A 65,048-nucleotide genomic window follows, 5' to 3' on the forward strand; every position below is an offset into this window, starting at 1 on the left:
TAATTTCAATAATAACTTTCAGAGAACAGTATTTATTATTTGATATATATTGATATAAGGAGGAAACCAAAATACACATGCTGATAGGAAGGAATCTGATTTGTTATGCGTAGTGACAGAAAGTCTGAGCGTCTCCAGATAAGCGCTTGGCTGTGCCTTCACACAGCCCCGGGGGATGCACGGGCACACCACTGCCTGCAGAATCACAGCTTCTCTCATGCTTCTCCTACATCCCTGTTAGAAGCAACAGCATAAGATGCCACCTGCACCACTTAGAACATTCCAAATGCATTTAGAATTATTTCAAAGACAATGCAATTTGCCAAGATCCAGAACCTGCAGGAGGATGATAAAAAGACCCGTTATTAGAAACATTAAATCAACTCCCATGAAAATTTCCTGATTACAGAATAAGGTATACCATTTGATTACTTCATTCCATAGAAAAAAAGTGAATTCAAATTTATTTAATATTACCATTATTTTAAATATCAAATGAAGTCAGACTCTTTAATCTAAAAGCATTTTCTGAATGGGAAAAATTCCAAGTATGATTTCATATTGCTCATATTTTTTCTAGTTCTATTGGGAACTGAATACTGGCTTCTGACAGGGAGCTGCAGAAAACTCACAAGGGCTCCAATAAAAGCAGAAATAAGTGATCACTAAGGAAAGTTAGAAAAGGCATCACATAATCCAAGAACTGTGAAAATACCAGGGAGTATGAACCACATTTGTGACACATTGCAATATGAACCCAGTGGGAGATGTAATTACATTTTCTATGACATCTACAGAATATGAGATTCTAATTGGAGAAGTAAGGAATAACATCACCACTGCTGATGCTATTAGTTGCCTGTCATTGAAAGTGGACCTTGTCAGTGGATGTTTCCACCCTACAATGCACCCAAAAATTATTTGCTTCTAAAATCCCTCAGTTATCTTATCTTAGATTAAAATGAACTTCAGATTTCTGAACTAATGTTTCTCACACATTGAAGTAGACAGAAGATGGAATTTTACCAAACTGCATGATATTGTCCACATGATAGAAAAAACGCAAATACTGCACAAAACCAAATCAGAAGCCTGTCATGGTATGAATTTGGACAAGTACATGTAAACAGAATAAGAAATTAGGAGTTACTAGTATCATTAGTCAAGCTATAGAGCTAGTAATGGTCTTTTTCATGCAACAGTTTCTGTATTTTAGGTTTTTACTGTTGGCTGATATTAATATTTTAATATTCCTAAACGTAAAATATGATGCAGTGTGAAACATGCTCCTCAATGACTTAGTATAATTTGTTGTGCTCTTAATTATAAACCTGTATCATTTTTAGAATCATAGAATGATTTTGGTTCGAAGAGATTCTCAAGTACAACCATAACCTAATACTGGCATTAAACCACGTCCCTAAGAACCTCATCTATGCATCTTTTAAACACCTCCAGGGACGGTGATTCAACCACTGCCCTGGGCGATCTCTGCCCTCTTCAAGAACTGCATGCCATTAACAATTTAAATACACTGCCTAGCAAGTCACAGGGAGCTGGCAGATAAAAGCACTGTTAAAAACATGTATTTCAGTAAAGTGATTAAAAAGCTTAGATCATTTTTTAGTTCATGCCAAAGCACCCATAAAAGCCAGTGTGATTTTAAAAGTTAGCTGAGGTCATGGAAGAAACTGTAGTTTAGACTAAGTTTAGAAAGCAAATGAAGAAAAAACAAAACAACACACAGAGCAAGGAAAGCTCTTGTCAGTTCTCTCTTACAGCTTGAAAATAGGATCAGTGAGAAAATAATAAAAAATTACTGATAAGGCAGAACCACAAGCTTGACGTTCGCATTGAAGTTTTTATTAAGAGTGTCAATACTTCATTCACTTTCAAAGCTCAAACTTTGCCTTATGGTCTCCATATACATACTCATGATTTACCCTGTGCCACAATGGGAAATTGTATAGTACTAGGGAGAAGATGAACAAGGGAACTTTGAAAATGTACTGAATTATTTGCTAGGTGATGCAAAAAATTACTAAGATTCTGGAACTTTTGGTGGGATTAGACTATGTGGGGTTAGTCATGTGGATATTTTTGGCTGATGACAGGCTGTCAACTGGATGTTTAGTGAGGTACAATGCATTTCAATAGATGATATTTGGGGCTACAAATAAACCAATACACAGACTTTTGAAAAACACAAAACCCTTGAGATATTTGTATTCCTGTTGAAGCATTGCTAAAACTAAGTATCTGTGAAAATTCCCAGTTGGCAAAAAAAAAGGGTTCCTTAAAGAAGTTGAACTCAGCCCTGAAATCAAAACTGTTGGCAGCATGCTCTGACAAACTATAAAGATAAAATCCCCTCTCGTTATCAAGCTCTGTATTCTCCGGTCATGTCCAGTTTCATCTGCTGCGGTGGAAAAGGGAGTTTCTGGGAAGGTTGAGGTCAGGTCACAGATACAGAGTGTTTGAAAAAGCAGCAGAGTATCTGATAAGAAATTGCATCAAAGGCCCAGAGCCAGGAGTATGTGATCCCAGACCAGTTGACAGCTTGTTTTTTCTTAGACAAGAGTACAAAACTTACTCTCTTTTGGCAAGAGTACATCACAACTTGTTTTTGACACATGTGCCCCTTACTTGAGGTTTTTAAGTATGTATAACCTCACCACTTCAGCAGTCTCCACACAAATTCATTTATAGATTTATAAATGTTATAATGTACTAGGTATGATCTAAACATTAATCCCGTTTTTGCTGCTTTGTTGCAAATAGCAGATGCATTACACCATAGCTTTTCTAAATGGAAAGTAGAAAACGGGTCTGTAAGCACATAAGATTACAGGAGTCAGTGTTTAAACAGTAAAGAATACTAAATTCTTAAATAACAACAGGGTTTCTAAATATTCCTAAATAAGATTAGGAGGCAGATTTGATATTCAGTTCCATTTTTCTTTATTAAAAAACAAGTCCCTAAAACTTCTGCTTGTATTGGATATTTGTATAAACAAATTATGGTTAATGACTTTTTAGCCAGATGATTGCTAGTCTGCTTCATGGATGTACCACTTAAAAACAACCATGACAGGAATATGCAAGTCCTTTCTTTCTTTTTGGTGTTACTTTTACAGTGAAACTAATATAATTGTTTGGCAGAGCTTGTGGTATTTGCTTACAGTAGGTTTCAGCAGGCTATATTTCATCTTGTCACAAGCCCTCTCGAGTCTTGGCTAGAAGTACATTTCTTTTAACTCTGTTGATACCATAACAAAATAACACTGGTGTTATCTAAATATTGTTTATGCGGATTTTATTTTTAAGATATCTTCCAGCAGCGATACAATTTTAACACTGGATTGAGGCCAGATCCTGCAGAGCTGCCACTGCACAACTGCTGATGAACTACTTGGCAATCCTTGCATCAGGCTCACGCATTTGTGGGATCACGTGCTAATGTGGGTTATATTTGCATTCCATGAAGATTCAAGAACCAATGCTTTGAACAGGTTGAGTGGATGCTCTTCGCTGCTATAAACTCAATGCAAGCCCAGAGTAAACAGTAATGATAGTCTCTCATACTGACTTATAAAATATCTGTAATAAATATATCTAGGAAAAAACAAAAATATTAAGAGGTATATGGAATACTAAAGGAAATCTACCAGTTACTATACTTAAATGTGTTCAATAAACTTTTACAAAGGAAAAATGAACAACTTTGAAACTAAGATGTTGAATCTACATTGATTACCTCCAAACAAGTTAGAAGGCCCACTGATCATTTGACGTCTAGGTGAATACAGCAAAGTACAAGGAAACTGGAAAATAAATATGTAAAATAGGTAATTTTTAATAACAGATGTTTTTACTAATGAGGATTTAGAATCTTCTGAAATTCATATCAGCTATTTTGGTAATTATGACTATATGAGGACCACAGGATTGACTCATACTTCAGAAATATTTGGGACTGATCCTCTAACCTTTCCTGAAGCTCGCCCCGCACCTGCATTGTGCTGTGTCAGGGGATGCTGGAATCAGGCTGTGCCGGGTGGCACCGTCCCCAGGGCAGCTCCTGCGGGGAATGGGACACAAGATCAGTTCTGACAGGCATCCTCCCGGTCCCCTGCACTGACACAGATCCCTGCCCTGCCCCTGTGTGACAGCCTTCAGATGCAGATTTCTTTTTTTTGCCAGTGAAAGCAAAAGGAAGCCAGGATCTGGCTCTCACTACCTATTTAATGTGGGGTGTTTAGGGGGAGATGCAACGGGGGCCCTGCCCTGCTGTATCCCCGCTCCCCACAACTCAGGTTCTATAATAGGAGGCATTTGGTGCAATTAGCAGTTAAACTGAGCCAAGGGACTGGGTGTCAGACACGTGCAGCTGGGGACTGCTGGCTGGGCGCCTCCAGAAGTTTGGAACAACACGGCGGGAGCCAACACATCTCTCAGCAGGAGTTTTGCCATCGTGCCGGGCAACGGCCGAAGGGCCCTGTCCAGAGACGGGCAAGGTCTGCGAAACGCAGCTGAGGCTGAAGAAAAGGGCAAGGCAGGCTGATGCCGTCTTTTGCTGTTACCCACAATGTAGATTCCTGGCTCAAACTGGACCCATGTTTTTAAACTCAATAATCAGACTATAAGTCAATAATATATTTGACACAGTAGACAATTCAGAAGCAGTAGAAAATATTTTGTTGTTTGTCTGCTTTTAGAGAAAAAAAAAAAAGTACAAACCAGTAATGTAAATAAAATTATCAAATCAAATGCAAAATGAAAATTAAAAATCTCATTTTCTCTTCCTGACATTTCAAAACAACAGTAAGGTTCTCCAGCAGCCCTACAAACACACATCTTTTCCTGGATGTGAAGCGCTCTATTTCTGCTCTTTGCATATTCAGTGTTCTCAGAAATGTCACAAGCCTTTGTGTCACTGTTATTTACTCACAGTTGTGGAAAACATCATATTACCATTGTCTAAAAGCAGATGCCTAGATAAAAAAGCAGCATTTGCCTTCTAATTGCCCCAGATAGCACAATTATCTTATTGAAAGGAAATGTGAGCATAGTAACAACAAAACTAAATCACATTGAGGATGTTTTATCAAGCAGAAATGTACCTGTCAGGAACCACATACATGAACCACAAACACACTTTGCTAAAATCCATCCATTTAAATCCATTTAAAAGCCACTAAGGATTACACGATCTCTTTGATTACTTGAAGAATTTATAGCCCAACTATTAATAGCATCCCAGCAGCCTTTCTGATATCGAGGCATTAAGCTTTATCATTTACTCCAGTTAGGATTATAATCTATTGTTTATCCTGGAGTGGCATTTCAAGGCCCTTTTCTAAACCACATTGCAATAGATACTGAAAAAAATAGACCAAAAGGCCTTGTCCCTGTTCACTGCCACTAGTCCAGGCTCTAAACTTGTCCGTAGGGCATCTATGTGGAGGCCACTGCTGGATAAGCCAAGAACATCAATAAACACGGAAAGGAAAAAAGACACAAAGATGAGAGTAACTGTGATATGATCCTTGGCTTATAGATATTGGTATTGTGAAAATGATAGAAGGAAGACCAGGGTCAGCAGGATAAGACAAATATAAACATTATACCAACAGTTGAATAAATAAATGTTTCTTGTTCCTCCTTGGTATTATTAAGGTTTTCATGAACCAGTTTATACATTAATACCCTTATATAAATTTCTACTTGTTCAACATGGGACCTCAGTACTGAACAAACTCATGCATATCCCAAATTTTATTATTAATTATTATTTATTATTAAGGCAATCCTAGGATAAAAGATTTGTAAGAGTCTTTTTAAAGTCTACTTTGGAGGTGGAGGGAGAAATATTGTTCATTATTTTGTCATTTAAAAGGACACTACTGAGGTAAAAAGCCTATGTTTTGACCATTCTTCGTTATTGTTTCTGTGAAATATAGTTAAAATTCAATTCAGTTATCATGAGCTCAAATTATAATGGCCTGCTAATGCAGTTTCTGCTCTTCCCTTCAGTTGAACAGCTACCGACATTGGCAATTGTCTAGTGTTTACACTGTTTTTCTTAGTTCAGTGGTGGCTTAGATGGATTCATGCTGTATACAATGAGCATGGGAAATCATATTATTTTTGTCAGCAGTGCCCTGGATCACATCTGCACCCTAGATATCCTTTTCCCCGTTACTTTGTGTCTGCCCCCAGGGAACTAGCACTGATCATCACCTCTTAGATCATGTCACATTTGGCTACAGCATGTGCAGCCTTTTCAGGCTCATCAAAGGAGCCCATGGGAACATTCTAGACCTCATCTCCTTCTCTAACACAACCGTCTCTCATTTTGTGTTTTGCTCCTGTGTGAGTGTCCCCATAAATTGATGAAATTTGTCCTAGTTCAAATAATTACATTTTGCCAGAAGCATGTGGTAATTGCCAAGGCATTACTTTGATTTGGAGGGGAGAGCTCATAAGAACCATGTTAGATTCCAGGTCAGCGAGAGCTTATCCTCTTAACCATATTAAATGTCATCAACCAATTTCAGGGTCACAGAAAGACCTCTGCAAGTGTGTGCTTCAATTGCTGAGAAACTTTCTGATATACAGGTATCACTGCATCCTTTGTTTTTCCCACACAGAAGAACATTTGAAATCAGATCCCCCTCTACCCTCAGTGTAAGAACAGAATAAAAGTAGCTCAGAAATAAATATTTTACTCATCAGAACAAGGAGACCCACCTAGGTGTGCAAGATAAATGAGCAGACACTTCTCAGACACCCATTTGGGGGGTCACAAAATTCCTTTCACAAGTGCTTATTCATCAAGAGACACTTATCTCCAGATAGAGCTAAAAACATCAACTATGCCTCTCCAAGTGGCACTCCAGTCCATTCTACCAACTCTGTGCTGCAAATGCTATATAGTATGTGAACACACACAAAGTACTGAGGAAAGTAAGGCAAGATACTTAACTGAATGTCTTGATAACCCCAGGAGATGCAGCATTCAGAAGTAATTAACCTTTGAATATCCTGCTACTTACTTTCTTACTCACTGACTTAATTTTAAGAATGTCTCTGTCAAATCCACCATACCTGTATCCTTCAGTTTAAATGACGGTGGGCTGATATCCCCTGAGCCAAGACAGAATTGGAGAACACTTATTCCAAAGCCAAAAAAGCTTTCAAAACTAGGTAGGAGTCTGTGTGCATGCGGCCATCTCAGAACAATCTGTCTTCCTTAAGAATTCATGTTTCAGCAATATCATACCAAACCCTAAAACAACTGCGGTTATTGATTACCTCAGGGCTCATCTAGCACAAACAGATGGACAACATCTTTTTCAGGACCTCAGCACAGCTGTATCCCAAGTGCTACTGCAAATCTGTATAGAGTTTATGTTATATAAAAAAGGCATATGGAAGAGTAAACTACAGTTAGCTCAGATGGTTGCATTTCAGGAGTCATAACAAGGCAGCTCCTAAACTTTCACACTGGATCAAGCAATATCTTCACAGAAGATTACTAAAATACATGTACTGCTATGTACAATCATTTTATGAACTAGATAAATTTGACTTATATAGCAGCATCAGATTTCATTCTACTAGAGCTCGGGCACAGCTGTAGTCTGAAACATGTAGGATATTTCTGTGCCACTTAAGACTGCACATTTACAACATTGTATGGGAGTGCTTCTTATGGTAAGACAGTCCAGTAATTGTTTATAGGTTGATTTTTGAATGTGTTTACACTGTATTTTAAAAGCAGATCCAAACTGCACTTCAACCCACATTTCCTGTATTTCCCAATTTTTTTGGATGCAGAGCTGAATCTTGGGTTTTGGCACAGATTTCAGACACCCGGGGCAGGGAAGCTTCAACCCCGGCAGCCGCTGGGCACAGGCCCTTCCCCACACATCCAGCTCCAGTGTGGGCACAGGCAGGAGGTGCCTGCTTGCCATGCCTCTGCCCCTATATATCTCACAATTTCACGCAGTAACTTCAGATGCCTGAAGTCAGACAAGTCATAGGCTGCTGCACAAACATCTGAGGGTGTTCAGCGCTTTAGGTGCTTTCTGGCTTGCGTTTCCCTGAGTAGTACTGACATGGACCTGTCCAGCACACACAGATCACACAATTCTTGTCAGAAGTCAGATTAAATAAATGTCTTGCAGAAAATAACATCTCCCTTGAACTCTTCCCCACTAGAACTGAACGCACTGTTCCAGCAGACGTCTTACGCTGTGTACACAGGCAAGATCCTTCCCGTTTCAGCTCAACATTCCACTTCTTCGGCATTACTTCTCTTAACCACAGCCACGGGCTGAGAACTCACATTGAGACATTCACTATTATGGCCCCAAAGTATTTTTCTCGTAATAGCTTTCCAAAACAGTTTCCCATCCTGTTGGCAGAGCTTTATTATCCCAGATGTTTTTATTTGAATTGGGCTGTATTCTTTAAATATTACTATTTGCTCTATATAAGGAGTCTTTTTTTACAAGATATACTTCCTATAAAGACATCCGGAGAGCTATTAGTTATATTTTTAACTTCTGATTTGTGTTGCCAAAGACTCCAATCGATTATTCTCTTATTTTGCTCAAGATCGATATGAAGTAATGCTTCCCTTTTGCTCTTTTCTATAAATCATTATTATATTTATAGTTTTCCCAAGTTTCTTTTTCCAGCATTTCTTCAAGATGACAAAAGAATTTTTCAGGTAATTCTCTAAAGACCCCTAATGTAAACTACTGCTATAAAAATGGTTAGCTCCAGTTGGTGCTCTTTTTAGCATTTGGGAAATGTTTCAATGAGAACTGCTGATGTTACACAACCCATGTGAACAGAAAAACAGGATCAACACATTTGATAAACAAACTATTGTGTGTTATTCTGTTCAGAGAATCTGAACTTGTTTGAACTAAGGCCAGTCAGAATGGAGATCATTGGATGATAGAAAGGTTTGGGTTGGAAGGCACCTTTAAAAATCACCTAGTCCACCCCCTGCCATGGGCAGGGACACCTTCCTCTAGACCAGGTTGCTCAAAGCCCTGTCCAACCTGCCCTTGAGTGCTTCCAGGTATGGGGCATCCACAGCTTCTCTGGGAAAGCTATTCCAGCATCGCACCACCCTCACCATAAAAAAATTTATATCTTATGTCTAATTGAAACCTATTATCTTTGCATTTAAAATTGTTGCCCCTTCTCCTGTCACTACAGACCTCGGCAAAAAATCTGTCCCCATCTTTCTTATCGGCCCCTTTTAAGTACTGAAAGGCTGCTATAAGGTCTCCCCAGAGCCTTCTCTTCTCCAGGCTGAACAGCCCCAGCTGACACAGCCTTTCCTCACAGCAGAGCTGTTCCAGCCCTCTGATCATTTTTGTGGCCTCTTCTGGCCCCCCTCCAACAGGTCCATGTCTTTCCTGTACTGAGGGCTCCGGAGCTGGACACAGGACTCCAGGTGGGGTCTCACCAGAGCAGAACAGAGGGGCAGAATCACCTCCCTCGACCTGCTCGCCACGCTCCTTTTGATGCAGCCCAGGATACGATTGGCCTTCTGGGCTCCAAGCACACACTGCCAGCTCATGTCCAACTTTTCATCCATCAGCACCACCAAGTCCTCCTCTGCAGGGCTGCTCTCAGTCCCTTCATCCCCCTGTCTGTATGGGTACAGGGGATTGCCCCTACGCAGGTGCAGGACCTTACACTTGGATTTTAATTCTATTGCACACCTGGTCTCTAAGTCAGAAAAAAATTACAATTTTCCACCACCCATCAAAAATAAGAAATGTATTAGTAGCCCTCATAAGTATTAAATTCATATATAATATTCAATATTTGTTTCATCTTTTGCTTTCCTCTATTTTTGCATTTATCTGATTGCATTTTATACTGATTTTTCATTTGTAATCTTTATGCCAAAACATTTTGAGTCTGATATTTTAAATGTAGATTTATTTGTAATCTTCTAATTCTCCAAATTCTAATTTCTCCACCTTTTCTATCTGTCTTATCCCTACTAATATCCTGACACACATGATTGCAAATGAACAATCTTGTATATTTGGCGATGCTTTTTACTCTCCTTGCTAACCTACATATTAATTACTTGGTTAGGAGGGAGATGTTTAAAGATCTCCAAGTCAGTTATTTTTAATATTGACAATTTGCAGTATTTTCATTTTCCCCACCTTCATGTTCTTTCACAATCTTCTCAGCATTTACCCATTTCCAAAACCTGAAAAACTAATTTCAGCATCATTCCCATGTTTTTGGTGAGAAAAAAATGTGAAAACATCATAGGCCTCAGCTGGCAAAGTACAGATGCTCTCTAGGTCATGGACAGAAGCATTATCAGCTATGTGTCTGTGTTAATGAAATTATATAGTAGTGGTACTACAGGGCCCAGCTCTGCCCTCAGCCCACTCAGTGTTTCCTTTGACCTCAGAGAGAGATGTGATTCAAGCCCAAAACCTGGGCTATGGTCCTGGAGCAGCATAAGGTCTTGTCTGTGCCTCCCTGATATGTGAAAGCCCAGTGCCAAGCCTAAAAGAAAAATTCAGCCACCTGAAATCGAATTTAGACTTAGGCACCAAAACCCTCCAATTCAAGAGAGCTGCCTAACCCTAATGAATATAAAGTTACAAAATGCCTCTTTGGTTTTCATCCCAAATGTCCACAAGTGCTTTCAGTGTTACAAAAACTTGAAAGTGTCCTGGTCAGAGCAACGAGACAGCCTGGTTTTGGACCAGCATCCTCCAGGCGATAAACTGAGGGCAGAAGCAGAAACACATCCCCACAAATGGGGGAAATACAAAAAGCACTACCAAATGATGACAACATAAAACCAGTAAAGGTGAGCAGGGTGATTAGTGAGAATACACATAAGCCAGGAATCATTGTTCAACCTTAAAAAAAAAAAAAAAAAGGTAGAGGTTTTGCTCCTTTTGCCATCTGGGGAGACTATGGCTCTGACTTCCTACAAGTCCTGCTTTCTTCCACTCGGTGAGGGACTGGCTGAGAGCAAAGTGAATTAGGAGTGGAAGCCTTCTTGCTGAAGCTGAACTACTGCACAGAAAAGAAGGAAGATTCATGGGATCAGAAAGGCAGCATACAAGTCTGTACTACAGAGAAGGTCTCAGCTGAGGCTTGGTCTCCTGGCAGCATGAATAAACCTCTTGTGCTGAAGGGCGCAACCTTGTATGTACTTTGTATGTACTGCTGAGCTCTAAGCAATTCTCTCCCAGCTGTTTTATTTTTATTTTTTTTCTTCTTCTGAAGAGACTGATTCTGAAGAGAGCTATTTGAGTACCTAATTAGGATTCTGAGACCTTTACTGGAGTGCTCCATTGCTGTTATTCTGGCAGCTGATGAACAAAATACTACACAGCAAGAAAGCAAACTGGACAACAGTACTTGCAGATGTCTACGAACAATGTACATTCAAATGGAAGAAATAAACTTACAAAAACTAATTTAACAGAAAGCTTTGCAAAAACCTCAGGTGAAGCTTCTCTCTTGGCAGTTCAGATGTGGCAGCAGCGATGCAGCGAGTTCGCTGTGTCTGTGCTGAAGGACACAGCTATCTGCTGGCCAGCAGAGAGACGCCTGCTCCCCCGCCGCTGAGAAGGTTCAGAAGCAGCAGCAGAACAGGAGCAGAGGCAGCAGCAGAACATATTCTGATCCTCTACAACGCACCCCCTCCCCACTCCCTTCCAACTTTTTCTGCAAGAGCACTCTGTCTGAGTGAAGATCTCGGGAGCAAAGCCTGGAATAAAAACTGCCTCACATACCTTGCTCCCCTCTGAAGAAAGCCGCAGGTCTGACCCAGGGGCCTGGCTCCGTGCCCACCTTTGCCTTGGCAGCTCCTGCAGCCCAGGGGCTTCTGCTGAATCTGCAGCCTCTGCGGATGCCTGAAGAGCTGCTGGTTTCCAGGAGGGAGCAGAGCAAGAAAAAGCCTAAGAAAATACTGTGTTCTGTGGGTTTTCTGAGGCCCTTTAGAATGTATAATGTCTTTCCACAGCGTTACATACTCGTTATGAAATTTATCTTTATAGGTAATACAGCAATACTGCTGGTTTGTAAAAGACATCAAGAGGAGTAAAAGAGTGACAGCACCTGACCATGTCAAGTATGTGTTCCTCCTGGTACTGATGATTAACTAGTGCACAGTAAAAATATTTTAGTAGCCTGAAAAGTGACTTAATTCCTCAATATTTATTAGATGTATATAGACTGTGTGTGTGGGGGGGAAATGTTTCAAAGTTAATGATTGTTTTATGATTTATGATAAGGCTATAAATCTCTATGCAAAAAGGAGAGGAGATCAAAGGGAATCGTATCTCATTATGAATTCTGAGGCAGCCTGAAGACTTCGCTTTTCATATCTTGTTTCTTAGCAGGGCAAAAATTTGAGCTTGAAATGGAAAAAGATAAAGCAGGCTCCAAAAACTGAATCATCATCATCAACTCCCGAGCTGAGTTACTATGGCAATGGCAGTGCTGCTGCTCAGCTTCTTCTTACTATTTCTACTGGTACAACAGCTTTGTAAATGTACATGGGAAATTTCCACCGCACACGTGCCACGTGCACCTCGCAGGAGATGCCCACGGTCTCAAGTGCCCTGGTTTCTACCGAACAGAAGAGCAAATTTGTGTCATTAAAATATGCAATTTGCAATTTTCCATTTTCCATAGAAACAGTCTTGGAGCAGTAAGGAAAGGTCCACGATTCTTCCTGCCCTCTTGTGCCTCAGCAGGGGATGATCCAGTGCTTAGAAGGTATCCTACAAGCACACAGAATTTTTTTATACAGGAATCTTAAGCATTTTTTTTCAGCTGTAACTATCTCATTTCTCTAAATTATAGATGTCTTGACATTGCCAGGGGAGGGTGGTTTCATCTTTTTGGCAGAGCATAGCTTGGAGCTCTACATAAGTAATGGATCTAATCCTGATGCCAAGTTAATAAATTAATAATTATAACTCTCTGTATATGCAACAATCAGTGTGTCAGTACTCACTGGTGTCCTCTTTCCTCTTCAAGGCCTAGATAAATGCATCACCTTTCCTATTACTGATGGTACAGTCTCCGCACTGCACATAAAAGACACATTTGCTCTCAATTATTTTTGAGACAGTATTTAATATTTACACTCTAATAGCAAACAGAAGTTCCCAACAGGAATTGGGGCCCTTTGTAGGAAGCATACATGCAAAGGAAATCTTTGCTGAATAACACTTATTGCGGGAAGTAGTTTCTGCAGGCTCATTAAGTCCTATTAGTAGACATGCATGTGGAACCTCAAATGAACTTCATATCGAGAATTTCATCATCCTTTCTTGTGGAAAAGAAGCCTTTCTCACCCACTGTGTGGATATGCACACAGCCCAGATCGCAGTCCTGCTAATAGATGCATGTCTTTCAAGTAGGGCAGCTCTGGGGAGCAGATGAACAAGGTTAACACATGTGCATTAATCAATAGGAGGGTCAACGATAATTATCACAATGAAAGGTATGAGGGCCAATACAATAATTAAATATACTACACAATGTGTTGTCTGAGAATCAAGCATTCCATAAAAAACTGCAACTGAGTAATAAGGAGCAGAAAACATTTCAGGTATTCTGCTATTTATATAGCTATGCATCTATCATAATTGTACTGGTAACATCTGCCCTCTGTTATCTATCTGGTTTGGTGCCTCAGTCTATAAAACTATCTGTAAAAACCTATAAAACTGCACACACAGCCTGTGCTCAGGCTGCCCAGATTTTAATATGTTTACGTTCCTTACAGTCTTCTGCGACCGGGGTGGGCAAGGAGCTGCCTCCCCCGGGCACCCCACTGCGAGAGGTGGCGGGGAGACGCGGCCGCGCCGGCGGGCAGGGGATGCGCCCCCGCCCCGTCCCCGCACCTGCTCGGCGCCCTCGGGGCGGCAGCGGCGGCCCCGGGCGCGGCGGCGCGGCCGGCGGCGGCACCACGTGTCGGGGCGGGGGAGCGGCGGGGCCGGGCCGGGCGCCGCCACCCCCAGCGCCGCAGCGGCACCAGCAGCAGCAGCGGGAAGGAGCAGCCCGGGCTTAGCGCATCCTTCTTGCCCATGCCAGGTGCCTGTCCCCGGCTGCGCGGTGACTGAGGAGCGATGGGGCCTCTGCGGGAGAGCAGCAAGGTGAGGGGGGGCCAGGCGGCTGCGGGGACGGAGGAGAGGCAGGGGCGGGGGGGCTGGGGTTTGCCTGCCCCTGCCGGGATGGTGGCAGGAGGAGGGCGCATCCCTGATGCCGAGGTGTCCCTTCCCGAGCAGGAGCAGAAGACGCAGCTGGAGAAGGAGACAGCCCGCAGCCGCATCCCCCGCCTGGTCCTCCGGCCGCAGCAGAAGGTGTCCCCCGCCTCCGAGTCGCCCTTTTCGGAAGAGGAAAGCCGGGAATTCAACCCGCCCAGTTCCTCCGGGGGCTCCCGCAGGACCATCAGCAGCAACAGCTTCTGCTCAGGTACTGCAACGGGTGCCCCCTGGCTCGGTCCTCAACCTGGGGCTCACGGTGGGCCCCACCGTGCCAACCCCCGAGGCTTCGCTGTCACCCCCTGACGCAGAATCCATGTGTCAAGCTTGTATCCAGCTCCACCAAGCATCCCGCTTTGCAGATGAAGAAGGGCAACCATTGATTTTTCCAGGGAAATCCAGTATCTGTTCTTTTAATACATGTCCGTAAGTGACACCAGATGTTTCCATTTCGAGTTCTGCTATCCGCCACTAAAAAGTTGGCGGCTTTACTGCAGCAGAATAGTTGCTTTAAAGAGAAAGATTTGCCTTAAAAACTGCAGTGTGGATTTGAGACATTCTGGAAAGCCCATAAGCCAAAGAGTCTGTAAAACAGGGGAGTTGCTATTAAGGGCATCAGTCATGGATCAAATACTGCATTTCCTTTTGGTTTTGTGACTATGATCTCTGTACCTGAATTGGAACTAAATATGTAGGTGAAGTTTGCACTGTCATATTGAAGTGAGGTTTTTTTATTTGAGAATTCAGGCTTTGCCTGACAAGCTTGTCACCAGACGTGAGCTGGGCATGATCTCTGTAGAGAAGGCGATGGCTGGGTGATGTATCAGAACTGCATTACTGCTCTCCAGCTGTAGACCACAAAAGTGTCACTTGCTCTTCAAAATGAGTATATTCCTTTATGTCAGGCATAACTTGAAAACAGATTTTTATGTTAAATATTTGTCCTGTGTAGAGTTAAGCACAATTTAAGTGCCTCAACTAGCAGTGAATGACTCAGATACCTACTAGTGGTGAGTAATTTTTTAATTCAGTGAAACTCCTCACTGTGTATGAAATTATGCATGCAGACAATGGCATTGAGGGTCACATCATTAGCACCTTTGGCTCTACATGCATGTGGTAGTTTTAAAGATATTTTGATAACTGAAAATTTGGTTTTAATAGTAATTTGGAGAGCATAACGTTTTCTGTCTAACTAAAAATCTTAATTATAGCAGGTATATCAGCAAGTTCCTGAACTTCCTTTTTGTTTATTTATAAAGCATTTAAATTACCAAAGCTCTTCCTTAGAACAGCCAGAAACACTTGTTTTTATCTTTAGTACAGTGGATCAGATTTTTTTAAAAATCCTTTAACAAAAACCTGTGTATCGAACACTGTGTACAAGAACAGTCAATTTTCCTAGATGAGGAACACAATATCCACATTTGAGTCTACCATTTCCTTCTTAGCTCGGATAGATTTTGCAATTCGGGCTCAGTGGGACGATCTATTTGGTTATTGTTTAATGAACAATGCGGAGTGCTAAACAAACAACACAGGTGGTAAGAACACTGAAGTCTTTTGAATCCTTCCACCTTACCTGTTTCAATTCACCTGTAACAAAGAAGTAAAATATTTTGAAGCTTTCTAGAAATACCTTATTTTTATGATCTCTCCCAAATGGCTGCTTTTTATCCTGATTTTTTTTAATGTGTTGACAAGCCTTTCATCCTGGTTACTGGCATTCTTTTTTATGATATCTTTTGGTTTTGTACCTCGTTTGTACCTCGTTCTTCAGATCTACTGAACACAGAGCTGCCAGGTGATCCCCTTGCAGTCCCGCTGCACTGCGCGGGCTGTGTCTGGAGTCCCTGCAGGGCTCTGTGATTACTCTGCGTGTCCAGTCTCATGGTGTGACAGTTCTAAGGTGCCTTTTCACAGAGATATTCAGGAGTGCGATGCTGGTCTCTTAACCTGCCCCTTAAGGACAACTGGTCATAGTTTATGTAAGTCAAATCTTACGCAGCCAAGGACCAGCCAAGGCACTGTCCTCCGTCCCAGTACCTGGCTTTGGTGTTTGGATTTCTTCCGTGTCTTCCACCTTCTTCGTTCCTTATCATGGCATGTCTAATGGAGACTGAAATTCCCCGGCGGCAGCAGGTGGCTGCTGGTTCCTGCTTCTGGCGGATGGTGAAGAACTGAGGCAAGATGCGGGCAGAGGAGCTGCAGCCTCCAACCTGCCTCTCCTGGTGCCTCGCCAGGCACTTACCGTCTTCATTGAGAAGTGGTGTGTGCCAGGAAGTGTATTTAAAATTAGCAAGTAATGCGTTCGGGAGAGGTGAGCGGATGAATATGATGAATGATAGTGTGATGGCAGTATTAAAAAGCTCATGAGCATTTGGAGAAATGATTTTTTGTTACTTGAGTATTAAACGCCAAAGGTTCTTAATAAGCAGTAAATAGTGTGAATCGGCCTCTGGAATAATTCTTTCCTCTCTGCCTTTCTTTATTACTGATATCAAGTGGTTATGATTAGTACATTTCTTTTTCCCCTGGTAGAACCAATTTTTTTTTCCTAGTCCATTTAAATATGTTTCCTGCTTGATTCCCTAGAGCTTCTGAGGTTCTCCATTTCCCCTGGGCACTCACATTGGTCCCAACCCATAAATGAAGGCTCAGAGTTCTTTCTCTCTAAATGCGAGCAGCAGGGTCTTCCAGGTATTGTTAATGTTGGTTTAGGTAGGGGGAACCTTAGGAACTGTGGCAATGCTGCGAGCATGGTGGCAACAGCAAAAATACCACACAGCAGCAGACAAGGGACACTTTGTTTTAATGCTTAGTTTCTTTTGAAGTTGTTAGTTCTGGCTGAGATAAGTTTTAAATTTGCATGGTCATCTCTGTCTTGTGTGACTGGATCAGAGACTCAACTTGATCATGTTGATCAATTATTTGGAACTGACTTCATGTCATTTTTGCTTTGTAAGTCCGTATGAAAGATGGTGAGCCCGTTAATCTGTTTTATCTGTGATAGTCCTCACAAAATGTATTTCTAATATTCTCTGTTTCTGCCAAATGAACATGGATGCTCTCTGGATGTTGTGTAGCCAAGCTGAGTCTTTTATCAGCATTCACTCAGTGCAATCCTTCCTTAAAATCTTAGCACATCTGGGGTTGTGTTTGTCATTTGATATGGGAGCACTTCTCTTCCTGCAGCCGCTGCCCTCCTTCGGCTTGGACGTTGGCCACAGAACTCGTATGATGTCAAATGATGAGAAAACACTCCCAGCAGCTTCATCTGGCTCAGCTGCTACCAAGCATTTGCCCATGTCATGTGTTTCCCTCATAAGATGCACTTGGCTTCAAAGCAGCTGCAGACACTTACCTTGTCAGTCGTGAGGAGAGCGCGATTTTAAACACTGAGAATAAATCATCCCCTCACGGGTACGTGGCTGAGCGGCTGCTGAGCTGGTTTTGTGGTTCCAGTTACAGGGTTTGCCTTGTAAGAAATAAGATACTTAGGGCGGGGCATTATCCTTGATTTTTTGTGTACACGTCCTTTTGATACCAAGCCAGTTGTGTATTGGATTGAAGTTACGCTCAGTAACGGGCTGTTTTTCTTTTCATTTTAAAAGGAAGTTAGTTTTGGATATACTTTTTTTTTTTTTTCCTAGTTTCTGCCTCTGAATAGCTCAGCTTTTAAATTTCTCCTTGTGAAGAAGATTTGTTACATGATGCCTTTGTAACAACGCCCAAGCTTTCCTTCAGCCTTTCTTCAGAAGGCAGCCGCCTGAATTTCTGCAGGTAATGCAGCAGCGCTTGTTAGCTGAGATGGAGCTTTGCAGGAAACAGTTGTGCATTTAATAATCAGTTCAGCAAAAGACTTTGGGAGCCAGAGGAGCTGTTTTATTCCTATAGCAAATATTAATAGTTCATCTTTTCTTGGGCTTACCTGCAAATCGCCTCTTTAACTAGACTGCATAGTACTACAGGCCATTGAAAACCAGCGTCATCTCTGTGAATGAATGATGGTGACTCAACAGTGTTTTCAAAAATAGGAGTAAAGCTTCTTTCTTGCTTTTTATTTCCAATTTCAAGGTCTGGGTTCAGTGCTTATTTCATAGTTTGATTTTTTCTGTTATAAAGCTTTTTTTCAAAAATCTTGTTCTTTACATGTGTGGCACTATAAACATGCTCAGGTACCGTGGCTGCACCATAAGCCCCAGGCTGTAGGTGCTGCACCAGGGATCTCGGTGTCACCATTCTTGCTCACTTGCTCCTGCACACCATCCCCTTGAACTCAGAGATTATTTGCCAGCTGGCCCAGCTGTTGATGGATGCTGGGGCTGAGTTCACAGTGCACTTGTCCAAAAAAAGTGTGTAGGCTTTAGGCAGGCATATTAAAGTCAATGTGAATGCGCTAGCCATATTGCTAGCCACAGACTAGGGGAGATTTTGTACGAATGTTACTGAATGAAATGCTGTGCCTTCTTATGCTCCAGTAGATAGTTTCTTTGCTAGAACATCGAAGTAGGTTGTACTGTAAACCAGCTAGCCTTGGAGGCTACACTGTTGAAGTGTGTGTACTTAAGTATATATTTCTGAATAGAAAATGATAGAGGAAAGCAAATTTTCAGTATTTTAACAAATCAACAGATTGAGGCCATAGAGTTATTAAGAATTACTGAAAAAAAATACGTTTATTATTTGTGTATGTATGTGTGTATTATTAGGGAAACAGTGATCTCTCCCGTTCCTTTTGTTTCTTATTGGTTTATTTGTTTTTTTTTTAGTCTGAGTTATTGAATTGAAGAGAGGTGCTTAAAAGTGCTCAAGTATGTGATACTGAAAGTTCGCTTCTCTTTCCTGCAGTCCTTTATGCTATGCTTTTCCACAGTCCTTTCCCATTTTTTCAAACTTCTGAAGTGGAAGTCTTCTCCGGCGCATTTGTTTGCAGCATTCTGTAAGGCAGTTCAGTAATCACTGTGATATTAATTTGCAAAAACGTTGAAACAAAAATCTGCTTTCAAAAATGCACGCATGGCCTTTGCATAAGGGTGACACTGGTGACATGCTTCCTTTTCTCACTGCTGTTTCCCTGGAGAATTTCCTGCTGGGTCAGCTTACATGCAATAATTTATTATTGCTTCTTATTGTTAACCACCAGTTCTGTTTCTGTGGTGCAGAGATCTGTTCCAAATGTGGAAATGAGACAGAGTCTAGGTACTAAGAGCAAAGCCTGCCTGTTCCTCAGATTTTGGCCTTTCCTGGCTTCCCTTTCAACTTCACTATTTATTCCCTCTTGCTAAGCAACAACCCTTTGGTTCCTGTGCCACACAACAACATCTGGAAGCCAAAATATGTAACCTTTTGAGTGTTTGTTGTCACCTTTTTATGCGTCTGTCAGCACTGTGAACCCTTAAAACCTGACCCAGAGCCTCCTGAGGTCAGTAGAAGAGTTCCTGTTGTCTCTGGGACATTTTGGATGGTGTCCTGAGAACAGTCAGTACCTCACCCTTTCTACTACCCTGTTTGTCGCAGCTTGCTGTGTACTACAGGCTGCATTCTAAACTATATTGTGTACTTTCTTTGCCACCAATGCATAATCTGTATCATAATTCTGTATCAAAAATAGCGTGGTCAGCAGGACAAGGGAAGTGATCCTTCCCCTGTACTCTGCATTGGTGAGGCCACACCTGCAGTATTGTGTTCAGTTCTGGGCCCCTCAGTTCAGGAAAAACATTGAAGTGCTAGAGCGGGTCCAGAGAAGAGCAACATGACTGGTGAAGGGACTTGAACATAAGACCTATGGGGAGAGGCTGAGGGAACTGGGCTTGTTTAGTCTGGAGAAGAGGGGGCTTAGAGGTGACCTCATCACTCTCTATAACTACCTGAAGGGAAGTTATAGCCAGGTGGGGATTGGTCTCTTCTCCCAGGCAGTTAGCAATAGGACAAGGGGGCATGGGCTTAAACTCTGCCAGGGGAAATTTAGGCTGGGTATTAGAAAGAAATTCTTTACAGAGAGAGTGGTCAGGCATTGGAATGGCTGCCCAGGGAGGTGGTGGACTCCCCGTCCCTGGAGGTTTTTAAACTGAGATTGGACATGGCACTTAGTGCCATGATCTAGTAAACGGACTAGAGTTGGACCAAGGGTTGGACTCGATGATCTCTGAGGTCTTTTCCAACCCAGTCGATTCTGTGATTCTGTGATTCTGTAATCTAATACTTCTGTTTCTGTAATATAATACTTCTGTTTTGAAGTGCTTCTTCATGCAATTTTCTGTTGAGTTGAATATTGTCGTGCATTGAAGAACATCACAACTTGTAGCAGGAATGAAACTTAAATGAGAAGTCTTTGATTTATTTTGTATTAAAAGAGAATCTTGATGTTTTAAAAGAAATTCTACATGATATGTTTTAACCATACATTTACAGGGTTAGTATAAGTCCTTGAAATTTTGGAACAGCGTTTTGACATATATGTATCACCAAATACAGCGAGTGAGTTCTATGGTGATGTTAGGTGCCACTCTGGGTTTGGTGGCAATTAAAAAGCATAAAACAACAATGGATAGAATATATGTGGTTTCCAATCATCATTAGAATGTAAACAGTGCAATGTTGTCAGGCAATGTTGAAGCCCTGAGGGTCACAGTCATATGCTGTCAGCTATGGAGGCAGAGCTATATGAGAAAGAAGGAATATGATATGTTATACCATTTGAGAAACAGGAACAAATTTTTATGGTTTTTTTATGTCTTCTATTGAAGATTTTTGTATCCAAAAATGGTATCGTCAAAACTGCCTAGAATATTTATTTTTCCTTTGCTGCATAAATTAACTAAGCACATAAAACCACACACACAGAAACCCATCTATATATACATACATTTCACACAATGTTGATATGAAATATGTAATATTTTTTACACTTGGTGTTGTCAAGGCCTTCTCACCTGAGGCAGCAGCTGTGGCTCCACTTCCAACTCTTGGCCTCAGGAAAGGTTAGTGAGGCCTGTTGAAGTGCTTTAAAATATCTGCCTAACTGCCAAGACTCATCTTTGTCTCTTTTTCAGACTCTTTCATCTCCTCTACCTTTAGTTAAAACTTTTCTTTATAATTTTCAGATAGATTTTCAATCCTTTATCATATTAAACCCCTTGTCCAAATGTTATCTCTAATGTGATATCAAAACTCTAGGAGCTGTGCTATTCCTGACCACAGCACTCTCCTAGTAACAGTACTGTTTTTATTGATCTTTTAACTTATAAGTCTTGATGCTTTTGTTCTGTAATACTAATGCCATTAGTGGTGCTATAAACAAAGCCAGTGAGCCACAATTATATAGTCCTTTTTTCAGATGGTTTCCCAGAACTCACATCAGTCCTGCTTATTAGTGAAATGTTCAAATAGAAGGAAGATTAGTAGAGGCATCATTTGTTGCCAAAGTCAATTAAAATTTGCTGCTTCAGTGTAACTTCGCTACTGTAAAGTCAGATGTCAAAAGCTGATAGATTTAAGGACATTTGTGGGAAATACTGCATGGTAAAAGATGCCCAAGCTTTAGGATTGGGTCAGTCCATCTTCTTTCACCTTTCTCTCCCTTCTTCTGCACAAGCTGAGCCTACCACCATTTATGCCGTGCTGTGAGCGAGCAGCGAGGACCTCTTGCCAAAATCAGCGAGCAGCTTCCATACTAAATTTTCAGTAGTGACCATTAGCAGTCAGCCTCTGGGTGTGAGGGAAGCAAGGCCAAAGGAGCTGTTGAGAAACAGGTGTAAAACTTGCCTGTGTATTAATGATGGGAATCTCAGCAACAGGTAAAAGGACTTGAAGATGTCTAGTTGTGATTGTACTTACTTCACTACTGGGTTAGGGTTTATGAGTAGAACATTAAAATCAATAGATGGACTGGGAAAAACATGGTGGTTCCCAGCTGTGGAATATCTAAAAAATGTAAAGAGAAAGTATGATCCTAACCATGTAGATTGTACGGGACCTCTGAGATCATTTCATGCAGCCTCCTTTTTGTAGCAGGACTATTTCCAGCACTACGTCACATCAGCCATGGCTTTATCTGTCTCAGTCTAGAAAACCGTCAAGGACAAGAGTTTGCACAGCCTCTCTAGGTGACCCCAGGGAGTGGTGGAGCTGCTTGCCTGCCTTCCTTCACAGGCAAAATGGAGCATAGTTAATTCAAGTTCTGTCTGCAGAGACATAGAGATTAAATGTGGAATTAATTTGCTTAGGAGGTTAACTAGGCCTCCTCTCTTTTCCTGCAAAGGATATAGTTTTGTTGTTTTTCTGCTTTGCTCTAGTGTGTTTGACTTCTGTTAAGACACTTGCCTTACAAGCACATGAAATTCTGAATAATTTTATTAAATACCAACCCCAACACATATTAAAAATAGCTGTAAAGTTAGTTTAGAATTGATCAGGAGGACTAACAATAGTAGCATTTTTAGGACTCTACTTCTAGTGAAGTTATTAAATGTTTTTTTCAACAGTCTGATTTTGCAGGTTCGCAGATGAGAAATTCTTTGTAGCAGATGAGTAATCTCCTAGAGTATATAAAATCACCTACTGGAATAGCTGCAATAAAAATGACATGTTTTAGTACAAATAGTAGATGAGGAGAATATTCACACCTCTAACCTTAAGCTGTGCTCCCTAAATGGTTGCTGGGCAGCTGGGGGTGCCTCCAGAGGGCCATTCAGTGTTGTGATGAGGTAGGAGTTGGACTCCTACCTGTTGAGAGCGTAATGGTGTGCATGTGGACATGCTCCAACTCTGTCCTTCCATGTGCACTACTCATGTTATACTATTACACTTCATTCTGCTGCTTTTGCTATGATCCTTTGTGTTGCCCAGTTGTTCCAGAATAATATTGTGAATCTCTTGTTAGCAATGTTTTCCAGCTGGGTGGTGAGCCCTTACACCTCACTGGTTCAGCTGCACAAGTCAGGATGGTGGTTGTGCTAGTCAATGGAAAGAGAGGAGATCCTCCAGACAGTGACTCAGTGTAGTGGAGAAGCCTAAATTGGGCTGTTGTTGTGACTCATCCTCCAGAGGAGCCTCTTTCTCTCTATTTAAAACAGAAGGAGCCTTAGCAGGTGGAAGCTAGCTGATAGATTCCTTCAGTGTCTGTCAGCAACTTTCATTACTGCGTAAAACACCCCCGTGCTACAAGGCCAGTCACAAAAAGAAGACCGAAGCAACACATAGGGAGTCAAAAATTGTAGAGCAGACAAGCAGATTGGGAGATTATCCTGAAAAAAATCTGAAATACCCTTGGTGGTTCACTGTCAATAGCCAGCTCACAGTGCACCGTCCTGGCAGAGCCATGGCTACCTGGGCTAGAAACGGACGGAAAGGGAACCATCAGGTAAAAGTCAGCGAATGGTTTTGCCTTGATACACTGAATTTTCAAAAGTTCAGTAGAGGCCCATGTTTAATTCTGGAATCCACATTTCTTAGTGGAAATGCAGAGTATGTACACCCTGAGCATTGGTCAAAGGAACCTTAAGAGGAGATGAAAGTGGGACAGTAGACAAGGGATCAGGTTGGGGATGGATAGTTAAGACTCATGAAAGTACATAACTAGACCTGGAAGCTTGGAGTGAGGGTAAAAATACTTCAGTTGATCCTCAGTGGGAGCATCATTAATTATTTGGATGCATCATATAAGGAAGTTGTAAATTCAGTATTTCTTGACGTCTTCAGGAAAAAGCAGTCTTTTTCTAAAGAAGGCTCTAAAGCATATTTAAGAGACATTTCTAAGGCTTCTGTGCACAGAAAATCAGAGGAAATCATCACGTCACAACATATGGCCTTAAAGGCTACAAGAACAATATTTTTGTCTTTTGTTAGAGTATTATTATCTTCACCACTGTTTATACTTTGACTCTACTGTTTGAAATCTAGGCAGTGCACGCAAATGTCAGAGTGCTCTGAGCAGCTTCCCTGATTGTTTGTTTGAGGAGACACTATCCTGTGCTTGGCTTTGAAACTTGGCAAGCGTGTCTGATCTGGGAGAGGGGTTGGACGTAGAGTTTCAATGATGAAATCCAGCTGATGTTCAAAGGAAAAGTCTACTCCCAGAAAGCTCTTAGGAGGCCACTGGGAAACAAGACACCATGAATATTGCTAAGGAAGCAATGAAAGTAGTCTGTTATAAATTTATGTATTTTTCCCTCTTGTGCAAGTAAATAATACAGGCAAGATCAGAAGTATGGACTTTCACAGCAGTATTTGCCAGCTTTCTCTGTTCTGTCTTCCTGATGCTCATGTGCCTGAGAAGGTATATCAGGTCTATCTGTAATCCTGAGAAGTCTGGACCTGAAATCTTTACTGGGGCAGAACTCTTGCTGAGTTATAGGGCTGAATCCTTCATTGACCTTGCTGAGAGCTACATTCACATCATGGCTTCAGCAAAAAGGGAATCCCATTGTGGACTCGTCTGCTCCTTTTACCCTCTTGCCAACTTTGAAGACAGGTTCCTTATCTTGGCCCATTTCTGGGCAGGTAGACATCTTCTCCTCTTTCTGTCAGAGTTGTCAGCAGAGTTCTGGAGGAACCTGCAGGAAACACGGAACCCACGCTGCTGTAGTTGCACCCTTCCTGCTGCAGACAAGGAGCAGAGATATTCATTGAGCAGGGCGGGTGGTCAAGCTGTCTGTGGGATGGAGGGGGCATCAGGGTCCATGGGGAAGTCTGCTGCTCTTCTGTGGGGAGTTCACCTACAATATTAAATGCAATTAAATAGCCTGCTAAGGCTTCATTAGCAGGGGAGAACGAAGATACGTGCAGGCAGTTTGGCTTGCACTGAGCAGTTGGATAGCCCCTCAGTGCTGACCAGGACTTCTCCTTCTGCCAGGACGGTGAGCTGCAGGTCGGGTGGGAGGTGGATCTCTCCAGTGTACAGAACTTTGCTTGCCCGTGGTGGTGAGCACCAGTGTTCTGTGTGCAGCTGTTCCTTTCTGTGGTAGTAAACATTTTGATTATTTAAAAGACGCCACAAAAAGCTGACACAGAAAACTGTTTCTTTGCAGCTTGCCCTAGATTTGGAAGATCATTATTTTGTTCACAGTTCTGGCTAATACTAGGTAGAAGGAGTAGAAGATATACATTGCATTAAAAAATAACAAGCGATCAGAGGAGAGGGAGTACAATAAAATCATTCATTTACTTCAGCTGGAGTGGGAATGCTCACCTGGTTATTGATGTGTCTGAAGGTCACAAGGTGGTGTGAGTAGAGAAGAGCTGTTGTGGTTTGTGCCAGGCTTATTTCATAGAATAGTTTGGGCTAGAAGGGACCTTCAAAGCTCATCCAGTCCAACTCCCCTGCAATCAGCAGGGCCATCTGCAACTAGATCAGGTTGCTCAGAGCCCCATCCAGCCTGGCCTTGAAGATCTCCTGGGATGGGGCAACTACCACCTCTCTTGGCAACCTGTTCCAGTGTTTCACCACCCTCATTGTAAAAAAATTCTTCCTCATATCTAGCCTGAATCTGCCCTCTTAGTTTAAAACCATTACCCCTTTTCCTATTGCAACAGACCCTGCTAAAAAGTCTGTCCCCATCTTTCTTACAGGACCCTTTTAAGTACTGAAAGACCGCAACAAGGTCTCCCTGGAGCCTTCTCTTCTCCGGGCTGAGAAGTCCAGCTGAAGGACTAGCTAAAGGTCTGCCCATGTGTCTCACCTTGCCAGTAACCCAGTGAAGCGCCTGGAAGGGCTGATTGACTCTTTAATAAATGCCCCATTGCAATGTAAGCTCAGATCCTTAAGGGTAAAATGAAGGTAGATATGAAATAATCTGATCATACAGTGTCACCAGTGCGATATTAAAGACAATGGTTGTGGGTAGTAATTAAAATATTTATTTTTTAAATGCTATTTTTGTATGCTTTCTTTAGCTACCTTATTTCCTCATTGCAGTTAATTTTACATATTTGAGAGGGGGTTTAATGCCCTAATTCTTAATACTGTAGTTTAGTTCTTTCATTGTTTAAAGTTTTATCAGCTCTTGAGGTTCTTCCAGGTAGCCTCTCTATAGCTTTGGAAGTTATTTGTACATGAAGACTGCCATTTAAAACACATCTGTGAAGTCTACAGAACTTGTTCAACTATTGCAGTGATTATATCAGTGGAAAGATAAAGTAAATAGTCTCTTGTCTTTTTTTTTTAAAAAAAAAAAAAAAACCAAACAAACAACCCAAAACCAACCAACCAAAAAAAAACCATGAAAAAAAGCACCACAAAGTTTTGAAAATCATGCCACATAGAGAAGCATGTAAGTGGAAAGGTCATAATTAAAAATGAACTGCATGAATCTGCACTTTTTTCTGAATATATTTGATTATGTTTGCGTGCCTCTAAAGGGAATACGCTTTGGCCATAACTAAAGGAGCTGCTTAAATGCAGTTCAGCAGCTCGCTCAGCTGTGCCGATCTGCTGCCCTGTGGGCTGCATTCATTCAGCCCGCAGGAGACTCCAAACCCTTCAGAAAATGAAACAGGTGCTGATCTGTTGATCTGTGAGGAAATTGCCACCTTCTCTGTGTTGAGTTATATTGTGATGTTGATGGGAATGGAAAGGATGAATTAAACTAAAATCATCTGGGCAACAATCCTGCTTTAGCCAGGATGAATGTGGAGACGGGCTGAAAACCATATTAGCGGTCTTCTCTTTCCTGATTATTTTTCTAGGGACTAATTCTGAGTTGCAGAAGGTGTCAGCAAGGTGGCAAAAGGAGGTGCTTGTAGGTTTAGTTGAGCTGGTTTGAAGGAATTGAATATGATTAAGCTGGATTAGGTGCTTTACACCCTTTGTGCCTGGGAGGTACTTCTAGGAGCAGGCTGGGCTGCCCCGTGGCCTGGCATCAGGCCTGGCAGCAAGACCTCCAGTGCTGTTACATGCTAATGCATGTATTATAGCATGCACTGGATGGTCAGCATCTATAGGCACCTTGCCCACCACTGGAGGCGGGACACAGAGAAATGAGAAACAAACCACTGGAACAAATAGGTGAGGGTAGAGTGACTGGCGAAGCACAAAGGAAAACTGGTTGATATGAAAGGATGTGGTTGTTTTACTGTACTGAGGGAACAATAGTTAGAAATAGCAAAAGCTGCTCTTTTGTGCAGAGGGAGGCAGGCGGGGGGGGGGGGTCAGATAGTTATGTGGTGCTCCTTTTTTCTCATAAATGCATAGTCATATATTGACTTTTTAAACAATCTGCCCATGCAAAGTTCATTGCAAAATCAGGCTTGACCTAACTTATGAACAGGGTGGAAGTGGTAAATGCAGTGTGATCATGCAAATTATTTGGCTCAGTTGCAAGTACTTCTTTGAGTTTCATGTTAGGTAATAATAATATACCGGGAACATAGTGCAATTGCATAATTAATATGGCAGCTTTCATTTTATCCTGGGAAAGATCAAACAATTATATTTCTCCGGGAGAGTAAATATTCAAGGCTTCCTAGTGTCAGAGTAGCCTGTTTTTTTTTGTTGTGTATCTGTAAAACCACCATGACTTTTAGGAGAGCTGTGATTGCTCAAGGTTACAGGAAATGTGATTAGGTAAAGGGAGTGTTTGATATGTGGATTTCACCTGGATTCAGACTTCTTACCTTGCATTTAATTGTTAAGAGCTGGAGTGTTTGTATTTCTGGAGGTCAGGAATGTGGGTCTGCTCCCGAAGTGGCTGCTGATGCCGTGAAGTGCTGGTATGTCCTCGGAGGAGTTCGGCTTTAAATGAAAGCAATCTGTGTGTAACACACTCTCTTCAGAACTGGGAACGTCACACCCACTTGTCAAGAAGGAAGAGCTCTGTGATCACAGTTGCTTTAAAAGGAAACTTTTATTAATTCTGGTTAAATTGAAATCCTTACTTGGTGCATATGGGCTGTAGGTCGTTCTCTTGTTGTTCAGATAGGAACAGATCTTAAAGAACAGCATGTGGCCCATGCTTGTTTTTCATCCAGTGTGTGCTACACAAGCCATTCTTGTGTCTTATGTGCACTTTTTCATACCATAGTACTCCCTAACCTAGCCAAGTCAAAAGAATTTTTCGTAGATTTGAGTTTTCATTATGTAGCCCCTAATATTGTATTTTGCCAGACTTTATGAAACAGCATTTGCTATTTTAGTCTGCCATAAGGTATTCAAGACTTAAATGGGAGAAACTAATAGCTTCTCAGCAGGTTTCAGAGCCAAGGTCGTGCATACCAGGTAACTGACTGCAAATAGTTGTAGTTCAAACACTGTTTTTTTTTAATCTGAAAACATTCATGTACGTATTAGTTAGAAATTTTGATGTTTTCCCTTTTCTCTTCAGATGACACTGGCTGTCCTAGTAGCCAGTCAGTATCTCCAGTTAAGACTCCTTCTGATGCTGGAAACAGTCCAATCAGTTTTTGCACTGGTAGTGATGGAGACTTCTCCAGGAAGAAATTCAGTCCAGGGACAATGAGCGAAGGGAACCCGCAGCTGGCTCGATATAAGAAGGAGGCAAAGGCAAGCCTAGTAAAGCCCGGTGAGTACAGTAAGGTTCCTTTCATTTCTTTAATTCCACTTCTTAATTGACTAGAACTTCTACAGATGTCTACATACACTGTGTTGTGCTGCCTGCGATACCACTAATACTGAGAGTAAATAAAAAAAATATAGTTGCATTCCTTCTATGAAGCCACCTGCAAGATTTGAAAACACTATTTGTATTAGCTGTTTCAAGGAAATAAAATTAATTGACATATTCACTTTCTTTTGTGAGGCTCAATGGTGATGTCAAATAACAACTGAAATGGATTTTATTCTATTTCATGGTAATTGCACACATATTTCACCAGCTGGAGATAAATGACTCTTACTATCAAAGCAAAGAATTACAGTCTTCGGATATTGTTAGATTTATTGTTGAATCCTGCCTGAAGATTATGCTGCCAGGCTGTGATAGCTCTGGGGATATAACATGTCAAACCAAAGCAAGATAATGGGCAGCCTACATGTGGGAGTTAGGCAGGTTTAAATCCAAACTGCACTGGCTGCATGAAGAACATGTCTTACATGGTCCCAGGCTAATGGGCCACCTCAGACCACCATCTAAATCAGCACCTGCTTGTCACACATCCAAGACTCAATATCCTGGCGTGTCACTGGCTGCTGTAATTTTAATGAGTAGATATAAAATATTTTTGTGATTCATGTACAGGCAGCTGTTGATTGCAAATGGTCAGGGTACTTGTGCTGTTATTTAATTAATCATGGAGACAGAGAGGATTTCGACCTTGTGCAGAGCCAGCTGCAGAACTGACATTGTTCATGAGCTCAGGTACCTCCTGGCTATACTGCTTCCAGTCATTTTACCTGTGGAAGCAATTTAGATACTGTCATGAGGAGCCAGCTCAGATTTACCAGCACCATGTTTAATCCAGAAACAATAGAGAATCTGTTGCAAAAACTCTTCACTGTCTTGGTCATTGAGAGGGCTGATTAAATCTGACCAATATTCCTGCAAGTTCTGCAGCTTGTTTTATAGCACTGTGTTACTTGAGTGTTCCCAGTCTCCCATTGCTCTGCGTAATGGATGATAGATAATAATTTTCAAGGTTTGTTTTCTGTTCCATTAAAATCAAGGAATATAATGCAGGCAGAATGCAGTGAATATGGTATAAGACAGTCAAATCTGCTGCAATGGCTACCACAACCATTTTGTATGTGAATGTGGATGTAGCTTAGCAAAGTGTGAATAAAAAATTTTGAAAGTTTTTTTTTTTTATTGAAGAGTCCTATACACATGGAAAAAAGTTATGCACTTGCTTCAATAATTTACTTCATTGTTTTTTATTATTATGCTTAAATTGACCTATAATATCATGTTATTAGCCTTTCACAGTAAGTCAGAAGTCATCTTCATTTTAGTTGATGGTATTATTTCAAGTCTTTGAATGGACTTAGTTTGGGTATTTAGGTATTCCTGTAGGTGGGCCATTCTGTAGCTGTCGGTGTCTCTGTTGATTGATATCTAAGGTTAGAAAACTTGCCTCTGGAGTTTGCACGTAACGCTCCTGAGATACATCAAAACTGTCAGACCAGGAACTGGATCTGATTTATAGAGTATTTCTAAGTTCCTCCTGCCAAATATCTCCAACCTTTTTAGTGGAAAGTTTTCAAAAACCACATTGTAGTCAGTGTGAGAGCTGACATGTGTGAGGGACATTCCTGAAATGGAGAGGACATCTGAGGACAGCTGGGCTTCATTTTCCTCAGTGTTGGCCACAGGAGTTAATGTAATTCTCTCCCATTGCTATCTCTTGGCTTCAGGTGGATCTAGTACTTCCCCATGACCTCCTTGCACATACTTTCCTGGTGGCTCAGTCAGGAATCTCTAGCCCTTGTGCAAAGAGGAGACATCATCATGTAGCAAAACACACCGGGAGTAATGGCAGCAGTAGAAGGGAAGGGGGACCTGGGTGAAGAATAACAGCGATGTGTCCTTGTCATGTGTAGCCTAATTCTGCATACAGCTGGATACCTCGAAATCCAGCATGGAGAGGGTTGTGCACAGTATCTTTTTCTCTACCAAAAGCCCTTACTGATTTATGGAGATAACCTCTACTTTTTATTTATCCAAAATGTCTTGTGATAATGACTACAGAGCAGGAACCAGACATGAGAGAGAAAAATCCAGCCTATCACTATGTTTTACAGCTCTGTCCTGCACTACATTTTTGTAGGCCAGTACATCAATCAGTGTGCACCTTCAAAACGCTTGTCATTTTGCCTAGAATTTATCTGTTTCCAGGATTGTTTTCTTGGAACATGCCGAATCTCAGAAGTAACACTCACACAAATATTTAGATAATTCAGGAAATGTCAGAGTGGGATTGCACTGAGAATGAACCCTGGGACTTTTTTTAGGCTGTTCCCAGACATTTTGCTGTTCTCTAGCAAAATCACTTCATCTTTCTTTTCTATACTTCAAAATATGAAATATGGTGTAGTTTTTTTTTCTCTAACAGCCTAAGGCATTGTTATGTGGATCTAAGTCATCTTCAGCTCTTGAAGTATTAATGAACGAGATTCAGATACCATTCATAATTTATGTTGTTTGCATAGCGAGCCATACTTAATCCAGGAACGCATTATCACTGCATCTTGCTAAACCTCTGAAAGATTTATAATTATGAAGATGTTAATCATTTGGTATAGTTATTAATGGTCTTTATTGTTCATTACGTCTGAATCACAGCAGTGTTATAGGTGAATTTGGCTTAAAATCAGTGACCGCGTTGCCAGGAAAGGAGGGAGAGAACCGTTACATTAAGGAAGATATAAAATATCCGCTCCAGGAGGAGGTTACGAGTCTTTTAATTTCAGGATTTTAGAAGTTGTTCCCTGTTCTAGATGTGATTCATTTATGCAATATTAAAATAACAGAAAATGTGTTGCAGAAAACAGCCTTGCAAAAAGACACAAAAAAGCTTCATTAACACTAGTTCCAGTTTTTTATCAAGATACTGTGCTGAATCCTACCTGTTTGGTAACTGAATAAAAACGAACATAAACAGCAGATCTTTTAAAACTTCTACATATTCACGTTCCTGGTGTACTCCTCCTGCAAAGATCCATACTGAATTCCTGCAGCTCACGTCCACATCTTGTTAAGAATAGTGGGAACTGGTTTGCTTTCTTTTGACAGTCTTTTTCACCTTGTTCTTGACTTCCATATGAACGCTTAGTGCAAGAATTCAAAATCTGGGTATGCAAGTTGCAAAGTACTCATAAACTTAAAACGGTGTGGATAAGGAGTTTTGAGCAAGAGTTGTGTCAATAACTTTTTAAAGGCTTGCATGTTTAAAATAACAAAAAGCCATGCTTTAAAGGTTTGTGGGCATCATAATTCAAGAATGGCACCTGACCAGCTGTCTGTGTTCAGCATTTCTGGCAAAAGTTCTGCTCTTTGCTTCCTTGCCTTGGGTGTCATGGGCACGCTTGAGTGAGCCGAGGTTACTGTTGGAGCTGTCCCTTAGCACTCATGGAATTGCTGAAGTTTCACATGAAATTATTAAGACTTCAGAAAAAAATGCTGAGACAGTAAGCACCACTGCATGAAAGGAGACCTAAGTGAGCCGCAATTAGCGTCACTCGCAAAACTTGTAAAGTCTGGCTGTCCGTCATGCACAGCTTGGTTCAGTATTAATCATTCCTGGTAGCTGCAGACTATACAAAAAAGTTATTCTTTTTCACTGCTGATAACACATTGGGCCACCTATTACTGCATCTGGATAAAACAGTAACATTTTGGATTATATGGCAGCTGAACTTCAATGGGTTGCTTTTCAGGAACGGCGGTCATTGCGAACTCAGGAATTAAAACCTTGGTCTGTTCAGTTTAATGGGCAATTCTCAGAGGCTTTCTCCACATAGAGCACCTATGTTTATTGGACAATAGGCAATGAGCAGAAATTAAGGAATGTGAAATTCCAAATGAATACAAGAAGACTGGTTTTTTTTGCTGTGACAGTGGTCAGACGCTGGCACAGGTTGCCTACAGGAGTTGTGGGTGGAGTCCCCATCCATGGAGGTACTCAGAACTCAACTAGACATAGTCCTGGTCAGCGTGCTTCAGTTAGACTTGCTTGAGCAGGCAGTGGTCTCGAGAGGTCCCTTCCACTCCCAGCAATTCTGTGATTATGTGTTGTCCAGCTTTTTTCCTTTAAATAGTGCATCGCCCAGATCTGTAGATAAGTAGTTACAAGGCACAATTTATTATTTTCTTGCCCAATCTTTCATGTCTGTGTACTGCCATTTAACTTAAAATGAGTTCATAGAAATAAAAGAATAAAAAAAGTAACTTTTAGCAATCTCTATTCAATTAAAAATGACATTTAACTTTGAGCTGTTGTGAGTAATGTTGTACTCTGCATGTGTTGCCAGTGTGATCTTCTCTAGTTCTTGATGGTGAATTTGTCAAGTCACAAGCTTTGAGTTAGGATCTCCCAGTCTGAACACATTAATCTTTGAAGACTTTAGGACTATTAAGGAGTTTTAGCAGAGAGGCAGATCAAGCAGATTGTATTGGACTTAAATCGGTTGTGAGAACAGGGTAGGTATGAGTGCTTTTATTATCAACAATGGAGCTGATGATGGTTAACAAAAAGGAGGCAAGGGAAATGGTCCTGGGCATCTGGGAACATTACAATTAGAGCTAAATAAGCCAAACAGATTAGACAGAAAATACAGGTGTTAGCTGCAAATTATGTCTAGTTGTTAAAAGTGTCTAGTTGTTAAAACATAATGCTCTTCCTGCTGATTTTTTTTGTATTGTCCAGTGTGAGAGGATTAGATTTACAGGATATTAAATGTCTTGGAACTTATTCTTGGGGGCACCCTGTGCAAGCAAAGTTTATTGGATAGTTAGTCCATTGGTGCAGAATTAGTAGGCAAGTTTATCCATATTGCTACTCTACTTCCATATGTGTTTGTATTGTAAATGCAGTCACTTTGGCTATTTAAAAAACAAAACATAAAGCCCTGATTTAGGTTATATTACTGATATCTGGTTGTATGATTTTACAGATCTTTTGTCAGCTCACACTTTCTCTTCAGTATGACAGTGTGGGAATAATAGTGCCTGACTGATATATATATATATGCTTCACTTGAAAGACAGATGAGTTGATGTATAAGTTCTGTGAGTGGATTGTCTTAGAGGTAATTCTGGAAACATACTTCACTCTCAAGAACTTTGCTTTTCTGCTTGCAGAAGGATGCAATGATAGGACTTTTTCTTATCTTGGGAACGCTGACAAAATGACATGTTTTACTGGTGCATTTACCCAAAACATTGTATCTTGTATTTGCATGGCTTTTGTTCATTCTCTCTACTAAATTTCTGCAAGCAGTGGGAAAAATAATACAACTGTTGTCTCTGTTGTTCAGGAACTATGGCACGGAATACAAAAAACAAGTTACAGAATGTGCTAGCTTGAATAGATCCTATGGCGTGCAAAGAGATTTGTTGTTCTTTGTAACTACTAGTTGGTGCTTATACCTCTTATATTGAAATAAATTTTAAAATGCTGCTGGTAGTATAGAATGCTGTGTGGTTGTTTAAAAAAAAAAAAGCAGACAACAGAAAAACTGTATTTGGACATAACGATCTGCCTTGACTGACCCCTAAAACAAACGGACGTGCTTCATTTTAAAAGCAGAATCATGCAAAATGAGAGCGATGAGAGGACTGGTGACTTCAGTGTAAGATGTCTCTCTTTCTGCTATGACTAATTTAGCAGTACTTTATAACCCACATTCCAAGTCTGCACTTTTTCTGGGGGAAGGATAATTAAGAACGAGGGTATGTCAAAGAACATTTAACCTGGTTACAAATGCAGGATTTAAGTCAGAGTACACCATGCTCCCATCCTGCCATCAGTCATACCTTTACTTGAGCAGTGACAATGGGAAGATTCATGCCTCCATTCCTTGGGAATATTTATAGAGTTAAATATGTCATTGGTGCCAAGTGCAAAGGAATGCTGGAATTAGGAAATGAGCTACACCTGCTTCTGTGTAGTTTAAATCATAGAATCACAGAATGTCCTGAGTTGGAAGGGACCCACAAGGATCATCGAGTCCAGTTCCTGTCCCTGCATGTGACAACCCCACAGTTCACACCGTGTGTCTGAGGCTGTTGTCCAGTCTCTTCTTGAACACTGTCAGGCCTGGGGCCGTGACACCTCCCTGGGGAGCCTGTTCCAGTGCTCCAGCACCCTCTGGGTGAAGAACCTTTTCCTAATGTCCAACCTAAACCTCCCCTGGCACATCTTCCTGACATTCCCTTGGGTGCTGTCAGCGGCCACCAGAGAGAAGAGATCAGCACCTGCCCCTCCTCCTCTCCTTGTGAGGAAGCTGTAGCTGCCATGGGGTCTCCCCTCAGTCTCCTCTTCTCCAGGCTGAATGATGAGTCACAGAACAAAAAATGTTCTAAAGATGGATGAAGTGAAGTAAGTTGATAACAAATGATGGAGCATCTTGTCTGTGACCCTAAGTTGTCCATATATTTGTTTCTTTTGTACCTCCTTGAAGTATTTGAATTAATAATAACCAGTCTCTCGATGTGGCTCTGTTTATTGATAAGTGTAAAGCATAAATTCTCTGAGGGGTGCAGAGGAGCTTGCAAGTGAAAAGTCCATGTTCCCTGAGTAACTTGACAAAGATGGTTTCAACTTGAGCATTAGATTTTTAAGCAGCTGAGTATTTGGCAAGGAGCAGATACACAGTGGTCAATTACATGTGCTTCTGGAAGGCTTTGCATCTGCTTTTTAAAGCATCACCTTGGAAATAAAAAGGGAAAAAGCACTTGAGCATGTGTTATCTTTCTTCAGATGTGAGCGCATGATTCGAGTGTTTCACTTCTGCCCCACCCCTGATAGCAGCCAGCGTAACCATCCTGGCATTAAAATCCAACAGTACGCAGCATTCATTTCCTAGAATCACAGGGTCATTTCAGTTGGAAGAGACCCTCAGGATCACTGAGTCCCACCATAACCTAACTCAGGCACTAAACCATGTCCCTAAGAATCTCGTCTAAACACCTTTTAAATACCTCCAGGGATGGTGACTCCACCACTTCCCTGGGCAGCCTGTTTCAATGCCCAAAAACCCTTTCCATGAAGAATTTTTTACTAATATCCAATCTAAACCTCCTCTGGTGCAACTTGAGGCCACCAACAAACACACAAAAAACCCTGTCACTTATTTCAGTCAAGGGAAAATAAACACAGGGCTGTTGGGCAGGCTGGGGGATGCAGGGAGTCTGCTCCCGGGGAAGCTGCTCCACTTGCTACAATTTAGTAGCTTTTGCTGGGGGTTTGAAGCCGAGGTCCCGGCAGGCACACCGTAACGCCTTTCTTTCTCTCTCTCTGGCCCGTTAACTGTCCCAATACCGCTCCAGATGTACAGAAAGCGGGACAGCCAGCATTAGAGAGAGACTCTCGCCTGAGGATGCCTGCAGCCTCGAGAGTAGCGGTGCGCTGGGTCCGTGAGAGAGCCCCGGCTCGCACCGCGCCTCCGAGTGAGTAGGGGATGTGGATATGGGGCTTTTGCAGGGAGTGCCCGGGCTGCCGGATGGGGCAAGACCTGTGCCAGCCAACGCATCTTTTAGCTCCAAATGCTGTTTGATAGCAAGGCAGGTCTCCTGGGGACTGTGGGGACGTGCTCCTGCATCTGGAAAAGATGACTGAGTGTCTGGTGTTAAAAAGGGCGCTGGGGTTTAGAGGTTAGAGTTGAGGTAGGTACGGAAGATGGCAACAGCTGTGATATTTAGGAAAAAAAAATATATTTTTTATATTCAAGCAGGTTCTTTTTCTCTCCTGTGCTAATCCAGAGTGGAATATGAGCCAAAAATAGAGAAAAGCCAATGCTACACACACTGCACACTCTTTAATATTTGTTTTAAAATGTGTGTGAGGTCAAGCTAGAAGATGCTTTGCAATTTGTGTATTTACTGCAGTGAATTTTCTGCTCCTTCTGGCTATTTGCTGTGGCTTTCAGCCCGCTTCACCTCCACAGAAAGAAATGCTGCGCATACAAAAGAGGCCATTATGAATCTTCCCTTAGGAGATTTTTTTTTTTTTGGTTCTCTGCTTTTAAATTACAATCTGTATTATTTATGCTAATGTTTAAAATAGCATTCTGGTTCTCTGGTTAAAGTATTCTGAACCTACTCCAGCTACATTTTACTATGCACAAGTCTCACCAGCCATCAGTTTTTATTTCAAGTAATTTTTCATTAAATAAGACGCATCGCAGCCAGAATCCCATGTTGCTGTTACATGGTTTTCTTTACAGTTTTCCAGCTGTGTTCCTCTTCCCCATGATAAACAGTCTTGCCACTTATTCATTTTTATCTTAGAATACACAAATTGCATTCCCTTAATCTCGCTTAATAAACAGTGCCCTGTAATCCTGTTATCATTATTGTTGACCTTTTTTGGAATTCCTCCAGGTTATTAATGCCTTTTTAATGAGAATCCTGGGATTTAAACTGTTTTCTGAGCAATGTTTACTCAAGAATTGATAAATTATTTCCTTTTCTATTTTACTTTACATCCCCAATTTCTTTTTTATCTGACATCTTACTGTGTTCAAAGTTGAGCTATGCAAATAACTGATTTGGAGTTTTGCTGCCAAATCAAAACATTAAAGAAAATCTTTGTTTCAGACTCAATGAAGACAATATTCAATCTAAAATATTTAGAATGTTTGGGGAGGTTTTTAATGTTTTTACCCCCTTTTTAAATGAAGAAATAAGTTTGTTAGTTTTCAAAACTAAAGCATACTTTCAAACAGAAAGTAGAAAATTCTGGTTTTCCATTTTCTGGCCATATTTGACTTTAAATCATAAATAGTTCCAGTGCCCTCAGAACTTTGTTTTTTGATGACCAAATTGCTACTTAAAAGTTTTTGTTTCCCTCAGAATGATTACCTTAAATGCTTTTTAAGCAGTATGTAGTGGTTATATCTGTACATTCCTCATGTTTGTATATCTGTATTTATACATAGGCAGGCAAAGTTAAGGCAATGTCTTTATTTTAGTCATGCAAATCTCACTTACTTGATTTCACTGTGGTATAAGGACATCGGGTAAGCTGGTTGTTACTGCTTAACAGCTAAGCAGGTCTTTGCAGATGGCGGTGGCATTTTGAAAACTTGGCATGTTTAAGCAGTGGTATTTTACTTGTTTTTATGTACCTAAATATCTAAATCCTGGTGAAGCTGCATTTTAGATGCCTTCACTCTGCTTTGGTTCTCACTTGGAGGAAGAGCCTAGGAGAAGGGAGAAATCCACAGCCAGCTGTTGTTCCAATAAATACACGAAAATTAAAACAAACAAACAAAGAAAAAGGAACAAAAACATAAAAACCAGCAGCTGGAAGAGCAACTAAATAGGGGTTGCCCAACTTTACGCAAACCTTTAGATAGTAGAGCTGCATTTTCTCAGGTGTGTTGGGTGCAAGTGTTGGGTAGGGTTTCCTGGTGGAGGTGGGAGCTGTGGGAAATTCAAGTCTTTTTGAATTCCCCCATGTAGCAGAGGGTAATGAAGATAGGCATCTTAAATTGGATGGATTTATGGAAGATCTGGAGAGGGCCTTGATAAGCTGAAAGGACAGGAACCCAGTCTCCTCATCTGTTTCTTATTGCTGGATGCAGTTGATGTCCCAGGTGGTGTGATAGGGAGATGATGTGCAGCCTCCTCCCACTTCAAAGCTGAGTCTGGCGCTGTGAATCCCAAGTGGATCCTTTCCCCAGTGAAGCAGACAGCAGAAGAGAGCTTTCCCTGGGTGGCTTTTGTGTGGACCCCCATGTATTTGCTGTAGTGTGAAACACCCACCGCAGGCTTTGGACAGGAGCCAGGCACCGAGCTGTTAGTGCTTTTAACGCCAACACGCGTCTAGCCTGCCCAGAAACAGGAGTTTCACACAGCTGAGAAGCTTTTCTTCCTCAGACTGATGGGAGGTATTTCCTGAGTGAGGTGGCAGATTGGGAGAGTGCCACGGGATCTGGGGACCTGGCATCCTTTCCTAAATCCAGCCTCTAGCCACTGCAAGGTGGACATCGCTTCCCCAAGGAGATTGAAATGTGTCACCTTTAATGTGATGTAACAAAATAGTAAACCTACTTCATAATAATGTACCTTATGCATACCGTTACATAAATGCATTTAAAGGAAGTGAAACTTCTGCAGGGTTTGTTTTGTATTTTATTAGCATTACAAGCCTTGTCTTATTTCCCTTCTGAGGCACTTCATTACAGGTTTCTGTTCCTCCCTTCTGAAATTCTCTAAGTAATAGGAAGCTGTTGGCTTTGTGAAATCTGGGCAGGCTGTTGCTGTTTGCCAGAGTTGGTAGAACACAGAGTGACCACAAACCCACAAGGACTAATAAACTGAAAAAGCACAGGGTTCATGTCTGTCATTAGTGTTTCTTAGTGATAAGAGTGCTATTGGGGAGGGGAAAAAGCAGAAAATGACAGAAGTTATAACTTGAAATGCATTGCCCTCAGACCTACCTGGGCTTTCTTACTATGAAAATATAGTTTAGGTATACTGGATAGGGTTTTACTGTTGTTTTCAGTAGATGACACTTGAACTCTGTTGGGTTTTTGTAATCATTTCAATATGTGTGTTACAGTAAATATTTGATTAGCTTATGACAAATTTTGCTTTTCATCCTGGGACTACAGGGTTGTTTAGTTAGTTACCTCCCAGATACGTTTCTCCTTCCAGTGTTTTTCTTTTGCCTGTTGAAAACATGTCAAACTGATTTAAAATGTTTCATGCACAATATAATGAAAACCACATGTCTTATGTTAAGGGTGACTGTGCAAAAGCTTTCAGCTGAATCAGGTTTAGCATGTGATTCTGTGTGTTTGCATGTGTGCTGGGAACACGTGCCTGCACAGTCACTGCTGTGCACCAGCCTCTCTCCTCACGCATGGCAACCAGATTTAGGAGATGTGCTGAAGGGGCCCCTCAAAGCCCTTTTGTTAAACTTCTGCCACCAACATGATGGGAAGGCTGGGATGTTTTCCCAGTCTGTGATGGAGCTCGCTCCCTTTCCGTGTAGTGCTAAGTCATCCCTGCCAAAGATGACATTTTCCAGCTCCTAAAAATACTCCTGACCAGCCTATGCATTTCCCTTCAAACAGACCAAATAGCACCACCAGGTACATAAAATCTCCTGGGGTGACACTGCATGCTTGTTTATAGAAGATAGTTGTTCATAGGTGGATTTACACGTACATTTTATGAAACTGTCAAATGCACATTGAGTATTATGTTATACAACTCTCCCTGTATTTTTTGATCCTGCAGTCCCTATGTTTCTATTGAGGTTGGTGTAGCAGAGCAGCATCCTTCCATGTCTGTTGCAAAGAGCTTTTTTGCTTTAACGGAGAGATCCCTTCTGCTCTATGAACATATGTTCCTCATGACAAAGGTCATTTCAGGCTGAGAAAAAAAGATTTATGGGAGCCAGTTTTAGGGTGTTGTGAGAACAGCTCAAGCTGCGTGTAAAAGCACAAAAAATAATTAGGTCAGGCTGATTTCTGCATGAAGAATCTCCTTAAGATATATAAAGAAGAAAAAAAAAAAACCAGCTTGTAATGCTCTTTGTCTGTTCCAACATCCGCTTGTGGCTGCTCAACAAATCCATGAATTAAACACAATTAAGGAAAACACAAGCCCAGATCATAGTGATATGCAGAATATGCATGATGGCTCTCAGCCAATATCAGTAATTAGTTTGTAGTGACTGTGTTTTCAGAGAAGAGGTTGATTGATTGGGGTTTCACAGCATACACAAGTCACATTCTGTATTCATTTTGAGATCTTCAGTGCTTATAATTTGCATTAATGTCATTCAGATTACTACCAAAACTATAGTATTTAGATGAGATCAGAAAACTGCTTAATGAGATAAATTTTAATTATTTGATAACAACCTTTCTTCCAAAGTAAGAAGACTAAGCAAGCAAGATAAGCAAAAATCAAGATAAATAATTAGTTTGATCACACAACCAGCAGTCAGAATTGAGGGGATCATTTGTAAAACCAAGTTTAAATCCAAATGCAGGGAAGCAGGATGTGTGGTACAGTTCTTCCCCAAAGTCTTCTGTCTGGTCTTGAGTGGAAGGCTCCTCAGCCAAGGGGTTTGAACAATTTATGGAGAGTCAGACTGAAAATTTTCCTTCGCATCCCCTTTGACTGCATCTTTGCCAGCTGCCCAAGTTACCAGCTGTTACTGCACCATACAGTCAGTCGAAATGTGATTTACAAATCTGTCTGATGAGCAAGCACAGGCAAGCAGTCAGATGGACAGGCACCAAAGAGCAGGGAGTGATGGCTTTGCAGTGGGACAGGGGAGGCATGCCTGTTGGTACGCTCAGGACTGACAATGCCAGGCAATGCTGTGCCCAGCTTCTCAACATCTTTCTGGAAGCACAACTCACGTATCTGAGCTTGATGACTACACTGCATGTAAAATCAGAGGGGATGGTTAGGTACTAAAATGCAAGATTCACCGCAGAGAGCGTGCCAGGCAGAAGCACACCTCCGCCAGCACACAGGAGACGCCAGAGTGGAGTGCCCATCTCCCAGACTCAGTCACCTGCCTCTAGTCCCGAGTGTGCTCACATGCCTCTAGTCCCGAGTGTGCCCACCTCAGATTCACTCTGAACCTCTGTACTGGAGCTGGACCATCTCAGTGAGTGCCAGCAACCAGCACATTTCATTCCTTTGGAGTATGGCCAGTGCTGGTGCCACCACCCTGTTGTGTGTTACAGCTGAGCAGTTGGAGCTGGGGGAAAATATCAGGGTTCAGTGCCCTCCTTAGACTAAAGGACTTCAAATCCATGCTTCTCATAAGAGAAACACTGTGGCATACTGGTCATCCTCAGCTTCCTCCACTAACTTGACAGATTGTGGTAACTGGAGACTATGAGACATGGGCAGAGGGAGAGCATGTGGGAGCAGCTTCTGTCACCCAAAAACGAGAGCAGATCACATGGATGAGAGTCCTGTGTCCTGTTCCTTGCTCACAGGATTATATCTGCTTTTACTCAATCAGTTTTGTGTGAAATATAATAGTAGGTCCAAGATAAGAGTCACACTTATTTTAAGTCAAATAAGTAAAAAGTCAGAGGCTGGGGATTGGAACCAAAGCCCCCTGTCACCTATGGGCTTTACTTTGAATCGAGTACGCTTCCCACCAGGAGACTTTGCACTTGAAATGGGTCATTTTTAAGGGTGTTATCTAAGTTAGAGCAAATTAAAGCAAAAAGTTAAAGCAAATTTCTTACCTTTGTCCGTGCATGTGAGCAGTGTGTTTTTCTTTCCTAGATTGCTTGTGGTGTACAGAAACAACTTCATAAAATAGAAAAGAAGCAGCATTAGTTTCCTGGCAATATACTGCTTTTGCTGTCAAATATTGGAACTAGAGATGTAGCTGTGAGGTAAAGGTTTCAAGATAAATGAAACCAAATATGTTAAAAATGCAGGTCCTTTCAATAATGGGCATTACAACTGAATTCTCTCTAGTTTTCCAGCTGCTTCTAATGGCCCTCTGGGGTCTCTACATAAAGCTCTCTACTGAGGCAGCGTGCCACTTACTCCTCTAGTTGCTGAATGGGCCTAGTGGACATATATGCCTATTTTGATCTCTTTGCCATATAGCAGGATGCTTTTGAAGGCAAGAAAGCTCAGCGAATTTAAGTGCTTTACATTTTGAGGACAAGCTGTTTCTGTCAGCACTGTTTCATTTACAGCTCTGTTTCACTGGGTGACTTGTATGCGAAACCTAGCATCAAGAGTGATATATATAAAGAGGTCCTGCTTATGGGGTCAGAAGATAGGTAAGCTCTATGGTTTACATACTTTGGCAGCTATGAAATAGTGGTGAAGTTGCAAATAGGAATGACTTACGCAAAAAGACTAAATTTTAGTAAGCTCATATGCATCCTGAATTTTGGGAATGCAGTTCTGCTGCTCAGGTGTCAGTGTTCCTGTCGCAGATATTACTTGGACATTCTCCTTTTCTCCATATTTTGATCTTACTCTGTAGATAGAAAATGGGCAATAAAATGCACACGAAGTTTGAGCTATCATCTGGGCATGGCAGCATGTGCTGTTGCCCATCGAGCAGTGAAGTGCAGGGACGGCACTAGATGCTGCAGTTTCACTCCTGGTTCTCACATACCCATTCCAGGCAAGGAGCAATCCTGGAAAGTGTTGTGGTACTTTGTTGGCCATCCTTGTGTTGTGCTTCCCATTGCACAGAGCAGTGCACAGCTCCACTCCCATGGAGTAGGGTGCTGCTGCTCAGAGCCCACTGCAAGGCGGGGGGAGGCCAGAGCCACTGATGCCGTACGTGCCGCACGAGCGTTTCCATCAGAGCATATTCCTTATTCGGCTCACCTGCCAGCAGGCTGTCAGTGCTGTGACACTGACCATGGAAGAATATGTGTGAATGAATTTCAAATGAGAGAGTGATGAAGCCAGCGACTCAATGTGCAGCATCTTTTGTGGGAAAGGGTTGGTAAGGCAGTCCTGAGGGGCTGGCACACGAGTCTGATGAGGAGCAGCTGAGGGAACTGGGGCTGTTTAGCCTGGAGAAAAGGAGGCTGAGGAGAGACCTTATCACTGTCTACAGCTACCTGAAAGGAGGTTGTAGCATGGAGGCGGTTGGTCTCTTCTCCCAAGCAGCAAGTGATAGGACAAGAGAAAATGGCCTCAAGTTGTGCCAGAAGAGGTTTAGGCTGCATATTAGGAAAAAATTCTTCATGGAAAGGGTTGTTGGGCATTGAAACAGGCTGTCCAGGGAAGGGGTGGAGTCACCATGTCTGGAGGTGTTTAAAAGATGTTTAGATGAGGTTCTTAGGGACATGGTTTAGTGCTAGAGTTAGGTTATGGTTGGACTCAGTGATCCTGAGGGTTTCTTCCAACTGAAATGATTCTCTGGTTCTATTCTATGATTCTCTTAGCAGGGAAGTCTCAGATCAAGGCAAAACAAGTGTTATGGCCAGTTACAACAAATTAATAGGTTTTTGAGAAATGTCAGTCTCTTTCATGGTTAGCGCTGAATCGGTGGGCTATTCTGGGGCTTACACATGTGAACTTTTGTAATCACATTGTCACAGCAACAAAAATAGTCAACAGGCATCCTTTGGGAGATGTCAGCCTGTAGAATGGCATTAGGAGAGGTGAGAGGCTGTGTTCTGCTCCTGCCCACGTTGCTGCTGGGCAAGCAGTTTCACCTCTTTGTTAAGACATTTGTAAGACAGAAGTTGCATTTACCCAGGAGAATATGTTGCAATTGATATTATTTGGATAGATGCCATGTTATTTTGCTCAGAGATGTCTACCAAATGGGAGAAAATATTTTTTAAAGTCTCCTAGTAACATTGCTGTCGAGCTCTGCTACACACAGAGCTGGCTTGAACATCACTAGAACACTTGGAACCGATACCAGCAGTGACCCCTTTAATTTAGAAAATGTTCTCAAAGATCCTATAAATAGCTGCCTGCCTAGTTTTAAGTATAAGTAGTCTCCTGTGCTCAGCTTGTGTGTAGCTGTTACCAGAATGGGGCCAGTGTCGAGGGTTAAGATTGCGGGGTGACAATAAAACCCTGGCAGATGTATTGTTAAGCCCCTCTCCCCCCCACTTCCCCCTTTTTGCCCCTCCCTCTCCCCCCTTCCCACTCAGGACAGGCGATCGGGAGGGAAAGAAGGACAGAGAGAAGAGAGTTGGAAAAATTAAAGATGTTTTACTAATGCTACTAATAAGAATAGAGAAAATAATACAAAATATACAAAACCAATCTTGAAAGTCTCAGCGACTGCAGAGCCGGCACCCAAAGTCCTGGATTAGACTCTGCAACCAAGCGGAGCTGGATTCAGTCTCTCACTAGGCCTCAGTTCGCAGGGACGACCAGCCAGATCCTCTCCTAATGTCAGCCATAAGGAAAAAAGGGAAAAGGGAAGAGATCCTCGTGGTCTCCCACTTTTATATGAAGTATTCACGTGAATGGAATGTTATACACAGTTGGTCAGTTTCTTGGTCACTTGTTTCTCGTCGCCCCTCTCGCGAGATGTCCATCCATGCTTATCAATATGTTTGCATTCCATTGCTAGGTTTACCAAAACATGTGTCTGGTTCTCCAGGAAAATGCAGTTAATATGAAGGCTTTAGCTGACAGGCAAAATTCACTGAAAGAGAAACTTGTTTTTTAGCAAAACCAGGACATTCCACCCCTTATAATATGCCATTCACTGAATACTTAAACCTTATCAAAACAATCTATCAACACAATCTAATTAATCACTACTACTATATATATACACAGGAGTAATTAATCAGTGGACCATCCTTTAAAAAGTTCATTAAGTTCATTTTGTCACGACAGTCTCCCAGGGCAGGAAAAATGGTACAAGTACATCTCATGACCACTGTTTGTGGGTTAAAGACATCAACTTCGAGGAATTTGTCAGGCGCCACTCGAAGAAGATAGCTCTGGTTTCATCATCACTGTTTTGATCTGAAAAAACACTTATTAAATACTGTTAGTATGGCAATTCACATCATGCAGTTCAGTATTGAATATTTTCAGCTAAACTCAAGTCCCCTTGAGGCACACACTGAACTTCTCCGTCCTTAAGCATCACCCACCAGGTGCTGCCAGGTCCCTGGGCAAAAACAATCCCACGAATGGGCTTGCCTTTGCCTGAGGCAGGAGTAACCCAGACTGCCTTTCCTAGCATGTTTTTCATGTGTACTACAGGGACTTTATCTCCTTCTACAGTCCGCAGAATTTCTGATTGGGCAGGCCCGGCTCGATTGGTTGATCCCCTGGTGTTGACCAACCAAGTGGCTTTTGCTAAATGTGAATCCCAGTTTTTAAAGGTTCCCCCACCAAGTGCCTTTAGTGTAGTTTTTAGCAAACCATTGTACCTTTCAATTTTCCCAGAGGCTGGTGCATGATATGGAATATGATATACCCACCCAATACCATGTTCTTTGGCCCAATTGTCTACAATACTGTTTTTGAAATGAGTACCATTGTCTGATTCAATTCTTTCTGGTGTACCATGTCGCCAAAGGACTTGCTTTTCAAGGCCCAAGATAGTATTTCGGGCTGTAGCATGAGGTACAGCATATGTTTCCAACCATCCAGTGGTTGCTTCCACCATTGTAAGTACATAACGCTTACCTTGACGTGTTTGTGGAAGTGTAATATAATCAATCTGCCAAGCTTCTCCATACTTATACTTTAACCATCGCCCCCCATACCATACAGGTTTTAACCGTTTCGCTTGTTTGATTTCGGCGCAAGTTTCACATTCATGAATAACCTGTGAAATAGTGTCCATAGTTAAATCCACCCCTCGATCGTGAGCCCATTTATATGTTGCATCTCTACCTTGATGCCCTGAAGCATCGTGGGCCCACCGAGCTAGGAAAAGTTCACCTTTATGTTGCCAGTCCAAGTCCACCTCAGCTACTTTAATCTTAGCAGCTTGATCCGCTTGTTGGTTGTTTAGATGTTCCTCGGTGGCTCGACTTTTAGGCACATGAGCATCTACATGCCGAACTTTCACAGGCAGGCTCTCTAGCCGAGCAGCAATGTCTTGCCACAGTGTGGCAGCCCAAATGGGTTTACCTCTACGCTGCCAGTTGCTTTTCTTCCATTGCTGTAGCCACCCCCACAAGGCATTTGCTACCATCCATGAGTCAGTATAGAGATAAAGTATTGGCCACTTCTCTCGTTCAGCAATGTCCAAAGCCAGCTGGATGGCTTTCACTTCTGCAAACTGACTCGATTCACCTTGTCCTTCAGTGGCTTCTGTAACTTGTCGTGTGGGACTCCACACAGCAGCTTTCCACCTTCGATGTTTTCCTACAAGACGACAGGATCCATCTGTGAACAGTGCATACTGCTTATCAGTCTCTGAAAGAGTATTATACGGTGGTGCTTCTTCAGCACGTTTTACTTCCTCCTCATCTGGAGACATCCCAAAGTCTTTGCTTTCTGGCCAGTCTGTAATCACTTCTAAGATCCCTGGGCGATTGGGACTTCCAATTCGAGCTCGTTGCGTGATCAATGCAATCCATTTACTCCACGTAACTTCGGTTGCATGATGTGGAGAGGGAACCGTCCCTTTGAACATCCAGCTCAGCACTGGCAGTCGAGGTGCCAGGAGGAGCTGTGCTTCAGTACCGATCACTTCTGAAGCAGCTCGAACTCCTTCATATGCTGCTAGTATCTCTTTTTCAGTTGGAGTATAGTTGGCCTCAGATCCTTTGTATCCTCGACTCCAAAAACCTAAGGGTCGACCTCGGGTTTCTCCTGGTGCTTTCTGCCAGAGGCTCCAGGTAAGTCCATTATCTCCGGCTGCGGTGTAGAGCACATTTTTAACATCTAGTCCAGTCCGAACTGGTCCAAGGGCCACCGCATGAGTTATCTCACGCTTAATTTGTTCAAAGGCTTGTCGTTGTTCAGGGCCCCACTCAAACTGATTCTTTTTACGAGTCACTCGATACAGAGGGCTCACAATGTGGCTGTAGTCAGGAATATGCATTCTCCAAAAACCTACAACACCCAAGAAAGTCTGTGTCTCCTTTTTATTAGTAGGTGGAGACATTGCTGCAATTTTGTTGATCACATCCATTGGGATCTGACGACGGCCATCTTGCCATTTTATTCCTAAAAACTGGATCTCTCGTGCAGGTCCCTTGACCTTGCTTCGTTTTATGGCAAAACCAGCATCCAAAAGAATCTGAATTATTCTCTCACCTTTCTCGAAGACTTCTTTCGCTGTGTCGCCCCATACAATGATGTCATCAATATATTGCAGGTGTTCTGGCGCTTTACCTTGCTCCAGCGTGGTCTGGATCAGTCCATGGCAGATGGTAGGACTGTGTTTCCACCCCTGGGGCAAGCGATTCCACGTGTACTGGATGCCTCTCCAGGTGAAAGCAAACTGCAGCCTGCACTCTGCTGCTACAGGAATAGAGAAAAATGCATTAGCAATGTCAATTGTAGCATACCACTTAGCTGCCTTTGACTCCAATTCAAATTGCAGTTCTAGCATGTCAGGCACAGCAGCACTCAGTGGTGGCGTAACTTCATTTAGGCCACGATAGTCCACAGTTAGTCTCCACTCATCACTAGACTTACGCACTGGCCAAATTGGGCTGTTAAAAGGTGAGCGAGTCTTACTGATCACACCCTGGCTTTCCAATTGACGGATCAACTTCTGGATAGGAATCAAAGAGTCTCGATTGGTGCGATATTGCCGGCGATGCACCGTCGTGGTAGCAATTGGCACCTGCTGATCGTCAACCATCAGCAGTCCTACAACAGAAGGATCATCTGAAAGACCAGGCAAATCAGACAGCTGTTCAATGTTCTCAGTGTCCACAGCTGCTATACCAAATGCCCACCTATACCCTTTTGGGTCCTTAAAATACCCTCTCTTGAGGTAGTCTATGCCAAGGATGCACGGAGCATCTGGTCCAGTCACAATGGGATGCTTTTGCCAGTTTTTTCCAGTTAGGCTCATTTCAGCCTCTACAACAGTCAGTTCCTGGGATCCCCCAGTCACTCCAAAAATATTGATGGATTGTGTTCCTTTATAATCAGAAGGAATTATAGTGCACTGAGCACCAGTGTCCACTAAAGCTTTATACTCCTGGGGGTGTGTTGTACCAGGCCATCGTATTTGTACAGTCCAATAAACTCTATTATCCCTTTCCTCCACCTGGTTGGAGGCAGGGCACCTCTAATTTCTGTTTTGCACAGTCTCTGGGTGTGAATTAGAGGTTCCTTCAAGAGCATCAGAATCTCTTCTGCTCCTTTTGTAAACTGGAGCAGCCACCTTCCTAGGAGTTTTTCCTTTGATCTCACGTACTCGTGCTTGAAGTTCTGAGGTAGGTCTTCCATGCCACTTATTCATGTTTTCTCCCTGCTCATGTAGGAAGAACCACAGTGAACCTCTTTTTGTGGGCTGCCTCTGTCCTCTCTCTCGAGACTGGAAATGCCTTTTCCTAACAGCTGAAACATAGGTTTGTGCAGGTCGTGAATGGTATGTGTCTTCTCTGAGTTCTTTGATTTCTTGCAACAGCTTTTCAAATCGGTCATCAGATTTTTCACACAGTTTCTCCACAGCAGAGACACAAGCCCGTAGAGAACCAGCAAGGCTGTCCTCAAAGTTCCGGAGCTGCTCAATCACTTCAGTAATATCTTGTATACCTCGTGATGACCAGACCATTCCTGCCAATGACTTCGCATATGCAGGTGGTGCACTTTGTGCAAATCTGCGCCACAGAGGTCGTGTACAATTGATTCTATCTGGGTCTGTCCCCTCTTGGCTGTTTGGTTCAAAATAGATGATCTCTCGCACAGCTAATTCTCTCAGGAACTGAATACCTCTCTCCATAGTATTCCATTTCCCTAACTTGGATATACAATCTTCCTTGTAGGGAAATCTTACTTTCATAGCTGCCAGGAGTCGGGCCCAGAGAGTAGTGGCATTAGACTCTCTTGAAATTGCCCTATCAATGGTGGAATCTCTTGACAGAGATCCCAGCTGCCTGGCTTCACCACCTTCCAATTCAATTGTTCCTGCCCCATTGTCCCAGCATCGGAGCAGCCAGGTTAAAATATTCTCGCCTTCATGACGACTAAAGTCTTTTCGCAGATCTCTCAGCTCACCTGGAGAAAAGGATCGAGTAGTGGTCACTTCATCTCCTCCCTGTCCTGATGATGATGGCCCTTGGGTTGATGTTGGCCCTGTGCCATCATCTGCTGCACGGGTAGTCTTTCTAGTGACTTTCTTACAACCGGCAACTGATGCTGATATGGGTTTACCATCATTTGATTCATTTCCAGAGTCTGAATGACTGTCACAGTGGTTACTGTGGTTACAGCAGCAACAGTGCCCAGTGTGTGAAGGAGGGGGGGCTGCCTTAGCCTGTGAGGCTGGAGAAGTAACGTTATCATTAGCGGCAGAAGAACTCTGCGTAGGAGTTGTACCTTCAGCCTGCGAAATGGCAGCAGCTGCAGCTTTTGCTGTTTTGCTCTTTCTCGAGCGGCCAGGAGAGCTTTTTGCTAAAGCTTCCGAAGACGCACCGCAAATCTCGGGACAACAAAGAGACACAAACCTCCTGTTGAACGCCATTTCTCTTAACAGAAGCACAAACTGACACACATTCAGCAAACCAGATAATACCATCACAGTTCTATCAAAACTCCAAGGATATTCAAAATTCTCTAAAACATTTGCGAACTCTCCTAGCGAAAAAACGAAAGTATTGTTAGTCAGCCTTTCTAAAGATTCACTTGACCAATTAGCAAACACAGAGCCGTTCTGCTCTTTAATCTCTCCTGGAGGCTTTTCAAGGTAAAGCAGAAGCGAGTAGAAATTAATTAGCGGCTGCAATACAATGAAATAAACCAGTGACAAACCACACAGTATCATCATGATCATTGTCCAGTTCCTTGTTGTTATATAATGAATACTCCGATTTAAAAAGAAAGCCCAACACAGATATGGAATCAGCGAGCACAATGTAGAAAACAACTGATACAACTTATGCCATAACATCTTTAAATCAACGTAATTCACTTTGCCTTAATACCACTAAATAATGTCCGAAGCAAACAGACGCGCGAGTATCACAACTCTATGAGTTGGCACCGTGCCAAGAAAACTGAAAGGTACATTAGAGCAGTAGAAAAGCCAAAAATCTTTAAGTTTACCCCTTTCTCTTTGCCCCACGTTGGGCGCCAATTATCTGTCGAGGGTTAAGATTACGGGGTGACAATAAAACCCTGGCAGATGTATTGTTAAGCCCCTCTCCCCCCCACTTCCCCCTTTTTGCCCCTCCCTCTCCCCCCTTCCCACTCAGGACAGGCGATCGGGAGGGAAAGAAGGACAGAGAGAAGAGAGTTGGAAAAATTAAAGATGTTTTACTAATGCTACTAATAAGAATAGAGAAAATAATACAAAATATACAAAACCAATCTTGAAAGTCTCAGCGACTGCAGAGCCGGCACCCAAAGTCCTGGATTAGACTCTGCAACCAAGCGGAGCTGGATTCAGTCTCTCACTAGGCCTCAGTTCGCAGGGACGACCAGCCAGATCCTCTCCTAATGTCAGCCATAAGGAAAAAAGGGAAAAGGGAAGAGATCCTCGTGGTCTCCCACTTTTATATGAAGTATTCACGTGAATGGAATGTTATACACAGTTGGTCAGTTTCTTGGTCACTTGTTTCTCGTCGCCCCTCTCGCGAGATGTCCATCCATGCTTATCAATATGTTTGCATTCCATTGCTAGGTTTACCAAAACATGTGTCTGGTTCTCCAGGAAAATGTAGTTAATATGAAGGCTTTAGCTGACAGGCAAAATTCACTGAAAGAGAAACTTGTTTTTTAGCAAAACCAGGACAGCCAGAAAGGTTAATTCTTGCTTTGCAGACACAGCTCCAGGTCTCAGATGCAGTCCAGTCTTTCAGAAACCTCAGCCTTCAAGGCAGTTGCATCTTCAGGCTCTGCTGACTCACACCAGCAGTGCCCTTCCCAGCACTGTGCTCAAGCCAAGCAGGTCAGGGAGAAACTATTATTAAGCCTTGCTTCCTTTAAATGCTTTTGATAGTGAGATCTGATTATGATGTGGTCAACTTAACCAGAGATGAGCCTCAGTGAGTGCTCCCGCCCTCTGTGCTCCAGCCAGGACTTGACTTTGGAAAGCTGCTGGTGTCTTGCGAGGGCAGGAATGTTTTGGGGGCCCGAACATTGGAGGTATGAAATCTGTGTGATGTGTTTTGCTGTGTGATGGTCTCGCTTGAAAAAGTAGATTTGGGAGTAGCATGGTATCAAGACAGCATTTGGTATCTTAGTCTCATAGATGGGCGTTTTGTTTATGTGGAAAACTCTGCTGCAGCTTCGGACATCATGTCCCACGGTCATTTTGCTTCCCCAAGGAGAGGGTCACTGACATCTACATCTGTAGACGTGATGTAAATACTCTGTGAAACAAAGCAGCTTTGCTGCTCTCCTTCCCTCTGCTTGTGAACTTGCACTTTGGTTACAGCTGTGGTGACATGGGTCTGGTTGTCAGGGACGTTGCACTGGGTATGGAGCTGGTTAGAGGGTGCTCACTCTTTTCCAGAGCTGGGCCTTGCATTTCAGTGCTTTGAAATTGGGCTGAGGAATATATGAGCTGGGCTGGATCAGAAGCACAAAGAAATTAGGGCTGATCTTGACACTGGGACTTGGTGAGGTTGGGAAAGTATTGGGTTAAATCCAAACATGTCTGGTCCTAACACTGGTTGCTAAGAGGTGCCGGATGGTGAGGATGGTTGCTTTTTAAGGCTGTGCAGGCAGGCTCTGACAAGGCCTTTTCCCACCCAAAATGTAAGACATGCTCTGCAGCTTTGTGAAGGATTTAAGAGACATTGTGCACCTGAAGGTTTATCTGCTGCAGCAGGGATGATGCAGCTGCATCTCCACCTCGTGGAAAAGATAGCAAAAATGGGATTAGTGGTAAGTCGGCAGCCACTGGCTGGGGGTGTCTGTGCTAGATGACACCCAGAAGTTCTTTAGTGAAAGATACTCCCCCAACCAGCTGCTTGAAGGATGCTGGAAAGTTATTTCCATCCCCTCGATAAAGTCATCATCCACTATTGTGGCTCTGCGGCATGAGACCTGGGGACAGCTTGGGACATTGGCCGTTTGAGTGACAGACTGAAAAAAATTCTAACTTTAAGGCAGGTTTTTTCCAGATGATAAGACTTTCTTAGTAGACCTACCTACTACTGACCCTAGCAAAAGGAGAGCAGTTTTCCTTGTATATGCCAGAGCCTGGGAAATAAAAGCTCTGATTTATAGAAAGTCAGTAATCAGATAGATGGCTTAGCACCCAAGAAGCACTGGAGAGCCACACATGATTACTGGATTATTTTAAGGCTATTAGAACTACCTTACTGTGCTTCTGTGCCAACTGAAAACCTGCATACCTGTGTACGTGTCTATATATGCATATACCCTGTTGGCTTATACACATTTATACATGTATACATCATCTCAGAAACCAAAATCAAAGCACCTTTCCTCCCAGCACATAGTTTTTTCATGTGGTTTAAAACAAGATAAATCTCCTGTTAAAATTGTGTGCTTCTGATCTCTGTGCTTCTGAAGGACCCACGTGAGCAGCCTCATTCATCTCCCGTTGACTATGAGAAAGCAAACAGGTTGTCACAACAAATGTTCCTAGCCGAGTCCTAAAATGGCTTCTGTAGCACGAGGGTTTTGTGTCCAAATGTTTTTTTTTCCTGCTCTTGTTGAAGTGCCAGTTCTGAAGAAATGTTCAAAATCTGGAACAAATCCAGCGCTTGTCCTCAGGGATGTTTGAAAATTCATACAACTTCTGAAATTCACACAGGACAGACAAAGGAAGGATGCTTGTGATTCATTGTTATTTTGAAAACAGTCTTTGAGTTATAATTTCCATCATGTTTTCACTCTTCCCTTTTCCTTTCCAGGGAGTGAGGCTGATTTTAGCTCTTCAAGCAGCACGGGCAGTATTTCAGCGCCTGAAGTCCACATGTCTACTCCTGGAAGCAAGAGATCTTCTTTTTCTCGCAAGTAAGCAAAGCAATTTTTCCTGAATGTTGCAAGTGTTGCTAGTGCAAAGATAGACTACGGTGTAAGGTCTTGTGGTTAATACATACAACACCAGTATTGTGAGTTTTGAAATAGTTTGTGTAACACTGTGCTCTGGGGCAGCACTTACAGTGATGAGAACTGTGATATGAGAAAGAAAAAAAATGCTGTATGTGGAGCACAACAATTGTCAATATGCAGAGCAGCCAACTGGTATTTTTCTGTTGTTTATTCATAACAAAGTATGGGAGATACAATCAGGTAAGGCAGAAAATGCATTGGCTGGAGTGGAGGGGGAAACAACTGCATGTGTGTCAGTTAACAGCCATATGTCTAAACAGTTAACCTTAACCTTTTCATCTTATCACTTTGTTTTCTCTCTGTAATAAATTCTCAGCTTGGCACGTCCCCTTCCAGATCATTACCTTATTTTCTGTAGGAAGAAGTGCACAGTATTGCCTTTGACACTTTTTTCTTAAACAGCCTTGTCCAGCCTTTATATAACTAAAACTATATACAGTAAAAAAAAAAAAAAATCATAGTCATCTATCTAAATGAGCCTTTCATGAAAGGTTTCTCTAGGATTTCTCCCTATCATGTGAAACACAAATCGAGACAGCTTGCGGATCCAGGGGCACTGGAATGGAGCGGTGCCTGTTGGGCTCTGCCCACGCAATCCCTGCTGATTACGTTTTTTGGAGTAGGTGGAAAGAGTTCCAATGGCCAGGGCTGGTTTCCTGCCCTTTGTGGAAGAGCTGGCAGGCAGGCGGGGACCAGCAGTGGGACACCCCTGTGCTGGAGTCACACAGACCTCTCCAAGGTCGCGGTGTGCCCCAGTGTACAGAGATCGGCAGAATGATGCTCAATGAGCAGTTTCCTATCTGTATCACGAGACTATTTTAGAAAAATAAACATTACTTAAGTACGCTCTAGATTAAATCTAACAAGTAAAGGTACTGGCTGTGGGAAAAAAACCAGTACTAAGTATAATATGAAGCCCTAAAATCACCCTGCTTTCAGTACGATTGTGTATCATTTCACGTATTATTGGGTATTTAAAGACAATTTTAAATGAGAGCATACTGACCTACTTAATTGGACAGAAGTCCTTTATAATAGTGCTTCTTCAAATGCATTGTTGTGTTATGCAAAATCTGTGAAAGTTCTGCCTCATGCCAGAGTTGACGCTGTACTGTACAGAATGCAAGGACAAGTCTCCTTTGCAATATGTTCTTTCTTAACTGTTTGACTTAACTCAATCTGAAACATTGCAGTGTTGTCACAAACCACAGTCCTGCACTTCATTGTAAAATAATTATAAAATCACCCAAACCGCAGGAGTGTGATGAAGGTTTGCAGCAGCCACTCAACCATCTGTTCCTTATAAACTGTTCCATTTTCAGAGAAGGGAGGAAACCAAATCAGACAATTTTAAGAAGAGATTTTGCTTCATAATTCTGTGGTATTTAATTTTTTATATTCAAGCCTTCTCTTTTGCTGGCTGGGTTTGCCTTTTTCCGTATTTTTCGAAACCTGCCCTTTCAGTGCAGTTTAGAAGAACTACTTCCATGGGACGATGAAGGTAGCAGCGTGGTAGTACAGGAAGGCAAAGCAAGCGAGCAGGCGAGGAGCCCACCTCGAGACACTGTCCTCAGAGCGCCCCGGCCCTTTGCCAACTCTTGGGCAGTGCAGACATGAATTGCTTTTACACACACAGCTGACAGTCAGATTGTTTATAATAAAGAGTGGGAAAAGAAAGGTAGACATGTATGAGGGAAACTTGAAGGAAGGAAGGAAGAAAAGGCTATGCTCTTCTTTGTCTATTTTAATACTATTTCAGCCTCCTCTCAGTGGGGTTCGAACTGTATCTAAGCAAATGAATAGCTGACAATGACAGCTGAAGCACCCACTATGCCAAAGGCAGGAAAGAACAGTGACTCAAACAAAATCTGTTTTCACTGCACGCGGTGACCCCTCGGGCTGCTTGCTGAGCAGCATGAAAGCAGCCATACAGCAATGCTCCAGGGCTGGGCAGTTCTCTGCAGGCCTGGCTGGGGAAAGCCGAAAAGTGGTTCTCTTGGCACTAGTCCAGGCTGCAGTCCTCTCATTACTTAGTGGAGTCAGAGGTTCAGGGAATCGGAATGATCTGATGGAGTCACTAGGGACTGTGTTATCCACCGAGAAATGTGAAAATCGCCGAGGTTTCCCTGGATCATGCAATTCAGAGTGAGAGACCCCAGTCAGTGAAAGAATGTGCAGTGGCTGATGACCAGGACTTTCTCTCTGCCCAGCTACTCATGGTTATCTATCTGGTTTAGTGTTTAGACAGCTTTGTGTGTAAAATAAGACACATAATGGGTTCCATGGCCAGGATAATCCAATATGCTTTAACCATTTTGGTTCCCCTCCAGCCGTGGCCCTTACGGTCGGAATAATGGATCCTTATCCTACAAGACTGGAGCCAGCCCACCTGCTTCCCGCGAAAAGGACCCTCTGTCAACACTGTGCAAAAACCAGCTGAGTCCTGCTAACATCCATCAGAGTTACAGGGCTTCTTCAGCCAGCAGCAGCAACTCGGGCTCGTACAAAGGAAGCGACAGCAGCCCAGTGATGAGGCAAGTGTTCAGTGCACTGACTTACCTTCTCTGCACTGTAATGTGCGATCAGCTATGTGAGTTGCCAAGAATGCCGCCTTTCTCCTCAGCATAGGTGTGAGCCACCTCATATTGGTGGCTCAATAGTCAGCAGGGTGCTCTGTCCCTTCTAAATGCTTTATTGTTCCAGCACTGTAAAATTCAGGGTTACTTTTAGTCAAAGCTGGTTTTCACTCCAAGGCAGGCTCCTTCATGTTGTTTCATGCCATCAGTTCTCATGGAGATTTACTGGTTCTTTTGTCTAAGGGTCTTTTCACTTTGGAGAGAGTAGATAACCTTGTACAATTAGGCAAAAATTCACCCTGCCTGGCCTTAGGCACCTCCCTAAGGAGTGCGGTTTCCTGTACAGAAAAGAAAACAGAAGCCTTGGAGACATATTGCAGAGAAGAAGTTGCCACCACGTTGCTGCTGTTTCCCTCTTTCTTGGGGAACTCAACAGCCAAGTATGTCACACCTAAAGCTGAATAGCATGAGTCTGGGTTTCAGCGTGCTCAGCTTCATAACTCTGGTGTGGAGCTGAACTCATCCTGTACCCAACCTCACCTGGGTGCCCCTGGGAGTGGCCTGGCTGCCTGCCCTTGGGCACACCACCCATTTTGGGTGAGGGGATGGCTCATTTGATGCAATGGCACTGAAACCAAGTACAATAAATACTAAATTTTGCACTATAGCCAGAAATCAGTGGTTTCCTCAAGTGTTTTGATTTGCCACAGGGAGTCACTTGTGCGGACACTGAGGAACCTCAAATGAGTCAAGCTTTGTATAAATGGGATGTTTTCTTTTTGCCAGGACGGAAGAACTGTAGAAGTGAAGTGATGTGATGGTTTGTTTTGTTTTCTTTTCTTTTCAGGCGATCGGGGAGGTACAGTTCTTGTGGTGACAATCATGGCATTAAGCCACAAAATCCAGAGCAGTATTTGACTCCTCTGCAGCAGAAAGAAGTTACAGTACGGCATCTGAAAACAAAGCTGAAGGAAGCTGAGAGCAAGCTTAAAGAAAGGTATATTTCACTTCAGAAGTTAGAATTAGAAAGATTTATTCAGGGCCATTTAGGGGTGGGAATCCTGAACATTTTTAGACATTTCTTGACCACATAAAGTTTTCATTAAGAAATTTGAAATATGATCAGTCTGATTAGGTCATTTTCAGGTATTTTATGTTCCATAGCATGCTCATTGAATACTTGTCATGCAATTTAGTTATTAATATGACTTCCTCTTTTCTGTTTTTTGAACTTTCCCATCAGAGTATTTTAAATGATAATTTTTTACTAGTCTGATTTAGTATTGAGACTTTTTATACATAAACAGTTTCTACCTGCAACCATGTATTACCTTATTCTCCTGTTCTACCTCACTCAGTGTGAAATAGGACTACAAATGTCCTCCTTCTCCCCTAATGACAGAAAAGCTCTTACACAAACCAGTGTGCCCGCTTGTATTTTTATTACTTAGATATTGAATTTTTCACAATAGCTCTTTGTATGGATGCTGAGTGAAGAAGTGACAACAGGCATTACACAGCAACAGACGTTGTCTCTTTTACTAAAACCACCCTGAGAGCTGGCTCTTCAGCCCACACGACCCAAGCGGGCACAAAGGGGTGTCTGAGCAGATCCCCAAGGCAGAGTCCCAGGGAACTCGAGGGCTGGATCCCATGCAGGGGCCCCCTCTCCCCACTTGCTTCCAGGCAAGGCAGCAGCCTCTGGCCCCACGCTGGGCTGGGCGGGTGCAAAGCAAACCAGGTGCCTGCAGCCCCCAGCGGTGGCTCTGGCTGGATATGACAAGAAGGGGGACACATCCAAGCAGCGCTTCCTCATTTCCTCGGGGGCAAGGCAGTAGGTGAGATGTTAACGCTGTACTGCTTGGACCTAACCTAGAGGTCACCACTTGTGCCTCCAAATGTCCAGGGTTGTGGCACAGCCCACCAGGCTGTGTGGTGAGGTCGGTGACTCCAGTTAGCGATCAGCCGGAGTGTCGTGGCAGCCACTTATGTCTCCACCAGTTCTCTCAGAGGCAGCAGCAAATGGTTCATGGAGGAACTTGCTTCCTTCTTGGAGCATCTCTGCAGCACAGCCATCCCAGTGCCGCGGAGCCTTGTGTTGAATGTTTAACTGACTGGTCAGCAGAAGTGTTACAACATTTTCATTTTGCTACAGGGAAACAGAAATAGAAGAGCTCAAAGGTCAGCTGGTACGGATGAGGGAAGACTGGATTGAAGAGGAGTGTAATCGTGTGGAGGCAGAGCTGGCCTTGAAGGAAGCAAAAGACGAAATTATACAACTCAAGCAGGTTATTGAAACCATGAAAAACAGCATGGCTGAGAAAGACAAAAAAATTCAGAAGTACTTCGTAGACATAAACGTTCAAAACAAGAAACTGGAATCCTTGCTGCAGAGCATGGAGGCGGCTCAGAACAGTTCTGTGAGGGACGAGCAGTGCCTGGAGAACACATGTGACTCGGAGGAGAAGTCATTCGCACTGTGTGCCACAATGCCAGACAGCTTCATCATGGAGGACCAGGTTCTGGAGGAGGTGGCAGACAGTGGGCTGCTTCTTAATGAGAGCACAGCTAATGGCACTGACTCGTCTGAAGAGAGTTTGACCACCACAACTTCTGAGTTGAGTGATGCAGCTCCCTCTAGTGCTTCTGTGGATAAGGAGATGCTTGGAAAAGTTCTGTATGAAAAACTAACTTATTCCCAGGGCGAGAAGAAAAGCAGCATTCTCATGGTGGAACAGGCCATCCAAACTGACGTGGTACCATACAGCCTAGACATGGAGCAGCTCATTCAAAACATCTTCAGATGTCAAGATGCCTGTCCGCTAAGCCCACCTTCATCACTGAAGGAACTGAGTGAATTTTCTCATGGAAGCTTCAGTGATTCTGGCATCGTAGTTGATTTAACTCCAACTGATCCAAACTCTGCTATCCTTTTATCTCCTATGGAGTCCCCGTGCAGGCAAGTGGAGCACAGAGTTAAGGAAAACCGTTTCATGAAAGAACTTGATTTTACTGAAGCTGATGATGAGGAGGAGGCCTTTGGGTTTGTCAATACCATCTCTCAGGCAGCAGTAAAGAAGACATACTGGAGCAGCAGTCTGCTGAAAGATGTTCTGGCTGTTGCAGCCCCTATAGTACCAACTCTTATGTGGGCTTTCAGTACCCAGCGAGGGGGAACCGATCCCATTTACAACATTGGAGCACTGCTTCGTGGTTGCTGCCTGGTGGCCCTGCACTCTTTACGCCATGCTCCCTTCAACATCAAAACCTAAAACCCATTCTGTCCCACGGCATCAACTATCTGGGGCAGAAAGAAGGATGAGATGTCGTAAAAAATTACTGTAATTGTTCTGGCAGAGTTCATAATTTTGGTTTTGACTTTATGATTTGCACTATAAATTTGTTCAAGAATGTTGTTTCAAAATGGAAAAGCTGAACCCTGTAGTCCCACAAGGTGTTTTCAACTGGTGTTTTTAACTGCTGCCTAAAGAATTAGGTCTCCTGCTCCCAGGCACTGTGTCCTTTCCCTGGTTTGGTATCTTTCTGCTACCAGCACATCTGCAGAATGAAGATGATGGGGAAATAAAGAATTACAGCGAGCACTCTTTTGTGTTTGTTTGCTGAGTTAAGCTCAGTTTCCCTGAGCAAATTTTAAGTGCTTTGCACCAGCTCAAGGGTGTGAGATGTGCCGGGAGCCACGGCCAGAGGATCGTGAGCTATTTCTTCAGGCAGCACCAGACTACAACATCTGTGAAACTATAGCGTTAAGTAAGTGACACAGAGACTTGTTCCCACATGTACGCCAAACGCATGCTAGCGCTTTCTGTTTGTTGTCTGAAGTGTTGATTCAATTTAGAGGCAAGCCCCATACCCCCAGGCAGCTTCCACTACATCATTCGTGCCTGTCTTGTGTGGTGCTCTTCTCAATCATACAACTGCTTGAGCATTTCACCAGTCTTGTGCACACACGGGGACTGTAACCAAAAATGTACGTTGTTGGGAAGTCTTGAAATGTTTTAAGTATAGGCGTGGATACACTTGAAATATTGATGTTGTTTTAAAGTTTTAATGTATTTGAACCTGGTAGTTATTCAAGCCGTTTGAAATTATATATATATATATATATGTTATTGTGTTTTAACTTATTGTTTATTTAATTGTTTTATTGTAAATTACCTTTATAATCACAAGTTCAGTAAAGCATGTTAAAAGTGTTAAACATGTGTGAGCGTTTTATTGTAGCAAAGCTATTAAAAATACCTCTGTCCAGTGGACCTGTCAGACACAGGCTGCACAGGAGGGAGGAGGCACTGGATCAGGGCATAGGAACCATCAGGACCTGGAGAAAAGAGTTAGACTGAGAACACCTGAGTACAGCTCCAAGCGTAAGCACTCAGCCAGATAAATGCATCATAGAATCATAGAATGTCCTGAGTTGGAAGGGACCCACGAGGATCATCAAGTCCAGCTCATGTCCCTGCACAGGACAACCCCACAGTTCACACCGTGTGTCTGAGGCTGTTGTCCAGTCTCTTCTTGAACACTGTCAGGCTTGGGGCTGTGACACCTCCCTGGGGAGCCTTTTCCAGTGCTCCAGCACACTCTGGGTGAAGAACCTTTTCCTAATGTCCAACCTAAAGCTCCCCTGGCACATCTTCCTGACATTTCCTTGGGTTCTGTCAGTGGTCACCAGAGAGAAGAGATCAGCAGCTGCCCCTCCTCCTCCCCTTGTGAGGAAGCTGTAGCCATAATGAGGTTTCCCCTCAGTCTCCTCCAGGCTGAACAAACTAAGTGACTTTAACTGCTCCTCATAGGGCTTCACCTCCAAACTCTTCACCAACCTCGTAGTCCTCTTCTGGACACTTCAGTAGCTTTATATCCTTTTTATCCTGTGGCTCCCAGACCTGCACAAAGTGCTCCAGGTGAGGCCGCACCAGTGCAGAGCAGAGCGGGACAATCACCTCCCTGCCCGGCTGGCCATGCTGTGCTGGATGCACCCAGGACACGGTTGCCCTCTTGGCTGCCAGGGACACTGTTGGCTCATGTTCAACTTGCCGTTGACCAGAACCCCCAAATCCTTCTCCACAGAGCTGCTTTCCAGCATCTCATCCCCCAGTCTGTATGTGCAGCCAGGGTTGCTGTGTCCCAGGTGCAAAATCTGACACTTGAACTTGTTAAACTTCATGCAGTTGGTGATGGCCCAGTTCTCTAATTTGTCCAGATCCCTCTGCAGGGCCTCTCTGCCCTTGAGAGTGTCAACTGCTCCTCCCATTTTTTTGTCATTGGCGAGCTTACTTAGCATTCCTTCAAGTCCTGCATCCAAGTCATTTATGAAGACATTGAAGAGTTATGGCCCAAAGATGGATCCATGTGGAACCCCACTAGTGACTGGTCACCAGCCTGACATAACCCCATTTACTACAACCCTTTGAGCCTGGCCCATCAGCCGATTGGTCACCAATGCAGTGTGTGTTTATCCAGCTGCATGCTGGACATCTTGTCCAGGAGGATACTGTGAGAGACAGTATCAAAGGCTTTACTGAAATCCAAAAAGATCACATAGACAGGCTTCCCTTGGTCAACTAAATGGGTAGCCTTGGTTAATTAAATTAATTGAATTGGTCAAGCAGGACTTTCCCCTCATGAACCCCTGCTGGCTGGGACCAATGACTGCATTGTCATCAGATGTTTTTCAATAACTCCCGGAACAATCTTCTCCATGATTTTTCCAGGAACAGAAGTGAGGCCGATAGACCTGCAGTTGCCAGGGTCATCCCTGCTGCCCTTCTTATAGTTTGGGACAACATTTGCCAGCATCCAGTCATCTGGGACCTCTTCAGATTCCCAGGGGCGTTGAAAAGTCATGGAGATAAGTCTTGCTATGACATCAGCCAGCTCTTAAAGTACCCTTGGATGAATCCCATCAGGCCCCATCAACTTGTAGGGCTCTAGCTAGCAGATCCCGTACAAGTTACAGAATCACAGAATCACGGAATGTTAGGAATTGGAAGGGACCTCAAAAGATCATCTAGTCCAATCCCCCTGCCGGAGCAGGAACACCTAGATGAGGTTACACAGGAATGTGTCCAGGCGGGTTTTGAATGTCTCCAGAGAAGGAGACTCCACAACCTCCCTGGGCAGCCTGTTCCAGTGCTCTGTTACCCTCACTGAGAAGAAGTTTCTTCTCATATTTAAGTGGAACCTCCTGTGTTCCAGTTTGTATCCATTGCCCCTTGTCTTATCATTGGTTGTCACCGAGAAGAGCCTGGCTTCATCCTCGTGACACTCACCCTTTATATATTTGTAAACATTAATGAGGTCAGCCCTCAGTCTCCTCTTCTTCAAGCTAAAGAGACCCAGCTCCCTCAGTCTTTCCTCATAAGGGAGATGCTCCACTCCCTTAATCATCCTCGTTGCCCTGCGCTGGACTCTCTCCAGCAGTTCCCTGTCCTTCTGGAACTGAGGGGCCCAGAACTGGACACAATATTCCAGATGTGGTCTCACCAGGGCAGAGCAGAGGGGAAGGAGAACCTCTCTTGTCCTACTAACCACTCCCCTTCTAATACACCCCCGGATGCCATTGGCCTTCCTGGCCACAAGGGCACAGTGCTGGCTCATGGTCATCCTGCTGTCCACCAGGACCCACAGGTCCCTTTCCCCTACACTGCTCTCTAATAGGTCATTCCCCAACTTATAATGGACTTGGGGTTGTTCCTACCCAGATGCAGGACTCTACACTTGCCCGTGTTATATTTCATTCAAGTTTTCCCTGCCCAACTCTCCAGCCTGTCCAGGTCTCGCTGGATGGCAGTACAGCTTCTTCCCTTCAGCCAGTTCGCAGTCCACCTCACTACTTGATCATCCAGTCCACACTTCCTCAGTTTAGCTGTAAGGATGCTGTGGGAGACTCTGTCAAATGCTTCACTGAAATCAAGATAGACCACATCCACTGCTTTGCCATCATCTATCCACCTGGTTATGTCCTCATAAAAGTCAATGAGGTTGGTCAAGCACGACTTCCCCTTGGTGAAGCCACGTTGACTGCCCCTAATGACCCTCTTATCCTTGATATGCCTTGAGATGGCACCAAGGATAAGTCATTCCGTCAGTTTCCCAGGGATGGAGGTGAGGCTGACCGGTCTATAGTTACCCGGGTCCTCCTTCTTGCCCTTTTTGAAGACTGGAGTGACATGTGCTTTCCTTCAGTAATCAGGCACCTCTCCCATTTCCCAAAGATGATGGAGAGCGGTCCAGCAATGACTTCAGCCAGCTCACTCAGCACCTGCAGGTACATCCCATCCGGACCCATGGATTTATGGATGTCCAGATTGCGTAATTGCTCTCTAACCCAGTTCTCATCAACCGAGGCAAACTCCTGCATTGTCCTGCTTTCCTCTGGGGCCTCAGGAGTACGGGCTCCTCAGGACAGCCTCCGGCAGAGTAGACAGAGACAAAGAAGGCATTCAGTAACTCTGCCTTCTCTGGATCTTCTGTCACCAGAGCACCCACCTCATTCATCAGTGGGCCTACATTGCCTCTGGTGTTAGTTTTATCTACCACATATTGGAAAAAGCTCTTTCTATTGTCTTTGATCTCTCTCACAAGATTTAATTCTAAGGAGGCCTTAGCTTTCCTAGTTGCCTCCCTACACCCTATGACAACAGCCTTATAATCTTCCCAGGTGGCCAGTCCCTCCTTTCATGATCTATATCTCTCCTCTTCCACTTGAGCTTACCCAGCAGCTCCCTGTTTAACCACGCAGGTCTCCTGGCTCCCTTCCTTGACTTCTTATGTGTCGGGATGCTTGTGATCTTGTGCCTGGTAGAAGCAGTCCCTGAACACTAACCAACTCTCTTGGGCCCCCTTACCTTCAAGCAGCCTTACCCATGGGATTTCCCTTAGCAATTGTTGGAAAAGGCCAAAGTTCACCCTGCTGAAGTCCAGGGTTGCAATTCTGCTTGCTATTCTGTTCCTGCCACATGAGATCCTGAACTCCACTATCTCATGGTTGCTGCAACCAAGGCAGCCCTCAACCTTTACCACTTCAACCAGACCCTCCTTGTTAGTGAGGATGAGACCCAGCAGTGCTTCTCTCTTAGTTGGCTCATCCACCATTTGCATCAGAAAGTTATCGTCAAGGCACTGGAGGAACCTCCCAGACTGTGGCTGGCTGGCCGAGTAGTCCTTCCAGCAAACATCAGGGAAGTTAAAATCCCCCACCACAACCAGGGCCAGTGACTGTGAGGCTGCTCCCAGCTGTCTGTAGAAGGCCTCGTCAACTTCCTCACCCTGATCTGGTGGCCTCTAATAGACACCCACAACAGTATCTCCCCTGCCAGCCTGCCCCTTAATTCTCACCCACAGACTCTCAACTCGCTCCTCATCCATGTCTGGACAATACTTAATATATTGTAGTTGTTCTCTCACGTAAAGTTCCAGATTCATTGGGAGTTTATCATTCTCACAGCCATGTTTTTATAGCTCAGGGTTTTGGGGGCCCCCAAGTCAATCATCAGTGTTGAAGACCAAGGCAAAGAAAGCATTAAACACCTCAGCTTTGTCTATGTCCCTGTTTATACGGTGACCATGCTTATCAAGTAATGGGCCAATGCTATTTCTAGTTCACCTTTTGCCATTAACATATTTAGAAAAGCCTTTTAATTGTCCTTCACAGTACTGTCCAGCTTCAATTCTAGTTGAGTTTTGGCTGCGCAAATTTCCTCCCTACAATGGCGAGCAGCACCTCTGTAGTCCTCCCATGTTGCCTGACCGTGTAATTTCTTTTTTCACTGTATTTCAGGAAGATCCCTGCTCAACCAAACTGGCTTTCTGCCTCACATGCTAGATTTTCGGCATTTTGGAACGGCCTGGTCCTGTGCTCTTAG

The 65,048-nt window shown here is 43.0% G+C and overlaps 1 protein-coding gene across 1 annotated transcript; it reads left to right on the forward strand.

Moving 5' to 3' along the window:
* The first annotated feature begins 14,082 nt into the window (after window positions 1–14,082).
* LOC309436568 (syntabulin-like) lies at window positions 14,083–60,253 on the forward strand. The gene is made up of 7 exons (XM_082045841.1): window positions 14,083–14,189; window positions 14,322–14,508; window positions 28,619–28,816; window positions 53,386–53,488; window positions 55,918–56,121; window positions 57,011–57,160; window positions 58,319–60,253. The coding sequence occupies exons 1-7, from the start codon at window positions 14,163–14,165 to the stop codon at window positions 59,433–59,435; spliced, it is 1,986 nt and encodes a 661-aa protein (XP_081901967.1). The 5' UTR covers window positions 14,083–14,162; the 3' UTR covers window positions 59,436–60,253.
* Window positions 60,254–65,048: the final 4,795 nt, after the last annotated feature.

The sequence above is a fragment of the Streptopelia decaocto genome (genome assembly GCF_964273445.1).
Source record: "Streptopelia decaocto genome assembly, chromosome: 2".
NCBI classification, from domain to species: domain Eukaryota; kingdom Metazoa; phylum Chordata; class Aves; order Columbiformes; family Columbidae; genus Streptopelia; species Streptopelia decaocto.

Coding starts and splice junctions, on each gene's coding strand:
- LOC309436568 (XM_082045841.1), top strand. CDS start 14,163: ATGGGGCCTCTGCGGGAGAGCAGCAAG. Junction 14,190..14,321: donor CTCTGCGGGAGAGCAGCAAG/GTGAGGGGGGGC, acceptor CTTCCCGAGCAG/GAGCAGAAGACGCAGCTGGA. Junction 28,817..53,385: donor GGCAAGCCTAGTAAAGCCCG/GTGAGTACAGTA, acceptor TTTCCTTTCCAG/GGAGTGAGGCTGATTTTAGC.